Genomic DNA, 72,089 nt, shown 5'->3' on the forward strand with positions numbered 1-72,089 from the left:
TTGATAACCAAACAACTAATCACCGATTTTTGCAATACAGGAGGAAACCGGAGATCCCGGAGAAAACCTGCGAGAGCGAGCATGGAATCGGGATAAACCAAGGGTCTTTTTATCTTTTCAGTTTCCGTAAGTCTTTTGTTCAGATACGAAAACGCAAGGGATTCAGTAAGTTACTGTAATCTGACTTCATTGTTAACTCTGAAGTACCAATCAGCTTATTTCAATAGAGGTGATTGCTTATGTCAATAAAATCGGGAGAGAATAGATTATGTTAACACCAGTGTTTTTAATGGCCTAGCGCCCTCTCGTCTTTAACATTGGTAAATCTATATTAATTTGACAAAATGCATGCCAATCCGAATGACAAAGTCCACTTTTTTCTGTAAAAACGTTGCAAAAAAAAGGACATGGCAATTTGCATATTTTCAAAATGATCGCTAATTGTATTGTATTGTATTGTATTGTATTGTCTCATTATTAGGATTCAGAAACTATATAGTTTGACATCTCCGATGTAAAGTTCTTGAGTTATAGGAATAAAAGTCATATTTTGGTCTAAATGGATACAAAAAATTAAAATCTCTATAAAAATTGTTCCACTTGGAACTACATTTAAAACAAAGAATAGATTGCTATTATATCAGGTGTTAGGTTACCTTGTTAACATCACAAAATAGGTCAAGGTTAACATGGTTCATTGGCTTTGACTTTTTTGCCTTGTAACAAAACATCTGAGATACGACAAACTATTCTTTGTTTTAAATGTAGTTCCAAGTGGACAAGTGGAACAATTTGAGACCACTTTGATCAAAATGGGAGCATTTTTGATTTTCTTACCCATGTTAACCTGCCTGTGGTGGAGACCAAAATTTAACATTTGACATTAAACTCAAGAACTGTAAATCGGAGATAGGTAAAAATATACTATATCTGAATTCTATTAATGAGAGGAATACGATTGGATGATTTTTATCCATATCCGCCCAATTGTGAAATTTGAGCCTGCATTAGCGGCCATTTTGGTAATAATGCCTTTTTTGTCCTTTTTGGATATGTGGTTCAGGAGGGTGTTCTTAGTGTCACTAGCAAGTAAAACATTGGTTCTCCAATTTTGGCTAGTTGGGCCCATTATTTTACTTACATTGCTTCGTGTATAATAGATTACTGATGATTTCTTTTATGGGGAACAAAAAACAAATCCACCGAAAAAAAACCATTCCATGCACACGGAACAAGAATAAAGAATCGAAAAAATGTAGATGAAACCCAACGTCTTGGCTTGGGGCTCGAACCCACGATTCACTGATACATTTGGTATTGATTGACCGATAGGTTCAGCCCAGCATGGGGCTCGAACCCACGATTCACTGATACATTTGGTATTGATTGACCGATAGGTTCAGCCCAGCATGGGGCTCGAACCCACGATTCACTGATACATTTGGTATTGATTGACCGATAGGTTCAGCCCAGCATGGGGCTCGAACCCACGATTCACTGATACATTTGGTATTGATTGACAAATAGGTTCAGCCCAGCATGGGGCTCGAACCCACGATTCACTGATACATTTGGTATTGATTGACCGATAGGTTCAGCCCAGCATGGGGCTCGAACCCACGATTCACTGATACATTTGGTATTGATTGACCGATAGGTTCAGCCCAGCATGGGGCTCGAACCCACGATTCACTGATACATTTTGTTTTGATTGACCGATAGGTTCAGCCCAGCATGGGGCTCGAACCCACGATTCACTGATACATTTGGTATTGATTGACCGATAGGTTCAGCCCAGCATGGGGCTCGAACCCACGATTCACTGATACATTTGGTATTGATTGACCGATAGGTTCAGCCCAGCATGGGGCTCGAACCCACGATTCACTGATACATTTGGTATTGATTGACCGATAGGTTCAGCCCAGCATGGGGCTCGAACCCACGATTCACTGATACATTTGGTATTGATTGACCAATAGGTTCAGCCCAGCATGGGGCTCGAACCCACGATTCACTGATACATTTGGTATTGATTGACCGATAGGTTCAGCCCAGCATGGGGCTCGAACCCACGATTCACTGATACATTTGGTATTGATTGACCGATAGGTTCAGCCCAGCATGGGGCTCGAACCCACGATTCACTGATACATTTTGTTTTGATTGACCGATATGTTCAGCCCAGCATGGGGCTCGAACCCACGATTCACTGATACATTTGGTATTGATTGACCGATAGGTTCAGCCCAGCATGGGGCTCGAACCCACGATTCACTGATACATTTGGTATTGATTGACCGATAGGTTCAGCCCAGCATGGGGCTCGAACCCACGATTCACTGATACATTTTGTTTTGATTGACCGATAGGTTCAGCCCAGCATGCAACTTGGTCATCTTGCTTATTGGAGTGACATTTAATACACTTATACATAAATAAGTGTGTTGAGTTAGTCGTAAGGTAAAAATATGGCACTTGCCGCTAGAACAAATGCGGTAAAATACAGACACAGTCGGTGTTATTACCATATTTGTAACCAAGGCTGGTAAAACGTTACTACAACATATCACTTATTTGTTTTTGCGTGAGACACGGAGTTGTTGTTGTTGTTGTTGTTGTGTTTTTTGGGGGGGTTGCTGTTAGAAAATGACCACAATTCTTACTTTTTCACCCACTGAGCTGCTATTTTTCTATCTTTGTCTCTTATTTATTTTTATACAATAATGATCATCAATCAATTTCTCAATATTTTATGATTTATAGGATTCATATCATGGCCAAAATAATGCGTCTATAACGAACGAGCATTGCACAACAGCGGCGTACTTATCCATAAGCCTCATTTAAATGCATGATCATAACATAGGCGCTGCTAACTAGGATTTTGAGTGTTTAAGGGGGTACTACACCCATGTGGTAAATTTGTGACTATTTTTGCATTTTTCTCAAAAAATAATAACACACTGGTAACAAAAGTTATGTATATTATTCGGGCAAGGAATCCAATTACTAAAATGGAATTTCAGTGACTCGAGAAAAGCGGTTCGTTATTTATGATAAGAAAAGAGGTACATCCTAGCGGTACCTTATTTCTTATCATAAATAACGAACCACTTGTCTTGGGTCACTGAAATTCCAGTGTAGTAATTGGATTCCTTGCCCCTATAATATACACAATTTTTGTTACCAGCGTGTTATTAGTTTTTGAGAAAAATGCAAAATTAGACACAAATTTATCGAGGGGTGTAGTACCCCCTTAAAGCATTGTTAGTAATCAATTGTGCACCACTATTGGGGTGCCCAAGAGGTTGCATCATGACAGTTCATGTTTTTGTTTGTTTGTTTGTTTGTGTTTTTTTTTATGTTTGTGCGTTGGAATATTGGGCTTGGAGAGTCAGTCAATAACAAACAAAATTAGGCAAAAAAGAAATGGTGGTTCTATGAAGTCCTCAGACACCAGCTTCCGACGCACGAAACTCAATTTTAACAAACAAATATGTGTCGTCCGGCCCCCTTAAGATTAATCGGAGTAGACTGATTTTTATTTCGGAATAATTGTGGAACTAATTATACGGGAATGTTATGTGGGGATGTATTTTGTTTGTTTGTTTGTTTGTTTGTTTGTTTGTCTATTTGTTTATTTGTTTGCCTTTTCGGCTTTTGTTTATTTGTCCATCAAAATGCACAATAAGGAAGCTCAGAGTACTGGGAGTAAAAAATTAAAATTTGGCTTCCAAAAATCCCGCTAGTAAGACATAAATTCTAGAGCAAAACGTTAGCACAGAATAATGTATGTACTCACCTAGTTCTGATTACGCCTACATCGCAAACAGGTGTGGAGATAGATACGAAGTAAACTGGAATAACAGCTAATAATCGTTGAGCTAGCTGGGGCTTGAAAATCACTTAATAATTCATTAGCGTCGGTATTACCAACAATTGCTTGTTTGTACCAAATTGGGCTGTTTGTAAAACAATTTCTGCCAGGTCTTGGAAATTTGTGTCATGTAGGTACCAGTGGTAGAGCTCCAGGCAGAAATTGGACGTATACGCGTTTTGTCAGTTGGTAAGTAATGATTTAGCAACATTGCCTTTATAATTAATATGCGCATGCGCTTGTTAACTGTTGGGCACGTCCCTGTGGATTCTTCATGACCTATGTGAATTTTATGTTAATATTCATATATTTTGTCCATATTTAGTTTTTGTGGGTTCTGAATGTTGCGACTTTTCAAGTAATACTGCTCTCTATTGACCATGATATTCATTATAACCATGGAAACTGAGATCTACGGAGTGCCTACTTGTACATCGCAACACACATATACTCGCTCTAGGGATTCCAGTACCGATACATTGCTTTTGTTTTACGGAGTCGGTTTTTTAAACAAATTTGCAGCCAACGTGTTTTGTTTGTTTGTCTGTTTGTTTGTTTTTGATAGTTGTTTAATAGCACGACATACCTAAAAGGTTTCGAAGGTTCTCTAGTCCGAATATAATAGAATAAGGATTAGGGTTAGGGTTATGGTTAGGGTTAGTGTTTAGGGTTAGGATTAGGATTAGGGTTAGTGTCAGGGTTAGGTTAGATTTAGGGTTGGGGTAGGCTTGGCGAGCCTTATTTTGTATTCGGACAAGAGAACCTTATTTATTATTCGGACTAGCGAACCTTCGGACTACACAGCAAAAAATAAAAGCTCAATATTGAGTAAAATATTACTCATCACGATAGTAAAAAGGAGCTAGTCGAATTTTGAGTAATTTTACTCAGCTTCGGTTGATTAATTGTTTACTCAGCACATGTTGATTAAACTTTACTCAATATTGAGTAGTTCCCTTTTTACTCAAAGATTAGACTAAAATTTACTCTTTCACTTGGAGTAATATTTGCTCAACTTTTGTTGAGTAAAATTTACTCAAAATTCGACTAGCTCCTTTTTTACTCAAAGATGAGAGTAAATTTTACTCATTGACTATGGAGTAATATTTGCTCAACGTTTGTTGATTAAATTTTACTCAATATTGAGTAGCTCCCTTTTTTGCTCTGAAACAAGGAAAAATTTACTCGTTTAACCTTGAGTAAAGGTTTACGCAAGTGTTGATTAAAACGATTACTCATTATTTGAGTAAAACTTAAGTGAAAAGATTTGCAAAATGATGAAGAGTAAAGTGTTACTCCACATTTTGAGCAACATGAAACGTATTTTACTCAACAAATATTGAGCAAAAAACACTTTCGAGTTGTATTGTGGCTCCATCTGCAGCTGGAACAAAGCAGTATTTTAAACTAAAAGAATGAAAAGAATACGAAATTAAATATAATATTCTGCATTTTCCTGGTTTTATTTTCAAAATAGGTATCAAATAAATCACAATATAGCATGTCTATTGTCTCATTACCCAATGTGAGCAAACATAGAATAAAATAGAAGCCGGTCACCTCTCCCAAAACTTTTGATGTGAAAAAGTCATTTGAAAATTAATGTTATAGATGCTGAGTGTTTTAAAAGGGACAGAAATTAAATCTTCACTTCATTATGTTTTAACACTCAAGAATGGTCTAATGTTACCAGGTTCTTTAGTAGCTGATATAGTGTCCAGGAACTGCCAAATAGCAGTGATCAGCCTGTACATGTACTGGATATGCTAAGTCATTGTATGTGAAGGATTTGGTATATCTTGTGCACAAGTTCTACAACTTTCATCACTGTTGCGCATTGAAAAAGCTTGCCTATCCATTATAAAAACACTGTTCTGGATTCAACTTGCTTCACAAGTATATAAATGGCAGCGTGCGTCCAGTAAAGTTGGCGAGGAACCAGTCCAAAGCTGTGCCTTCCTGAAACATGTAAAATAAAAGAAAATGTAATAAAGGACATTAATTTCATGGATTGGGACTATTCAAGTGAAATAAAGCTGCCTTAAAATAGAAAATCCACCACCTTTTCATTGTATCAACCATAAATCAAAATTTGTTTGGTACTCGAAAGTGATGAAGTAGATGGAAGGTTTAAAATATAAATAACCAAATTTATGGATGTCTTATTTTAAACTGTCTATAATTGGTCAGATGGTATATAACCAAAAATGAAAACTCTTGCTGAAATTCTTGAAATATTAAAGCAAATATGACATATTTACATGTAATTTACATTGTAATCACCCATTGCATTGGCATTTCTACTTTTATGCGATTTTGCAAATATTTAAAATATCTTTATAATTATTATATTATTATTCCTGTGATAGCGGGCAATGCTATTTTCAAGGGGACACAAACTTTAGGAGACAAGAATTTACAGAAATGGTAAACAAGATAATTATAAGATTCGCGCTTGATTATTCAAAGTTCACGATAGCCAACACCTGTCGGGTGAGGATGAGAGGTTCTACATGGGGTTTTCCCCTTGGCATTTGAGGTTTCATGAACTACACATTCAATGAACTACATGTATTCTGAAATGTACAAAGAAATTGGCAAGTTAAATGCAACATTATTGATAGAAATTTACCTGTTGACTGACGTTCGTGCATTTTTTTTTTTTTACCTTTCCTGGAAAGAGGTAGGGCAGCACAAAAATCCCGAAGTCACATCTGATCTGTAAGTAAAATATAGATCAATATTATAAATGCACTGAAAAAGAAAACTGCCTATGGAAAAAAATTTCAAGTGATATTTTGCAATGGTTTCACTCTCCTACTACATATAACTGCAAAAAAAGTTACGTGGCAGGAGTCAACATCAGGATCAGGGACGTAGCAAGAGCTTTGGGGCATATGGACAAGGAGTAGTGTGAGGCCTTCTAAACATCTCCTTTATCAGCCCTATCCCTATCCACTTCATTTTCGCTTTTGCTCGGGGCCCATGGACTTTGTCCACCCTATCCACTTGCTGCTACGCCCCTGGTCCCCGGGCCTGGTCCACATCAGCGTATGTACTTCGAGGTTGCTCAGACTAGTACATAAGATATACGATCGCAAATATACAAGTACACAGCTAGCATGGTGAGCCGATGCCCATACTGATAAGCTTAACTAACTTAAAAACCTGTCTATATCCGGTTCAAATCATACAATAAGATTTCTAAATTGTGTAACAGGTATATGGACATAAAGTTATGAATAATAGTAATGAAATTAGTACCTTCAAATATTGGTTGTACTGCTGACAAACTCCATTCCACCAGCAGACACTGCACCTCCGCATCCCGGCTCCGCTTTTATACGCCATGATGACATGAATTTTAATACGTCGTCGAATTAAACTTACTCCGCGTGTTGAATTTACTACGCGATTTGAGTAAAATACAATGTGGCGATTAAAATATTTTACTTCTTTCCATTGACCATTTTTACTCTGGCAAAGAGTTGTGTCAAATATCGTCTTTTACTCGTTGATGAGTAAATAATTGGTCTATTTTTTAATCAACATACTTTAGTCGGTAGCACTTTACTCCTTATTTTTTGCTGTGTAGAAAAGCAGGTATTCGTCCTATCGAACCTTTTTCAGAATTTGGACTAGCGAATGATAAATTACATGTTCGAACTAGCGAACCTTCGGACTATAGCCCTCGGACTAGAGAGCTGATCCACAGTAGCGCTTGTTATTGTTATTGTGACTCATTTAACCAGCGATCCACCGACACTTACACTTAACAACCCCCCACCCTCGGCTTTTCCCACATCGAAATAGAGGGCCGAATTAAAGCCATATTATAACATTTTCACACAAAATAGATTAGCATTTATTTGCCATAAACTGTTAGTTTTACTGTCAGATATATCCCTATTTATTTTGAGCCGAACAACTACGGCAAAGCAAAGAAAATTGGAATTTACTACCAGCGCATATGTCGCTAATACGTACCACTCCTTCGGTCATGTTATGGTACGGCCCTTTGTTGTGTAGATCACCGTCCCGCACGCCGTGTACGTACTGTGTGTTATGAACATCGTGTATGCGTTCGACTAATAATTCCATCGTAATAATAAAACGCCGGTTCCATCGTTTTATTCAAAATCTCGGATTTTTGCAGGGTATATTGGTTTAATAAAGTACAATATAATCGTGTAAAAAATGAATTTTAAAAAATCAGTGAGGGCGTCCTCCTCAGCAAATGTTATAATATGGCTTTAACTGTACATTTCTGGCGTGATACAGAAATAATATGGTATACTCGATTAAAATAGAGGGCGAACCTGCAAGAGATTGATGTCTGAACCCAGGGTCAGAATAAGTGGCAAATTTAACAAACTCAACTGTAAATATAAATATGTGACACGCCGTTAGGGGGTTGCGTGTGATGTAATCGGTTGGATATTTTTACTCGATTTTTCATCACCGGAATTCCCGGCCTTCACTCGATGTAATTGCAGAATACGGGCCATCTTACTTTTTTTTTTAACTTTTATCCACCACTGTTGCCTTTCATAGCGTCGTGGGAAATGTAATCTTATTTCCTGAGCGAGTACGGGGCACCACTGTTATCTATTTATTCATTCTAATAGAGGTTAACCGTGTTCTATAAGCTGCATATCCTATCAACGACTGCTATACCTTGTTTACAACTTTCAAAAGAAGTACATGCATGTGCAACCATGACTGTTTCAAAATAGCCCGCCAAGAGTTATGCAGGTGACTCCGAGGTCATGAATTGATTTGTTTTGAATAAGGAATACTACGGGAATCGGCGCCTTTTGTTAGAAGTCACACATGAGTGAAGTGGATAACCTCTATACAGACCCTAACCCTAACCCCGGCAAACAATAATGATCCTAATCTAAAGCCAAGAATTATCCGCGTTGTGGAAATTCCGCGAAAATCCAATTGAACATGTTAAAAAGAAATAAAAAAAATACTAAATGAAATGGGTCTTCAAAATTCATCAAAATAAAGTAAAACGCCTGGGTTGAAGTTTTACACGGGTCAGCGGAGCGAAGTTACTGACTTTATCGCGGATTTTTTACTGTCAGAAATGTGCTAAAATTACAAAGCGGAGAAAAGCGGAATTTAGCATTTGTAAAGCAGAAAATTCTTGGCTTTATCCTAATCCTAAACCCTAATCCTAAACTCTAGCCCTAATTTGAGAGCGATGTCCGGTATTCTGCAACCACGCAAACATTACATAGAAAGAAAATATGTCTGCATTCAATATTTAGGTGTACAAATTAGCAGACACCCTCGTCGTGGGTGCGAAGATTCAAATGTTATGCCCTTGGTCAAGGCGCTTAACTCGCTGGTCTCACCCCCCTATGAAGTTGTAATGGGAATCTGTAAGGTATAGGGTTACAAAAAACACCGACAACTGGTACACAGTCCGTTTCAAAACTATTTTAACACAGATAATTATTTATTGATTCTAAAGTAGAGAAATTCAACAGAAAATATACAACCTTGTTATTTAAATTATTTTCAAAAAGAAATTCACATTAGGGCTGTGCAATAATTATGAGCCTCCCCCCTTGGACTGCCAAAATATCTTTGCCCCCCCCTTGCACATGCCAAATTATTTTGGTCCCAATTTACGAACTTTAAATGGTCAAGATACATGTTGAGAGTGCAGGGAGCAGGGAAATTTGCATATTTAAGAACTTCTGTACTGTTTTCCTAAGTCTTTAGAGCGTTTTTTTTCAAAGGCGCCCCATGAATGTGTGTCAAAAATCCCTTGTTCCCCTCCCCCTCTTCGGCTTGCCAAAAAGTTGCTTCCTTAAGCCCTTCGGCTCGCCAAACATTTCTTGCCCCCACCCCCCATATTTTATCCTCCCACCAGGGCTCATAATTATTGCACAGCCCCTTAATACTTTCCCTAACCTGCAGAGAAATAGTATTTGTTAAGTCGATTACTCCACATGCTGCAATAATTATTTAGAAAATAAAATCGTGTCAACAGCGCAACGTCTTCAGCGCATTTTATTACTCTGAAGATTTGTGTGTTGCTAGTGATGTTGCTCAGGAACCTCCAATGACGTCACAGATGTAGGTGACGTTAAAGATGTTGTGGCGCCCCTTGGTTACGTAGAAGTATAATTATTTTGCTTTCTATTTACGTTTACCGCTACGTACGAATATACATCATTGTAATAATCTTTTACTTTAAAATAGTTTTTTTTAAATAATCATTTCGTTAACTAAGTTAATGAATTGTTTGTCTGTTTAGCTTGTTCAATAGTTAGATAATTATCTATTACTTAAATCGTCGCCAGAGTGCTCGCCAGAGTGCTACACTATCGTAAGTGACATTTTTGGCCAAAATGAGATTTTGACGAATTATGGAAGGCCATATAAAAACGCACATTTTAAACCAGGTTTTAAGTTTCAAGATTGCTTAAGTATTTTTTAATCAACAAAATAAAATATCGTAAGTGCAATGCAATTTTAATTAATGCATGCAAGACTATCGTATGTGCCACTTACGATAGTCTTGCACGCTAATTTTGTTTTTCATTTGCTGCAAGACCATCGTATGTGCCACATACGCTACTTTATTGGGCCTAAACAACAAAATCACGGAATGCTACACCATCGTAAGTGCAAAACAGTCTCTAACACATCACTGGCTGTGACGCTGACAGCTGTATGCGTTGTCATCATGCTGGTTAAGTTAATAGCTCCCATGACTGGTAATAGAGACGATAAATCCGGTGTTTTTAGTTTTAGATTCAGTAATAAATCTTGAGAGATAACATTACGGCAAAAGGTGTCTTGCTATTGTAAATATTATGTGCCAAAATAAATTAACACTTGTTAAGAAACATAAAATGACAAAATATTGGATATTTGAGCCGATATTACGCATATCCTAATTTAGCAATGAATGCTACACTATCGTATGTGGCACATACGATAGTGTTGCACTCTACACCTATTTCTATTTGAGTGCAACACTATCGTATGTGGCACATACGATAGTGTTGCACTCTACACTCATTTCAATTTGAGTGTAACACTATCGTATGTGGCACTTACGACATCTAAATCAGTAAATAATTCATCGATTTATTAACTTTAACACCATTTATATAGTTTATATTATTAAAATCAAATTGCTTTACATTCCCATGTCATTTTATGGCTAAATGGAAACAGATGGCTACGCTAAACACAAAAATGCTCCTCCTGTAAAACTGTCCAAACTGCACTTACGATAGTGTAGCACTCTGCCAACGAAATATAAGTAGTTAGTTTATATAGCTGTTATTTTATTCTTTGTTCAACCTATAGTGGAAAGACTCTTGTGCAAAACATCGTGGATTGATATTAAATGGCGTTCACGCAGTTGGGCACAATGTGGCTAAGATGCCTTAACCTTAGCATATCGCAGTCTAAACCCAGATAAGGCATATACCCCAGATAATGCGCCGTAACCCCAGATAAGCGACGTAGACCCCAGATAAAGCAGTATAAACCCCAAATAAGGCGCCTTAACCCTAAATAAGGAACATAAACCCCAGAAAAGGCATCTAAACTCCGCATAAGGTGCCTTAACTCTAGATAAGGATTGTTAACCCCAGATAAGGGTCGTAAACCTGAGATAAGGCATTACTTCTCTTATCTTAGGTTTATGTTCCTTGTTTAGGGTTAAGGCGCCTTATTTGGGGTTGGGACTGGTTTATCTGAGCTGTACGTCCCTTATCTGGGGTTACGGCGCCTTATCTTGGGTTTTGACTGCCATATCTGAGTTTACGTCTCTTATCTGGGGTTAAGGCGCCTTATCTTGGGTTTAGATGTCTTATCTGAGGTTTACGACCCTTATCTGTGGTTAACGACCCTTATCTAGAGTTAACGCATCTTATGTGGGGTTTAGATGCCTTATCTTAGGTTTATGTTCCTCATTTAGGGTTAAGGCGCCTTATTTGGGGTTTGGACTGCTTTATCGGCGGTCTACGTCCCTTATCTGGTGTTACGGCCCATTATCTGGGGTTTAGACGCCTTATCTGGGTTTAGACTGCGCTATGCTAAGGTTAAGGCATCTTAGTCACAGGTAAGGAACGTAAACCCAGGATAAGGCCGTCTAAACCACAGGTAAGGCGCCTTATCCCTAGATAAGGGATGTAAACCCAAGATAAGGCAGTTTAAATCCCATATAAGGGACATGAACCCCAGATAAGGCGGAAATGACACACTTATGCTTCTGCTCTCATTCAAAAATCACATTTACGCTCAAATGGGGCCATCTTGGATTTCTGGGCAAAAATTATGTTATAACGTCAAATTAATGTAAGATTCGGATTTCTTGGGGTCGACTTACCGGAAAAAGTGTCTTTGTACACGATTTTAGGTGATCTGGTTCAAAACTTATTTTTTTCAAGATGGCGCCGGCGGCCACCATCTTGGATTTCTGAGTAAATATGAGTTCGTAATGTCAAAGTAATGTCAAATTTGAAATCCTTGTGGTCGACTTATCCAAACAAGTGTCTTTGTACACGATTTTAGGTCCTCTTGTTCAAAACTAAATTTTTCAAGATGGTGCCGACCACCATCTTGGATTTCTGGGTGAAAATGATGCCGTAATGTCCATCTAATGTCAGAATCGGAATCCTTGTACTCGACATATCCGAAAAAGTGTCTTTGTGCATGATTATAGGTGCTCTGGTTCAAAACTTAAATTTTCAAAATGGTGGCGGCGGCCATTTTGGATTTTGGCCTCTAGCGAAAAATGCCGGGATTTTCGCGAGGGATATGGTGGCTTTTTTTTCTAAATGGTCCATAGAAGTCGAATCAATCGTCAAACCTTACTAGCCAGAGAGTGATCACCAAATTGAACTTTTTGACCTAACTATAAGGATTTATTTTTAAATCCTTGTAATTTTGAGTATATCTATATCACCATTTTACAACATTACTATTAACACAACTAATCTACTACCATCACTGTACACAATAACTACTACTGTCCTGAACCCAGTCAGGGTGCAGGTAACAAGCCAGGTGATGCCACCCTACTCTTTTCGATAACGGCTGCATCTTTGTACGTGCCATACAAAACGATTCTCTTATAAATGCATCTACGCACAGTTTCCACCTCGATACACCTAGATATTTCCATACACAGCGAGTCTAGCCTCTACGCAGTCTGTGGTTATACTACACGGTTGAGAGCATAGCATTATAAGATCTGTGTGAGATCTAGTGGAAAAAAGGCATTTGTAATTGTGATCATGTCCTCAACTGTTCCCTTCATCCAATCAGAATTTTTTTTACATCGAACGTAAGCTAACATTTCCTCCCAGTCTTTTTCTCATTAGTCAATAAATCTGTTGAAAACGACCTATCCCAGAACAATTTTTAACTAAAATATAGATTTTAAAAGTCAACACATCAACCTCATTGTCTATATACTAGCCTCTTTTTAATCATGTTAATGAGCAATGGCCAATTCTTTTTAAATTGCAAATCTTGTGCAAAAAGGTACTTTTTTCGCCTGTTTTGTCATACGGGTGTAAATTCAATGAACTATCACTTTGCTAAAGAGCGCTGACACACGGAATCGTCATTTTACGTGACCCTTCGAACCACGAGATGCCGGATAACCACTGTGTAGCATACCCGCACATTCTACATAGTGAATGAGAGCGAAAAGAAATTATCACAATTATATTGACTGAAAGAGAATATGATGATGAAATTTCCGACCCATTGAACTATTTAGAGTGACCAACACTTATCGTGTGGTTTCGAACCACGGACCCCTCGCTCAACTGTCCCTAATGGATCAACGCCTTAGCCCACTAGGCCACCCCACCCCTATAACCATCACGTTTTTTAAAAAAAATGTTTATATATAACCCGATATTTAAACCTTTCCTGTAAAACGTGTTTGCTGGGTTGTAGACCTATGAAAAATATACATGTGATTATTAATATTACAATCATAACGAATTCTCTGAGAATTCGTCACTTTAAAACGAAAGAAATTCTCTTCACTACCATGATAGCTGTATCAAAATTAAAAATATACATTTTAAAAAGTATGAGGTCTATGGTCTGAATTCTCTAGTTGTTAACTTAATCAATATATTGTCCTCCTACAGCTGAAAAATCACTGGCGTATGACCATTACTAAGGATTTGGTGGCTACTTTAGTGAACCGAGTACAAAAAGCAGTTGCGCGAAGTCAATTGGGTTTCAATGCCTGGTACTTGCTATTGTTATGTAACCAAGAGAAACATCCAGGTGTGCAGATCATTTGTCCTCATTGTTAGGGTGCCAATCGTGTGCATGTGTGAGTTACATAACACGGGACTTTTGGTAAATCTGGGCAATCTCCTTACATATGCTAGGATTTACTTGACAAGGAGAATAGCAACATTAAAATGGATACTCCACAGTACACGCCAGAGTAAAGGTCCTCCCTTGTTGCAGAGTACCATCGCACTCAAAGTCCATCAACCAGAGAATTTTGACCAAAGACCTCGTACTTTTTAGTCTAGCAACATTTTTCAAACTGTATACTTTATTTTGATACTCCCTGTAAGAATCGTGTTTGGGGGTTCCCAAACCTACAGACTCCTTCTCCGTGAAACATTGCTACGCTTCTCTGGTCTACTTTTATACTACCGTATTTCTATATTTTTGAATTTTAGACCGTCTGAAATGTCAATTTGACCGGTATAAGTCATTTTATGAAAAAGAAAATAACCATTTAAAGTAAAAACAAAACAAAATATCGATGAAACACTACGATCACGAAAAAAACATTTGCTATATTTTGCCTTTCTTTTGGGGAATCTCTGCTTCAGCCCTCTTTACAACATAACTCAAGAACCACAGGATTCCAGCCAATGCGTTAACGCTCTTTCTGTTGCGTTGGAAAACCGCGCTACCTCTTAATAGTAATCGCTCGTCGCTTAGCGATATAGTATAAATTGGAGGATTACATTCATCTATACTCACAATTTGATCACAAGACATAATCTTACATGTGCAATTAGGCACAAGATCTTTTTGGTCCTATAGCGCTATCGGTGCCCGAAGCGGTACCGATGGCACTTTTTATCGTACCCTGACCATTACAGTGCATTCGTATTTTATTTAAATGAAAAACAATAACGCTATGCAACTGTTAATTATTATGCTTGATACAATTTATTACATCTCTGGGGAGTGATGTTAAGTGTCATCGGTACTTAACCGGGCACCGATAGTTCTATAGGACCACATTCGACGTGTCGCCTTATTACCATTACCAATGTATCTTAGATTTTGCTAATGTATACTATACAAAATATTAAATGCCTGAACGTGCAATGGTAAAAAATATCGCACGATGTCAAGGCCCGTAGCCATGGGGTGCGGTGTGGGCGACACACCCCAATAAACCTGCAAAAGGTCTGTTTTGTCTGTAACAAATATCAAATTTGTCACAAATTTTGATAAACAGGCCTATAACCCAGATCATGAACTTTGTTTAACAAAATAGGGATCCAAAGATCAATTGCAGAGATAAAGGTCTAATTTTGACCAGAATGAAAATTTCCGTTGAAAAAGTCTGCATTTGGAAAATCCGCAGGCAGGCAATAATATGTGATCATAAATCAGTCGGAATTCGGATATTGATTTTCAGATATTGACGAATCCATTTTCACGCATTCCTACACCTCAATGGCAACCATAGCTGGGAACCCCCTTAGGTCTATCCCACCTAAAATGTGAAATGATGTGGCCTTGGCGGGGATATTAAACTGCATTCCATCACCCGTGTTACACGTAGACAAAAGAAAGATGAAAGTGTACTACACAATACAATTCAAAATCGATTTTTACGCAGATTTAATCCATCCAATTGTGCAGAAACAACACCAGTTTGGTGCAGACGGGTCCCAGTAATGGCTGACTGAATTCTGACCATCACTTGGCTCGATGGATTCGTCTATAAGGCAATCATTTCTTTTGTTAATTGTTTTGGAAACATTTCAAGTGTTCATATCTTTGGAACTAAATGTTCTATTTCAAAATGTAGCTTACAAATGATTGATGCAATCATATAGAAAACTGTAAATTAAATATGACAGACTTCAAGGCTGAATTTGCTAGACCACACCATATATGCGACCCGCTCTGACAAAACCAGGAACAAGTCGCATATTTGACATTTCAAGATTTGAATAAAAGCTTTAAAATGATACCAGATTTATAAGTAGCATCAATACTCTTCACGATATGGATAAGTTTGTAAATGATACCTTGATATTTGCCAAATTGCTATTCTGAGTAATGGCCAACTAGTTTTCTGCCTTACATAGGATTAAACAGGTGTTATTTATTGATTAAGGATGTGAAAGTTCAGTTTACTTAGTCCCACAGTCAACGCCGGCGTGTCCAGGATCTGTTCCTGCGGGGCTCAGAGGGCCTTTCAGAGTTATGCGGGGGGCTTAATGGCTAAAATCGCAAAAAACGGCGGAATACTTAAGCCCCCAAAGCCCCCCCGGACACGCCACTGGTCAAATACCATGAAATTTAAATTCCAAAATTTGATATTTTTATGGGAATGTCATATTTAAAGACCTATAACTCAAAAACATGTATGGCGATTTGATCCTGGTTTAGTTAGAGCTGGTCACATTTTATGTAACGAAGCATGCCCAAGCCTAGACAAAACAGCCTGGTTCAGTATAATTTTTTTAACCAATCACATGACCAGAATCTATTTTTGATTTATATAAAACAAATATTGACTGCAATATATATTCGGGACATTTAAAATTATACTCGCGGTGATCACCTTGGGACTATAATTTTAATCATGCCCCCTCATAGCAGTCAATATATTTTTATGCCTTAAATCAATGAAATAGTTATTATAATACTAACTATGTTTCCAAAAGACAATAGGAATTCAACAAACCGTGTCCAAATGGGTGATGTTTTACACATGTAGTCCATCATTGGGCAACGGAGTCTTTTCCTTGCATCAAAATTAAGGGTTGGTGTTGATGGCCCTTTGGGCTTCTTTTTTGCAGACAAATGACGCTGACGTATAGCATACGTAGTCATGCCAGCCATGCCACTCATCAGCAAGATCAGGCGATGCAATGCTAACAATCCCACAATTCTCATTGTCGAGATTATTTGGCTCCCTTAAAGCCCAATTTTCGTAGTTAACCTTTAAAAAATCACAAATCTATCGTAAATGTAATGCACTTTTCAGGCGGTATAGGACACGCGACACGTGACGTACGAGGCTGACGAAGGTACAATGCTGACAGCCCGATTTAAAATAGACAGTTAGCAATTTTAATCTCAACAAATGTGTTTGAATGTCATGAAAATGTTTTATACTCTTTATAAAACCCGACATTTAAACGTTTTCCGGCAACATTTTCTGACCTTTTGCGAATGATGTCGAAAACGTTTTGTGTTTGGTGGGAAGTAGCCTTTGACAGTTAGACAGACAAACAGGCATGCAGCTATAAAAGCGGAACCAGTAGGTAGTTGGAGGAGGAAATAAATAATAAAGGAAAGATTAAATGTGATTGGTGTGGAGAGACATGTAATGAAGAGGATGAAAAGCAGCGAAACAACGTGATAACAAAAATGGCAAGTGATATGCTCCCAGCAAACACAAAACTATTTCGACATCTTTCGTAAAACATTCGTAAAAGGTTGTCAGAAAGCGCTTAAATGTCGGATTTTATAAAGAGTATATAAAGGACATAAAACGTTTTCATAACAGTAAAAAAATGATGTTTTTGATAACCTACTGCAAATATAACGTTTTTAAAACGTTCTTGTGTTTGTTTGGCTGTTGTCCATACCTCGCTATTGTCCGTCCATAGAAACGTACCCTCCTTAGATATATCAGTTAATCCTATCCAATACGGAGAGACAATGTTGTCCAGGTCTGAAAAATAAGTATGTAAGTAAGTAAGTAAGTAAGTAAGTAAGTAAGTAAGTAAGTAAGTAAGTAAGTAAGTAAGTGAATATATAAATATAACAAATTTAATAAATAAATAATAAAGAAAGCGCAGTGATTTATAGTGCGCTACGCACAGGCACAAAGCCTAGACGTTGATCCATAAGCCTCAGCACACTTTACAGTACATAATTGTACCAAAATTACCAATATATTCAATTACAAATTCTTATTTTACCTTCAATGAACTTCTGCTCGCCTTGGCTATGGATACTCGCCAAATGACCACCTTGAATTTGACATTCATTTTCCGCTACATCAAAGGATCTGCTCACAGGAGTGGCTTGGTAACAATAATATCCAAATAGCTCCCAATCACTCTCACAAGTAGCTTGTTATAAAATAGTAAAAATTATTTTTCGTACCCGTTTAATTGAAAATCAATTTAATTCTAAATGGGGATTTAAGGGAATATTACCTCAGTGTATAACTAGACTAGACCCAAATACCGTACAAACTCGCTAGTTAACATATGTGCTTAAAACATGCAAACATGAAGAGTCCCATCCACAAAAGTGTAAAGGGTTTTGAGCAAATCATTGATACACACAGTTATATACGAACAAGAAAACCTGCAAATGTGTGTTTCAACTACATTAGCTCAGTTGGTAAAGAGCCTGACTTTTGAAATTGAAATATTGCATGACATACCCCATTGAATTAAAGTACTCTTTTTTTTTTTTTTTTTCTCTCTCTCTCTCTCTCTCTCTCTCTCTCTCTCTCTCTGGTTCGGTAATTCAGCGACCGGGGTTCAATCCTCGCTGAGTCCTTAATTTTCTCTCTCAAAAGTTTCATATGTCAGTTTACTCGAACCCAAAACTTCATAATTACATGTACGTCGTATATGTGGAACAATTTCATATTTGTATATCTGTATCTCACTTTAAATTAGTATTGCAAATCTTTAAATGTAACAGCTTACCTTCATTTGATGTCACTGTAGCATGGATAGCATAATCACGATTACCACTACCTGTATTAATTTGATAGTATCCATTGACAGCTAAAGAAGAAGCATTTACAAAAGAACTCCATTGGACAAGTGTATCGCCCTGGACAGCATATGCCAAAACACCACCCTGAGAGGTCCATCCAATCATATCTCCAGCTTGTACTTGGATACCTTCACTCTCAGTGACTTGGTAAGTTACGATTTGGTTTATCTGATGAGTCGAGATGCTGATAGTATTGAAACCAACCACGTGAAAAGAATCGCCGGAATTATGCCTCCATATGATTACTATAGTATAAAAACGAGCTAGGATTATTTTCTTTTGTATACTCTGATTCAAGATAGGAATATTGCAAATTGTTTCATTCTGCTATAACACCGAGTCAATGGTTATACTAGTGATTTTGTGGTTTTCGTGTGATCATTTTCAAGAAATTATAATGACCAGTGTTAAAATTGATTTAAACATTGTGATCTTTAAGTTTGTCGTTTCTAAGCTTAAAGTGATGTGATTTAGAATATTAGGGTTGAAGAAAATGAATCTTTTTGTGATTTGTTAACATCTTTTACCAAACAAGAGGATATTTTCCTTCTCTGTCTCTTTTCATATATAAATGAAAATAAATACAGGAAGATCTTAAAATAAAAATACTCTCACCAATGTGACCTCCTAGCTAATATGAAGTATTTAATATAATGGTCTAATTTTTCCTAAATAGATAACCAAATAACAAGGTCTAATACATTCATAATAAATATTTATTTGGATGATATAAAAGTAGCCTATAATATATACCATTGAGAATGCCCGCCGCTTTCACATATAACCGCCACTCAGTGACGACACCGTTACAAGGAATGTATTTGTCAGGTGTTACCATAGCCCAGCTGCCATGATCAATATCAGAATATCCAATGATATCCCATCCAGTTGAACAATATGTCTCTGTAAATTACAGATTGAAAGATAATATTTGTTTGAGTACAAGTATCTGCCACCTTGTCATAAAGGATATAATATACAGGGTCAACAATTTCAAGAGTGGTTGGCGGCAAATTCATATTTATATCTTTTAATTTCATTTTTGTTTAGTTCAGCATTAATTTTATCACAAAAATTAACGCAAGTGATACTTGCACATCCCCCTGGCTTGCAGTGAAGAAGAATTAAATGGTCATTAACTATGAATGAATAGACTTACCTTTAACGAGGACTTGAAAGTCGCATGTCTTGTTATTCTCGCCGTTGTCTCGTGCTACACACGTAATCGTTGTTTGTCCTATTATAAACTCTGATTGAGACAGTGGATAACACTCAACGCTCACCTCACCAGAATTATCTGTAGCAGTAGGATTATCGTATTCAAACATGACAGTGGCTTTGCCTGGGTCTGTTTCTATTTCTTGGTCTGCAGGACATGAAGCAATCACTGGCGCTTCTGCGTCTACGATTAGAAGAACAATTGGATATGGTCGCAATTTAATTTGGAATGGTTGGAAATTTCTCATTAAATACATCTGACAAAGATGATAATAGTACAGTTTGTTTGTATAGTATAATATGTGTGGTTGAGTGTGGGGTGGGTTGCTGAAGTGTGGGGGTCGGCGTGTGTATTTAAGGGTGTAGGACATGAAGTAATACGTGGTGCTTCTATGTCTAAAATAATTCAACATGGTATAAGGTTAGAAAGGTTTGAGGTAATGGGATTGACTGTTTGTGGATAGAATGTGTTGTGGTATAAACACAGCCAAATTAAAAACTCGCCATTAGTTCCATCCCCATTTATTCAGTGTCTAATGAGTGTATGGCAAAATAATCTATATAGTAATTTTTTATACACTTTCCTTCGAAAGTTGATACCAAATTTGATATCAAAAATTTAATCATCGTGAGCATAGGAACCGTTGTTTGGAAATTCGTGCAATTTTAAAAATGACAAATTACGAATTTACCACGCAAAAGCCAATGCATGGTATCAGCTTATTATGTGACCCGAAGCAACCTGTACCGGAATCATTGTACACTTTCCTGCGCACAATTAAAAGAGTGGAGTATTTGATTTGCATTTTGACTTGCATGGGTAAACCTTTAATGACAATGAAATTAGACCTCTCAGATGCGTGTAGATGTGTAGATGTTGAGAAAAGGCGGGTTATAATCGATTAACTTCCGGCCTATTCAGGCGACGTAATTCGTGGCACTCACGTTAGCTCCGCCGCGTGATACAAATCTCTATGTCATTTTTAAAATTGCACGAATTTCCAAACAACGGTTCCTATGCTCACAATGATTAAACTTTTGATATCAAATTTGGTATCAACCTTGGAAGGAAAGTGTATAGAATTTATTATATAAATTATTTTGCCATAAACTCATCAGACTCTGATTAAATGGGGATGGAACTAGTGGTAACTTTTTAATTTGGCTGTGTTTATTTTGCAAGCACCTATTGGGGTGCACGGTTGTTTGATATATATATAGAATTTGCTTCATTATTAACTAAATGCAAACTATAGATGGTGCTATTTATCCTAAATCATATTTCTTTATTTTCGAGGTATATGTGATTAATACTGCCATTTAAGCAGCTGGAATATGTGAAACAATCAACAAGGAAATTTTATAAACATATGTTATCAAACAATAAAAGGAATTAATTGTATTAAAAGCTTAAAAGAGTAATTTTTATTTACTAAATAGCGCCACCAATTCTGTCATTAAGGGAAGGGGTATGAAAGTTTGGACAGTATTTATTGTGGGACATTAGAGCACATCAGACATATCGAATTGCATTCTGAATACGAAGAATGTCCTTCTGATATCAAATAATTTTAATTTTTTGAAATTCGCAATGTAATACACATTTTATGGCAAATCATTAAAAATTGATTTTTTATATTTAACAGTACTCGAAGTAAACTTTATAAATCTGATTTATACTTAAAGTGTATGTAGGTGTGATGAAAAGCCGACGATCAATTGAAAAGTTGACCTTTCGTATTGAAGATATGGATTTTTTTCCCAAAACACCAAAAAAAATTAGGGCTTTTTGGGAAAAAAATCCATATCTTCAATATGAAAGGTCAAAATTTCCAATTGATCGTCGGCTTTTCCTCCCAGCTACATGCACCTTAAGAATATATCATTAGATTTATCAAATTTACTTCGAGGACTGTTATATATAAAAAAATTGAAAAATATCAATTTTTTATAATTTGTCATAAAATACATAGATCTACCATGCTATGTGGACGGTTGTGATGGAAATAATGTAGCATATCGTCGGCCATATCACATACTGACGTATTCGACATTCTTAACATTTTTGAGAAAATTGGTATATTTGTTTGTCATGTCCTAATCTATATATTCACCAAAAACCATGCCTCAAAGTGGCTTAATTAGTAAGATATAAATTAATTTAATTGTGTCGTATTTACAAAACCTTGAAATGTCCGCATCACATAGCGACGTCTTTGCCGATCACCTATACTGCGCAAGCCCAGTATATCGTATCTGCTATTTGAATAATTTGCCGTTTCACATACTGACGTATTTGCGCAACGTATTTGCGCGACTCTGTCATTTCACGGCAAAATTGCTGTTTTGTCCTTTTCACATACTGACGTATTTGCGCAACTGTTTCACATACTGACGTATTCGCGCGATGTATTTGTCATTTCAACGGCGAAATTGACATTAGTCCTTTTCACATAGTGACGTATTTTATTTAATATTGATTTTTTGCAGAATGAGTTATGCTCTGATAGTGATAATTGAATTATATTGAAAATATGGTATATTTGCATTACTGTTAACCTGGTTTTAATCGACAATAATATTTTAATCAAGATTATTTAGGCAAATGAAAATCGCTAAATTTTCAAGTTCGATTTTCTCGAAATGCGTATTTTGCAAATACGTCAGTATGTGATGCGGCCGACGATATATAAAATTGGACTTACCTTTAATAAGGACTTGAAAGTTGCATGTCTTAATATTCTCGCTGCTGTCTCGTGCTACACACGTAACCGTTGTTTGCCCTATTACAAACTCTGATCCAGACAGTGGATAACACTCAACGCTCACCTCACCAGAATTATCTGTAGCAGTCGGATTATCGTATACAAACATGGCAGTGCCTTTGCCTGGGTCTGTTTCTGTTTCTTGGTCTGCAGGACATGAAGCAATCACTGGTGCTTCTATGTCTGAAAAACAATTCAAACGTTTTAAGCTTAGAAATATTCCCAAAATACACGTTTCGAAAGCCAATCAAATCCCAGTATGTATACATAACAGCATTTTCTCACCACCATGTGTTTTGATCAGTTAGTACAATTTTCGCATCAGTAGTAACTTTAACATCAATGCAAACACATGGGGTGTGGAGTACTGGTCTCCATGGACCAGATGACCGTAATGCAACTGGTCGAATCCAACGAAAAGTGTTCACGGCATGTTCACGGCCATTGCTTAAAAGTATTACACAATTGGCTTTCGTTTTTGTATTGTGTTTATCATACGCTTCGCGCCATATAATAAGAACCCCTTCTGTGAAAAATCTAGACACAGAGACCCAAAAACATGCTATTTTGACCCATTTGTTCAAAATATTTCTTAAGGTATTTTTAAAAACATCTGCATCATTTATGAAAAGCAGTCATTGAATTGAATCTAAATTGATTTCCTGAATCATATTTGTACATAATTGTGAATTTTTTGTGATAATTTTTTGAGTGGTATTTTTTTTACATTACCTACGAATACAATTTTTCATAGCACTAGATATATCTTTAAAAATGGAAATCACTAATAAATGCGCGATTGATACAAGCTTTGATATGTCCAATACTGAAATGCATTGCATTCAGACATCTTTATTATTGTGTTTAGCTGCCAGAAATTCTAAATGACACAAAGGTAGGTTTGGTAAAAAATATGCATTACCTCCGAATACATGTTAAAAGCTCTGTCATTTCCACAAACTGAGAGAATAGTAAATTATATTTAAGCAATAGGTGCAGGATAATACACTCTTTAATACTACGAAGTTTCAATAGCCTGTATTTAACAATTTCCGAGATATTAACAAAATAAGTAAGTATTCGTAGGTAGATTTCGGTAGCCGAATGTTGCCTACAAATACAATTTGACATCGTGACCCTATTGTGAAACACCGCCATTCATGCCAATGCCCATATCGGAACATAAAGAGGCCCGTACGTTCGCTATCAAATTATATGTCAATGAAAGTTGCGAATTCACATACATGCCTGCCATGCAAAACTGAGTACGGCTTAATTATATTGCTAAAAGTATCAAAAAAATTTGATCTAAGGTAATAACATTTATTCATTTGGACGTAGCATCTGAAACAGATCTAAAAACTACCGTTGTATTCATTCATTAACATAATAGCAAAATCTGAACCTCTAAACTCAATATAGATATTGTTAAATCGATCATGTTACCTACGAATATCCGGGTTTCTTCACCTATTAATTTATAAAGTGTTAGGTGTATGCGTATAGTTCCTAATATTCCTGAAAGCAGATATCCCATTCATTTTTATACAATATGTAAATTGATTCATACTAATTTAATAAATAAAATACAGAAACTGACCTAAACTTCATTTTCAAAAATAAACTAGCATAAATTGAATAAGATCATATTGATCGTGTTATAAAAATGAAAACTAATATTTTCTGGTTGAGCTAGCATTTTCCTGACACCCTGTGGTCTACTTTACATTCCATTTGTTTTAGGTTGATTCGTATTGCGATAATGAAAGTATCCTAGTGGTATTCGTAGGTAACATTGGGTTATGATGTCACATTTACTATCACACGTCCTGGATTGATTTTTCAAGATTAGTAATGGCCATTTTGGTTCCTATAAGGCCATCATGCCTTCATTCAGTGTTACAACCGATTGGTTCCAACCTGAATATATTTTGTGGTCTTCACCCATGTCAAACGTATACGTTTTAAAGATTGCAATCCTTGCAATCACATGTAAAATATAAAATTATATGTTACTTACCCTTCTCACATCGAGATCCAATGAAACCGGCTGGGCATACGCAAATGTACTTCAAGGTTCTATCATAACATGTCCCGCCGTTTTCACAAGGATTCGAAGCACACTCATTTGCTACTACATAAGATAAGTTGTAAATACCGTTGGATCAGTATTCGTAAAGGATGGGATGAATAAGGAGTACCAGTGGTTTAGTTGTTAAACTCACAGGTTAAGAGTAACATAAAAGGGACTGTTTCACTTAGCAGCGTTTGTCATAAATCTATGCCGTGATAAATCGCACAAAGCTTTCTTAGATTATTTAGGCCACATCTAGTGTATATATCTCTTCAGCAAACGTCACAGCACAGTGAGTGCCAAGGTCTCTACGTTCGATCTGCTTGTAAGAATAATTACAAGTTGCAGTTAAGATTTCACACCTCCAAATAGTATATATGGTTGTGCGCCCTTGAATTTCACTTCTCAGAAAAACCCATTGATTGTGAATTTAAGGATTAAAATGAGCAGAAATTTGCATAATTTTAGCCAAATTTGGATTGGTTATGATTAGTAATATTAATTCCTGCAAGTGTACCACAGATGGGAGAAATCGAATAACTTTTAATGATTTTAAGCAGCCTTTTCTTTACAGAAACACCGGCATGGTTTTGCTTGAAAAATAGGAAATTCCCAGACATCGTAGACTTTGAGGGCCAGTCGTAAAAAATAATGACAGTCAACCTATATTTTTTCCCAGCCAGAGGGATCAGGCAAGGGCTGATTTCAACCATCATAGCTGTCGCTTAAAACTGAGTCGCTCCTGTGAAGAAAAAATGACGTTTTCTTAAGGCAAATTTAGCACATATCTCTATGGGACTCTGATTTGGTGGTGTGAGATCTGAATGGAGCTGTGTGTGTGAGTCTCAACTTTTGATTGAGCAAGTTAGCCCTGTGCCTAATTCGTGTTTGGATTCACCGAAGAAGTGCATTGACTGAATTTATGTAATTAAAGGCTAAAATTGAAGAGAACTGCAACATTTGCTACTAATATACCAGTGCTAAGGTGAGTTTATGACCCAAAATGTGTGTTTGAGTGAAAGATTCCATTTCGTAGAGTGACTTAGGCCCATGCAACGTAATCATAATATTTTGTAAGCTTACATCATCAATGGCATGCAATGACTCAGTGCCAGATAGAGAAGACATTGCAGTATGGTGCTAGGGTACTTGTCGGAACTCATGAAATAGGCGCCTGGATCAGGTAAGGTTTCGGTCTGTGTGTTGGTGGGGGGGGGTAGGCTAAGCTTATGATTCCACTACTGGTAACCCAGGTAATGTTTACAATCATGATGGTATGCAATGACTCAGTGCCAGATGTAGAAGACATCAGTATATGGTTGCACGTGGGCTAGGGCACTGGTTGGAGCTCATAAAATGTGTCCATGGATCAGGTAAGCTTATGGGGGGTAGACTTAAGATTTCACTAATAGGCCATATAATTCAACACTTATAATTCAGACATTGTGGTCATGTTCTTCTTTGTTTTTTGTGTGTCTGCCTGGTTACTTGTCCCTCTTGACTGTAAATTGCTGAAAGCCTAAGTCTTGGTGAATTTTCAACATGGTAATCACAATCAGTAGATAGCAGATGTCACAGACACAATGATTCTGCTTGAAAAAAAAAATTTTAACCAGCTTCTTGCTCAAATTATGCTAAAAATAAGTTAATTAGATTAAAATAGTCTGAAATTAAGGATAATCAGAAACATGTTGCATCATTCAGATTTCACACCACCAAATAGTATATATGGTTGTGCGCCCTTGAATTTCACTTCTCAGAAAAACCCATTGATTGTGAATTTAAGGATTAAAATGAGCAGAAATTTGCATAATTTTAGCCAAATTTGGATTGGTTATGATTAGTAATATTAATTCCTGCAAGTGTACCACAGATGGGAGAAATCGAATAACTTTTAAGGATTTTAAGCAGCCTTTTCTTTACAGAAACACCGGCATGGTTTTGCTTGAAAAATAGGAAATTCCCAGACATCGTAGACTTTGAGGGCCAGTCGTAAAAAATAATGACGGTCAACCTATATTTTTCCCAGCCAGAGGGATCAGGCAAGGGCTGATTTCAACCATCATAGCTGTCGCTTAAAACTGAGTCGCTCCTGTGAAGAAAAAATGACGTTTTCTTAAGGCAAATTTAGCACATATCTCTATGGGACTCTGATTTGGTGGTGTGAGATCTTAAGAGGTGAATGCATCGCGAGGGTTACGTCAACGTCCACGTTCACATAAGGTGAATATATAGAGCCAGGAATTCCATCTGCATAATGTATCCACTTCCACTTTTAACTGAACCTCTTAACGAGTAGCCCTGCCTGAGGAACTAATTCTACCCGTAAGCAGAACAAAAGTGTACTTACCACAATATTCCTGTCGCTCTAGAAGAATATCAAGTGCCTCTTTGTTCCAATTCAAACGGTTGGTTAGTGGTGTAGGATCATCCACAAACCATAGTTTCATCTCGCCGTTACCTTCATCATAGACAGGACATGCTTGGGTAGGCTTCCGAGGGGCTACTACCCCTTGGCAATAACATATCTTGTTATACGGCATCGACCATCGCAAGACACCACCTCTTGACGGATCTGGTCGTTCCTCTAGCACACACAACTGACACGATACTATCAGCACTGTCGAATAAAAATAATTAAGGGGTCGGTCACCCACCTTTGTACAGTATTATTGCGGGGCATGAGAGTACATTAGACACACCAAATTGCATTCTGAATACGGGGAATGTCCTTCTGATATTGAATAATTTTGATTTTGTGAAATTCGTGATATGTGACCGTCCACGGCGAATGAGCCGTAAATTCCTCCCCGGTCAATTTTGTTTTATTTCGTGTTTAAAAATAAACATCATAAACTTAAAAATGGTATATCATTTGACTTCAAACGATATCCAGAAGCGGAGTTATGGTTAGCTAAACTTTGCTCCTTCAACAAAATTATAGCTTTTTTCGTTTCTATGTGTGTCTCTTTTTCCAGATTGCTGGCAATAAATATCAAACAGTCATAATTGGCGGTCATTTCAAATCATCCCCAAGTCAACGAGGTTTAAGAAGGTTCTCTCATTGTTAATTGTTGGTTATGCATACCTATACAAATAACACACCACTTGAAAAGGATTTACCAAAAGCAAACAAAGACCAGAGCTATTAAAAGTTCTATAGCCATCTAAGGTAGAAGCTTATTATCCACTTCAATAATAGGATTATTGATTGGTGTTGTGACTATCCAAATAAGACAGATGTCGCACCAGCTTAAGTGACCGATGAATACGACCTTCGTACACATTTTACACCATAACTCAGAATACAATTTAGGGAATTTACGGCTCGTTTGTGCTGCCGGGTCACATATATTATAACATTTATGGCAAATCGTTTTAAAAAATCGATACGTTTTGTATTTTCAGTGATATTTAACACTTTATAAACCTAATTATGTAGCTGGAAGGAAAAGGCGTCTATCATATGAAACATTTGACCTTTCGTATTGCAGAGGTACATTTTTCCTCAAAACACAAAAATTAGGTCTTTTTGGGAAACATATATACATATGAGCACCAGATTGTATTCAAATACAGCAGGCAACACATTTTTGTGGAATATTGTGGCCTGTATCATTTTACACTTCAACTATTGTATTAATACCTTGTATGCTTAAAAGGAATAATGCCACACGTTGTAGCTTATTCATCCACCACAAAAACGACCACATGGTAAGCTGAAATGAAATACAAAATTAATGTCATCACGGTCTTTACTATGCTGAACTACATATTTTGTCGATATCACACTTATATTAATTTATTCTGTTTATTTAATCAAAACAAGCCTATAGAAATCTAGCATTTCGATTCGGACACAACCTTCAAAAGTTGACAATTGCCAAATTAGCGAGCAATATCAATAAGATGGTGGCATTTAGATAATGCAAGTACTGATTTGAAGACATACGAGGGTCATTCATAAGTTCTACCTACATCATCACATCTCTGTTATCTTACGTACCAGGATATTGAAATTACCCATGCTTATACTCTGAAATTGACGCTAGAAACAATGGTACCACTTTTATACTTTTATGAATAGCCTGTCGCAACTTCTAATCGGCATCAAACGAACAAAGCATTATACAGGGTGTAACAATAAAATGTGTACAATTTTGAAAATAGAATGGCACAAGTATGCCACTTATTTTTTGGATTGATATTTATATGTCTATCAAGATAAGTTTTGTATCAAGATAAGCCACCAGATAAGCTTTGTTCCAATAAAATCGATGGTATACAAGTGCAGATATGGCCAATTATGTAACCTAGTCTTAAAACAGCTTGGGCCACTTTTGTCTAAATGTTACACAAGTGACTGAATAGAGTTGAACCATGGACCAGTTGAACGGTGCTCTTATGATAGGTAGTTTTAAACAATGGAGTATTCGAGGTGGTAGAAATAATAGAATATCTCCTTGAGTTTTTGAAAGTCACAACTAAGCACTGACATAACAACCTCATTTAGGCCTGCTAGAAATCGTGGCTGCAGCTCAACACCTTCAACCCCATTTCACGTTGGAAGAGCGTATTTTAATATGGTTGTGACATTCGGTAGCACATGGAGTCAAGCAGAAACCATACGATTGTTTATAGCTCATTGTCCAAACTCACGTCTTCCAACAAAGGCATACAATTACATATAACTATGAGAAGTACTGAAGTATGTAGAATTTGTTAATAGAAATCCTGGCTCAGAACAGCTAGAAGCCCAGCTGAACTTAATTTCAAAATTGTATTGATTTGTAATTATGGATGCAAAAATGTTCTCAGTTTTACCAATGATATCTCAGGGATATGAGAAATTACTTTATTTATAATAAAATTTGAAAGAAATTTCATGACTTCATTTATAGATTTAAAAAAAAATATCATATTATTATTAAGTTGGTGTTAATTATATGAAGAAACACCAAAACACCACTTATTATAATTCTTTTGTGTCAGTTCTTTGATGTTTAATGCACGATAAGCATATCTACGTGGTTCAAACTTGATATACGCAAACATGGCAAAAGTGGCCCAACACGTTTTCTGGACGATTTGATTAATCGGACATAACTTTTGAACCCAATGTAGTAAAGAAACCAACTAAACCTTTTCTTTTAGCCAAGATATTACTGATTGTATTGCATATAACATTTGTGCCATAACTCTTTTAGTTTTTTCCTGAGAAGTCAAAATGCAACTGTATAAATTTTATTGTTACACCCTGTATAATCTATTGCGACTCTATTTCTATTAAAAGCTCTTTGAGTATAACCATGATTAATTTCAATATCCTGAGATAACAGAGATGTAATGGATGTAATGATGGAGGTAGAACCCATATTTCTTGGGCCGCTTTTATGGCAAGACACCCAGTAGATATTGACTCATTCGAATAGAATAAAAGGTTATGGTAAAATGTTAGTAAATATTTCAGAAAATACTAAAAATTATGAGACAAATACATGCCTAAATAGGTGTCTGTTTCGTAGTAGATAAAGGGTGAGAAACAGACAATTACCATAGAAAATCGGTGTCTTGTTGAGGTATGGTGAGCATGATAGTCGCTCGGAAGGCGAGACCCCGAAGGGGTCGAGCCTTCCGAGCGACTATCATACAGACACCTATTTAGGCATGTATTTGTCTCATAATTTTTAGTATTTTCTGAAGGGTAATTTGATAAGGAATCTAAATATGGACTTACTTTTTCTGTATGGGTTAGGGGCAAAATGTCTCAGTTCAAAATATCGATTGGTGTAAAAATTCATAATATTTGCGATATAACGCTAAGGGTGGCGAGTTCAGGACATATGGCCATCTGTAACTGTTTGAAATAATTGTAATGTAAAACTAATTATCATTGTTGCTATAGAAACCGCTAACAGTATTTATAGCGACCAACGGTCTTTGTGATATAGTAGTCAAGATATGAAGGATCAGTCAATTAGTCTGAAATTTACGATTTATAATAAAGATCTGCATAGATTAGAAATATACGCTTCATAAAGAATTAACATAAATATATAATAAATTACGGATGAAAAAAACTATTTTCGTGATAAAAACTAAATGGTTTAATGCATTACTCTTACAATGATACTACAAAGTTGCAAAATTTGCTAGAAAATGTGGACGCGCATGCCGCGTTTCCAATTGAAAAGCACGGGAAACCCACCCTTTGTACCAATGGTCAGTTTTCCAGACTTCCTGTCTACTCGCTGTAATGTCAGCGCCCATCTGATCACCATGATAACGCTGGCATTAAAGTGCCTGATTTAAATAGCCTAAGATTACTGAAAAGGTAGACCGACCGGGAAACCATTACCTTTATGGACCAATGGTCTGCTTTGCCGCGGAATTTTGGGAATTTTATTTGAGGGCAGATTTTGCTGTTGTAATTGACTTGGACACTTACGTAGTGAAAAGTACCTTGGCCTGAAAGTAATTCAGTTGCGGTGAACATTTTTTTATAAAAATAGTAATTTAATTTCAAGCCTGAGCGGGCATATAATGATTCGAAATACATTAGGTAAAGGTAGATTTACAAAAAGAATTGGTTAATGGTTTCAGAAGACAATTGTTTATGGCCGTTGCCATAGAAAATTAATAAATTGCATTTCATATTCACTGTATAAATTTGTATTATATCGTCTATTATTTAGAGGTCTAATGGATGGTATCAGAAATATCTTTGGCGTGTGTACCATATAGAGTAGAACACTACAACGACGCTTCATAAGGAATTAATATGTCAATTAAATATTTCTAAACCCATTTACTTTGTTCCAATTTAGCAAAAGGGATAGTAAGGTTTGACGATTGATTCGACTTATATGGACCATTTAGAAAAAAAATGCCGGGATTTTCGCGAGGGACATGGGCGCATTTTTTTTCTAAATGGTCCATAGAAGTCGAATCAATCGTCAAACCTTACTAAAAAAAAATGTAGATATTTATATAGCGCTTTATGCCGTAAACAGCCTCAAGGCGCTTTACATTTATTCCGCCGTCATTAGATTATGCCGGAACCACGTTTGCAGCCTACAAATGGCGCAGGGTTCATCAGTACAACGACTGTGACTAACCCTAACAGCTTCCCATTGCACCTGGGTGGGGTGAGGCAAGCGAGGTAAAGCGTCTTTCCCAAGGGCGCAACACGGTGGTGGGACGAGGACTCGAACCCACGCACGTCGAGCAAGCTCTCAGATTGTGAGTCCAAGGCCGTAACCACTGAGCCACCGTTCCCTCTCGCCAGAGAGTGGTCACCAAATTGAAGTTTTTGATATTAACCAGGAATGTACTATTGCTTTGTAATTGAAATTCCTTCCTTTTATCCAAATTTAACACAAATTATTGATTGGACCTGTAAAGTGAATTAAGTGCCATAAAATACACAAATTGAAGTATGCCTAAGTGGAATGGTGCATATGAAGTCGTCAAAATGATCAGCATGGATGAGTTTATCATTAGCTATCTGAGCTTATCTGTATAAATTTAATACTACCCCAAAAACAACTAAAAATAAAAACTCTTTAAAAGGGAGTGCTCAGGCCGTATGGAATTCACATGACTGTTTGGTATAATGAATAATGTTAAAATAAAAATTAACATGTTCCACGTCCCCTCCCGAGGTGTCTAGGAAGTTGCTTTCTATAGCCTTGCTAATATACAAATAAAACTTTTGGAAGGTATTGTGACCATTAGATAGCGACCTTTCGATCGGCCGAACAACAAAATAAAAAGGGCCCCCTTTTTCCAGGCATTATTGTATATACCAACAACTGTAACTATGAATATTTATCACCCCTCTGCATCGCGCCCTTCATCAGCACCAACGGAGATTATCCATGGGCATAGGCGTAGATCCTAGAGGGGATGGGGATAAATCCATCCAATATATTGATAGGGGGATGGTCCAAACAATCACCCTGCATGCCGCCTCCTGTTTGTGGGTTTCTGACCAAATAAACCTCATATTTGGCCATATTAACCTAAAAAGGGCCAATTTTGTTTATTCCACTTTTGTACCACACTTCACCAGTTTAGCTTCAATATTTGTACAATAGATTTTGTCATCAAAACATTCTGGATTCACTATAAACATTTCCAACCCCATCCCCAATGTTTAAAAGAAATTTACGCCACTAGCCATAGGGCATGGTGGCAAGTCAGTCCCTCTCCTGTTCAGTTGGCAGAAATGTTGTGACAAACTTTACGATTTGCACTTTTCTTTTGCTCTATTTTAAACCCAAAATTAAGCCCATTTTGGAACATTTTGCATTAAAATGTCAAATCGCCGCGAAACCCATTCTGTGAGTAGATCTGCGAGACGTCATATTGGAAATTTCTCTTTTTTTTCATCTCAAACTTGAACATGATCACGAATCTCAGATATAATTCTATCCTTTCTATTATGTAAATTATTGATATCATGATATGCGTGCTAGGGCAACTCCACTAATGCCTGGAATAAGCATAAAACTCATGAGCTGGATCAAAATACCGGGACTAAATTAACCAAAAGTTGTAAAAGGCCTAATTTCGTTCTGGTACGTATACCAGTACATAATTCAAAATGGGCGATATTTTTGCCAAATGAATTAATCTGCAAGAAATATTTTGTACATAAACATTATGTGGCCAGAGGTTTCCAGTGGGAGATTGTGAATTTTTCGCATGTTTTCAAGAACTAAATTTTGGAAGCCTTTACCGACGGAAAAAATGTTATCGACGGAAACTCTTATAATAATACTACAGAGTTGAAATAAACTTGCCTTTTAAAGGGAAAGCCAGACTCAATGTAGAAGAGGTCTTGTAATTAGTTTTGGTCAATGTGAAAGGCATTTTTAGGATTAGCCTCGTTTCGAAGCGTCTGGGCTCTGGGATGGTGTTTTGGGGTGTTTTTTTTCTATTTTTCCCTTTTTTTTTTTTGCTTTTTTTTTTTTTTTTTTTGCTTCTCGATGTGTATTGTTAGGCTCCTTCCTAGACGGCAAGAAATAATTAGAAGGATACAATACACTGAGAACTTTAAAGTGTTGTGAGTAAGACATAAAAATTGGTTGGAATCAGCAATTTTCTCGGGTTATTTTCTCAGAACCATGACAACGAAGAGAGGTAGTAATCTGATATTATCATGTACAGATCAGAGGTGGGTGGACAGGATATGAAGACACATGAATAAAAAAATAAATCGAGAAGCAAAAAAAAAAGGAAAAGGAAAAAATAGAAAGAAAAAAAAAACCATCCCAGAGCCCAGATGCCTTGAACCGAGGCTATTTTAGGATCACGCTTACATACATGTTACATGACAGTCCACCAAACCATCAACGATGAGAACATGTACACTGATAGCCAGAATGGAGTCAAGTGACTCTATAAGTGGAGTAAACTAGCACTGACTCTCCAAAAGAGTCACCTGATTATCACAGGAGAGTCAGTTGACTCTACCTGTGGGGTCAATTGACTCTACATTCAAGAAATTTATGACTCTTCAAGGGAGTCAGACTCTGTAATTGCTTGGCTCGTGACACCATGAAATGTATATTATCCCATTCCAAGGGGATGGTGGTCAAGTCAAATTGTCTCCATCGTGTCGTCTGACAATCGCCAATGGCGTGAAACTCTGAGTAAAGTCTCCTATTCCGAATTTTGATATTGATGTACATCTATGTCTTGACTCTATGTCTAAAATGACTCCTGTGTAGAGTCATCAACAGTGACTCTTCAGCGGAGTCAAGAAATTTATGACTTTACTTTTAGAGTCACCTAGACTCCAGTTTGGCTTTCAGTGTACACTGAAACCGCAGAAAACATTAACTCCTAATCTCCTATCAACTCTTTAATTCATTACTCCAAATTTTTCTGTTTTTTGTTTGTTTGGGGTTTTTTTTGGGGGGTCTTCTTCTGTTCTGCTTTCTTACCCATGCTTATTATTAATATTAAGAAATATGACGTACCATGTCAAAAACAGACACTTTTGGGCAGGTTAAAATAGCTCTTTACATAAAGAGCTATTTTGCTCCACAACGCCGTTTTCCCCAATGAAATCGGACATTCCTAAGCGAAGATAATGAGTTCGTAATGAGCTATGGTATTATGAAGTTGGAAATTGAGATATCGGCCTTTAAAAATATTATTGACAATGTTGAGAGTTGGAATTACTTTGAAAAATGTCTCAAAAATACAAGATGCCAGTTAATATTCCGGTCCTGAAATGATCTGACAATATTTTAAACATTAATAACATCATAAACCCAAATCGTAAAAATCACCCCGATTTTTGGCTATTTCTCCATTTACGATCCTGCCCAACAGTGTCTGCTTTCGATAAACCACGTCACGAATACACTGCAGGTTTTAGTTAATTCGCTATATAAACTCACCTTACATGCACATTTTATTTCTAAATAATTTCATATTAATTCGCAATGTATTGTTTACTATTTTTCTGAATGTGTTGATTGTTAGTCGGAAACTCCTGCGAAGCTATGGACATGGCATCTTACTATTCCATTCTATAATAGTCTGCCTTGTGTATTTTCTCTTCAATCATTTTGTTGAATGTAATTTTATGAATCAAATAAAAAAGATAGAAAGTGGCTTCACTTTAGTCATGTGTCATTTTATTTATAATTAAGAAGTTATTAAATTAATAAAGTAAGAAAATAATTTATTTATTTATCTATAAGTGCATGTCAAATGGGGTACATTGTTTATAAATTATGCCCATATTATAGTTAGGCCCTAAAAACTTTATTTTGCATCGGAATTATCCCGTTGAAAAGACACAACTGATGATTTATGATAGCAATTATTTCATCAATAACATTTTAAGTCATTTTTATCCATAAAACGATACATGATGATAAGGATAATGAACTGGGTGCAATGCATTCGTCAAGATAATCGCACGCGCCGTGGAGTTATTGCATTTAGCTCGAGAGCCGATAGGCTCGAGAGCTAAATGCTAATAACTCCATGGCGAATGCACATTGCACAGTACATTATCCGTCATACACTTTGAGTGTATTAAAACAATAGGCAATATTAATTGTTGCATTCATTATATTAGTTTTAATATTAGGGAAAATATCTTACATTTTAAAAACACCGTCAGGCCATTGACCAGCTAGGTAGCATTTAACTGGTAAAGAAAATCAATCCCTGTATAAGTTAGCTATCAATGGTATCGATTGCGCCATACGTCATACTTTAGTAACTTATTCACGCATGGTTTGTAACCAATTGACTTTATGTTGTGATCATTTAATATCGTGGTTTCGAACACAGAGAGCACTGAACCAGTTCACCTGAAAACGATCGATTTAGATGTCCGACTTGTACTACGGTGAATTGAGATGAGAGAAAAAACATATCAATATCAACTGGACTTTATAGCTCTATAATTTGAACTTTAAAATCTACTTATATTAAAACACACGACATTGGGATTTTACAATTTGTTCAGTATTATAAAGTATGATCATGATATTATGCGCTAGTGTGTGTTTCCCGGGCTGTTTTTGGCCCTTTTTAATCAATAGAAGCTCGATTATTCTCTTTTGATGTTTGATTTATTTGAGGTCATTAATCATAATTTATGACAATGATATTTGCAAAATAGAACACGGTTTGTAACTATACCATTTTAACACCACATAATGTATATTCGTACTTTTTTGATGGTATATATATCGAACAGACAATTATATAGTTATATGACCTCTGTGTCGAAAGCGCCACCTAACTCTACTATATAGTTATGTGAAAGTAGTATTTCTAGTATTTGAGCGTGCACGTATTATCTAGAATCTATTGTTTAGCGTGCGGGTTTTAGATAATGCATTGTTTAGCGTGCAGGTTTATATAATTTGGGCTATGAAGGGTAGTTCGCGAAAATAATGCACGGGAGAAGAATACATAACGATGAATAGAAACGGGCACTAGAAGTGTATAGGATAGATAATTACTTTGACCATATGATGAAGAGCTGTTAGATATGTTATCAACATGATATCACGCTGTTCAGTGGTCAAGTACACTGATATGCCTCATTGGTGATATAATTTTCTTCTGCTGACCATGTTGCTATGCTGCTGTAGAACTATTATTGTTACATTTAGGCCTAACCTATAACTTTTAAAGTCATAATTAATTCAAACATAACTTTGGCAATACTTACTCGTTTTCGTTCGTTAAAACGGCAAAATATACTTTCTTTTCCTTACAAATCGAATGGCGATATTTAAAAAAATTTCCACCACAAAAAGTAAAATAAAATAATTCATACCAATACCAGTAGGAATAATCCTTAGTGCAAACAAAGCCCATCTATGAAACAAGTGCCAGCCAGTAGGCTGGCAAAAACGACAAATTTGCTCGAAAATCTGGACACGCATGTCGCGTTTCCAATTGAAATACACAGGAAGACCACCCGCCGTGTCAATGGTTAGTTTTCCAGATTTCCTGTCTACACGCTGTAATGTCAGCGCCCATCTGGTCACCATGGTCACGTGGGCATTAAAGTGCCTTTGTTTAAGGGATCTGGAATGAGCGTTTTGAGCGTTTCGACAGAATTTTATGTGGGACATGTGAGCACATCAGACATATCAATTGCATTCTGAATACGAAGAATGTCTTTCTGATATCAAATAATTTTAATTTTTGAAATTCACGATATAATAAAATTGTATGACAAATTATTAAAATTTGATATTTTTCACATTTTGATATATAACAGTCCTCGAAGTAAATTTTATAAATCTAATGATATATTCTTAAAGTGTATGTAGCTGGGAGGAAAGGCCGACGATCAATTGAAAATTTTGACCTTTCATATTGAAGATTTTTTTCCCAAAAAGACCTAATATTTTCTGGTGTTTTGGGAAAAATCCATATCTTCAATACGAAAGGTCAAAATTTTCAATTGATCGTCTGCTTTTCATCCCACCTACATACACTTTAAGTATAAATCATCAGATTTATAAAGTTTACTGTTAAATATCAAAAATATCAATTTTTTTTTTTTTTTTATAAAATGTGTATTACATTGCGAATTTCAAAATATCAAAATTATTTGATATCAGAAGGACATACTTCGTATTCAGAATGCAATTCGATATGTCTGATGTGCTCCAATGTCCCACAATAAATACTGTCCAAACGTTCATACCCCATCCCTTAAATAGCCTAAGATTGCTGAAAAAAGTAGTCAGGCCGGGGACCATTACCTATGGACCAATAGTCTGTTTTGGCGCGGTTGCGATTAATTGGGAATTCTATTTGGGGCAGATTTTGTTGTTGTAATTGACTTGGACACAATTTTTTTACACAAAAAGTAATTTAATTTCAAGCCTGAGCAGGCATATAATGATTCGAGATACATTAGCTGAAGGTAGATTTACAAAAAGAATTGATAGGTTAATGGTTCAGAAGACAATTGTTAATGGCCGTTGATAAATTGCATGTCATATCCATTGTATAAATTTGTATTATATCGTCTATTATTTAGAGATCTGATGGATTGTATCAGAAAATATCTTTGGCGTATTTACCATGGTTATTCTACCATGTCTGAACCTGTTTCAAGCGTTTTCTACATGGACAAAATATTGCTAGCAATATTTCCTACAAGTAAAATGTTTTTCAAAAATAATGGAGACTTTTGCAGGCCATCATACTCCAGGTTCTCAGACCTAGCAGTATTGCTCCAAAACAGAAATAGGACAATTTTCCTAGACAATGTACTATTGTCTGGAGGATTTCTCTTGAAAATTGATGATTTTTGCACACTTTTCTTGGACAGTCATACTTGGTAGGCCTACAAGTGTACACATACAACAAAATGCCGCACAAGGAGTAGATCTACTCTTCAGATGCAGGCAAAAAATGGGTAGCCCCAAATGGAGGTGTGTTTTGCTATTTGATGAGCCTGTACGCGAAGCGCGCAAAAATTTGAAATTGTACCCTGTTTGGCCATAAAACATGTTGTTTTTCGTAGCAAAAAGGAAGATATACAGGGCAATTTTTTTCTATTAGGATTTTTAGGGGGATGTCCCCCACGGAAATATTTTGAGGGGGACGTGTTACCTCCGCCCGCCCTTCGACCGCCTATATGGTAGAACGGTATGAGGAACGAAAAAGCGGTTAATTTGGTTTGAAATTAAACTCGCTGCATAAATAGTCAAAAGTATTAATATCTAGGCCCTATAATATAATGTTGTTATATAACATCGACCCGATCTACCCGACAATAAGCGGGGATTTGCCATTTGGTCTAATACCATTTGGTCTAATATCCATTTTGTCTACACCCATTTTGTCTAAACCCATTAGGTCTATATCCACTACGTCCAATAATCATTTGGTCCTTTAACCATTTGGTCCTTTAACCATTTGGTCCGATAACCATTTAGTCTAATAACCAATAAGTCTAAAACCATTCAGTCTAATAACCATTTAGTCTAATACTCATTTGGTCTATAACCAATAGGTCTAATAGCCATTTGGTCTAATACCCATTTGGTCTACACACCATTTAGTCTTACAAGCATTTAGTTTATTAATAAATAGACGAAATGATATTCGACTAACTGGTTATTAGACCATACGAGTATTAGACCTAATGGTTTTTAGACCAAACGGTTATTAGACCAAATGGTTATTAAAAAATATTAGACCAAATGGTTATTAGACTATATGGTTAGTAGACATATCAGTTATTAGACCAAACAATATTAGACTAAATGGACATTAGACTATATGATTATTAGACTAAGTGGCAATTAGCCTTTCTGGTAATAGACCAATCGAATATAGACTAAGGGGGAATTAGACAAAATGGTATTAGACCAAATGGCAATAGACCCAATAAGCAGTTTCTTAAAAAGAAGAACACAATCCAAATCGGGTGAATAACCGTTGACCTATAATCTTGGAAATAAGTACTTGGAACGCTTGGCATACTCTGCCGTAAATTCCGTGCAGAATTTCTAATGATCATAAAAATGACGTACATATTGTGCTTGGGAACAAACATGACATCTACATCAATGATTTACCCTTCGCACGGGCGAAGGGCGAACAGAACAGCTTCTGAATCTACGGTCAACAAACCGGCTATTACAGATCAAGTACTGGAGAAAGACCACATCATATATAGATTGGGATGAGGCTATGGTACTGGGCAAAGAGACAGACAGGTACACACGTTGGATTAAAGAGACAGTAGCAATCAGAAAGCAAGGGACCACCATGAACAGAGACGAGGGGCAATACAATCTCAGTCACATGTTTGACGATCTTATCAAGAAAATACATCTGGCAATCGCGTTGCCAAACATCCAGCATCCTTTGCGGTAAACAGAAGATCGTCACAACATCAACAGTGTTGAAAAAGAAGTCTGCTAGATTTCGAAACGTCTACAGTCAGTACTGTTTTATTGGACTAGAACTATGAAATCTTGTTATAATGGTGTTGTAACTGCCCAATTGGGTGGACTAAAGCTGCTTAAAATCGATGTTATATTGTAATTGTGTTTTTAACTTTCATCATTCTTTTGTCTACGTGTAACACGGTGATGGAATGCAGTTTCAACTCCCCGCCAAGGCCGCACTTTATTTCACACTTTAGGTGAGAATGGACCCGAGCATAGGCATAGATCCCGGGGATGGGGATAAATAGACAATAGTGTGCATATTGTTAACCAGAATTCTTGAAAATGAGAAACATAATGACTGTGGACCGTAACACGGTTTGGAAATAATTTCTTCATATTTTTTGGTGTTATCTGCCGTTTACATATCCTTCCTAAAAAAAAAAAAAAAAATTTAGGACATGTTACAAAACTATATTTTCTAGAATTTCAGAAGAGTACTTTAAATATTGGCCGGTTATTTTTCACACAGTGACGTTAACAAGGCAAACACAGAAATGTTCTTAAAATGTTTTTTTTAAAACGTTTTAATAACATTTAAATGTCGGGTTATATAAAGGTCATGAAAACATTTTTAAAACGTTATTGCAAATATTTTGGGCAAACATTTTTCGCAAAATATTTTTCAACTGCAAAATAACATTCTGTTTAGAATGTTGTTTTTTCAAGTTTTCAAAAATGTTTTTGGAATGTTATTAAAACGTTTTTATACCCTTTATATAACCCGACATTAAACGTTTTCTGTAAAACATTTTGTGTTTGCTGGGTGCTTCATAAGTTAAAATCAAATAAGTAGTATGCACAGTTTGTGTATTTCGTATGCACAGTTTATGTACAAGGTTATTAACAAAATGTCCATCTTATTTCCCCGTCAAGATCTTCAAAATAAGGACATAATTACGAATTACCCTTAAACGTGGTCTAGTCGAAAATTTTCGCGTGTACTGATGTGATTACAAAACACCACAGATGTACCTTTCAAGTGACTATTTAGCGACATCAGTCTACAGTTTCATCCCCATGGAGAATCATATGGCGGACTTTTCGTGATTTGACGCACCACATAATGCCCATTACTTCTTTGTAACCCTGCTGTATATATTTTGATGTTTGACTGTTTTTACGAGTTACTTCCGTTCATACAAGTCAACTGAAGCCGTATAAACTTCTTACTTAATTTAAGATCTTAAAGGAGTATTTCGTGATCCTAGCATCCTCTATTTATGTCATTTTTCATTAGATATCCACGAAAAAACCTATTCCCAAAATTTCAGTTGATTCCGATTTTGCGTTCGCGAGTTATACATGATTATGTGTATTACACTGCTCCATAGACAATGCGTTGTAATTTCGTTCTGGTGCACCAGAACGAAATTCAAATTTCACGATATCTTTGCAAAACGAATTAATCTGCAAGAAATATTTTGTACATAAACATTATGTAGCCAGAGGTTTCCAGTGATATAAAAATCTCAACTTTTTTGAGAAAAATGGGGGATGAGGCTGTGGATCACGAAATGCCCTTTAAGGTCTAGGTAAGCACCGACCCTCTCACTTCGAGTCTTCATGTCAGAAATTTACATAACTTGCGAAACCGAAAACAACATACACTTCCTTCAACTTTTCAGTGCGTCAAAAAAAACTAGAGTAATAAGGTTTATAACACATAGCAAGTTAGCACCTCAAAATGACAATGAAATATGAAACCGAAAAAAAAAACGAGAACTGAAAAGATTAGAACCTTTGTAAAAAAAATATAAAGTAATATTAATAATAATAATAATAATAATAATAATAATAATAATAATAATACACAGATTTAGAGAGCGCTTTTTAAATGAAAAAACAAAGCGCTATATGGAAAAGGAAAAATGCAAGAGGGAGGAAACATTAGGTGAAAAGGTGAGTTTTTAGGTTCTTTTTGAAAGTTTGGACATTGGGAGAGTCACGAATGTGGGAAGGCAAGCCATTCCATCGAACAGGGGCAATGATGGAAAATGCTCTGTCACCAGCCAACTTGTGGGATCTTGGAATGGAAAGACAATTGGCAGCAGCAGAGCGCAAAGAGTACCCAGAATGACGGGTGTGAAGGATGGAGGACAGGTATTCAGGTGTAGATGAAGCAAGAACCTTATAAACATGGACGAGAGTGCGGAACTGGACACGTTTAGCAACTGGAAGCCAGTGCAGACTATGAAGCAAAGGAGAAGTATGCGTATATTTTGGTTCTCTGAAAATGAGTCTGGCGCACTTGTTCTAGTTACGAAATATTGTCACGGTTACGAAATTTGCCTTCGGTAGACGAGGGTTAGTTACAGTTTGTTCACTCTGAAGTACAAAGCGACAACTCTCGCGTATACAGCGTGTTAACAGTGCGCAGTGCTGCGTGTCTGCTGAGGTATGCGTGCCTTCAAAGTCGGCACAATGTGTGCGTCCGCGTCGGTACTTTGTACTTCAGAGTAGACTGACTGTAGTGTTTTCATGTTCAAATGTGCACCATCATTGGGTGCCCAAGGGGCTATGGACCTAACCTAATTATTTTACAACGCATCGTGTTATATTTTTTTTTTTTTTTTTTTTGTAATAACCGGCTTGGAGAGTCAAACAATTAGAGAAAAAAACAAACGGTGGGTCCATGGGGCTTCAGACGCCAGCTTCAGACGCACCAAATTCAATGTTTTCAACCAAATACAAAAATATGTGTCGTCCGGCCCCCTCTAGGCCTCCTCCACTTTACAAGGAGGATTTACTTTTATTTTCGGAATAATTGTGGAAAATCATGGCAAATTTCGTTAAGAACTATTGCAACTCTTACTACGATTATATGGAAATGTTGTGTGTGGAGTGTGTATGTATGTTTGTTTGTTCATCCAAAGGCTTTTTCTAATTTGAATCTAAACATAACGAAACCTAGACAAAAAGAAGCTTAGATTACATGGGAGTAACATGATTAAATATTGGCTTCAAAAAACTTCAAAACATGACGTTCCGAACAATGTTTTGATAGTACCGCAATATTTATTAATGTTAATGTACGTACCTAGTTCTGATTACGCCTACATCGCAAAAAGAAGTGTAGAGATAGATACGAAGTAAACTGGAATAACAGCTAATGAATGTTGAGCTAGCTGGGTCTTGAAAATTATCTAAATAATTCATGAGCGTTGGTATTGCCAACAATGGTTTGCGGGGCCCAAATTGGGCTGTTTGTAAAATGAATATTGTCAGGTCTTGGGAATTTGATCTCATTAATACCAATGGTAGCGATCCAGACCCAATAGTTAAGCTCGAGACAGTAATTGGGCGTATACGCGTATTGTGAGTTGGTAAACCGCACTTGGTAAAATGATGTTTTGGCAACAATGCCTTTATAATAAATATGCGCATGCGCCTGTTACCTATTGGGTTCTTCTTGATAAATGTAATTTCAATGTTAAATATTCTTTTGTTCATATACAGTTTTTGTGCTCTCTGCATATTGCGACTTTTCAAGTAATGCTGCCTCTATTGACCATGATCTTCATTATAACCGTGGAAATGGTGTGATCTATGGTGGGCCTTCTTGTACTCCGCACACAAACATAATGGGTAAAATATGCTTAGATCTAAATCTTTACTCAGTCAAGGGTATACCAGAAATATTCATATATTATTAAATACATTTGTTGTTGGTTTACGGCGTCAGTTTTTTAAAACAAACCTGCGGCAAACTTTTTTTTTCACTCGTGACATATCTTCATTTTTACTTTAATGCACAATAAATAATAATCTTTATCTTGTACAGATTAAGGGAACTATATGTTGATGCTGATAGCTTTTAGAGTTCCTACATACATCAGTGAACATCAAACGGAAACCTAGAATAGACATAACGGCAAAACTTTTTTCTTAATGAACGATCTACGTTCCTTGTTTCTCCGTTTTATGACAACAAGAATGCTATATAAAATATAGCTGTTGAGATCTATAGCTTTACCTTAATGTACTACTATGCTGTAAAGAAGCGGCCAACATTAGTCTTTAAAAAACAGTTTACATCATGATCATCGGTCGTTATATTAATGGGACATCTTTGTTCTTAACAATTAATGGGTACCAATCATTTTGTTGGCGGTTATATTTTTTTAGGTCTTTACTTACGACTGGGTCGTGAACATTTTTACTATCGTGTTTAAGATAATTGTATTATTAATGTATTTTAATAACACATGTAAGAACTCACTTTATTAAAACTTGCGCCGGGAAAGTGCGCGTTAAACTAGGGAGTGTTCATAAATACTTTGGCGGGGAGGGGAGTTGTAAAAGTTAGTGCCTTGGACACAACATTTCTTGATCCCATTTCTAAAAAAATATTTTCATCTCCTTATCATGTTTATAAGACAATGACAACAATTAAGTTCTGCGACACAAGCCCAAGAGGGAATCCCTCATTTCAAATCTTTAGTTTTGGTTTCTCTTTTGTTCAGAAACCAAAAATCAAGGGATTAAAAAGTAGAGCAGATCTGGTCTGGAATCATATAACACTATTATGCTGGGAGGACACAGTATAGGGTATATAACCAGAAGTATACAATAGCCTATTGTACTAACATAATTATTATCAGTGATATCGGAAATCTATCCCGCGGACGACATGTCGACAGTTGATGCTCTCTGTCGAAGGTGGCATATTATATACACTCACGAGTTCTAGGCCTAGAAATCATATATATACATGCATGTATATTGAAGGATGGGGTGGGGTGGGGGCTTTGTTTGTTTGTATGAAACATAAACGATGCATGGAGATGATTTGATTATGAATTAGTTTATTATCCCCGGGAAGCACAACCCATGCCTCTTTAAGAGGGGGCTCCCCTCCCTATATAACCACCTCTTCCCTAAGTGACTCCTTCTCCCCTCTCCTCCTCCCTACATTCGATATCTTCATCTCGAGCTCTCCTCCCCCTTCTCTTTCACTTCCAATGCTCTCTTCCATCTGTTTCTCTTTCTTCCGGCCCATACCCCTTGCCCCCCCCCCCCACACACACACACACACAATCTCTTCTCCCTCTATCTTCTACTTTTGCAGTAAAAATTGCTTCAGTAAAAGTCATTAGGTTATTAGAGATCATATAATGGCCTTCCATCGATTCAGGTACATGGGATTAAAGACATGAATCGATTTTGTTTATAGCACCTATACAATTACAATAGTGGCCCCTTTTGTAATGTTGAATGCAAATATTTCGATGGTCTATATTTTTTCACAGGTTTATTCGATTTTGTAAACCACGTCTTTCATTGTAGATTACCATGCTCGATTTCTCTCATCGTGAATATTGCACTGCGAAATTTAAACAATTCTTTTGTATACTTAGAGTAGGTAACTTCAAACCAACTCATTTTTTTCTTCACACCACTTATAAGAAACTGAAACCAAAACCGAAACTGACTGACACAACTGTTCAGTTTTAAACAAAAGGTAGAAAGAATGAGTTCGATATCTTATGATTCAAGTGGTTAGGCAGGACAATAGTAAACCACGTGTCCAAAACCAAAACCAAAACTAAAACTAAACATTTGAAATGAGGCAATGCCTTTATAATAAATATGCGCATGCGTTTGTTACCTGTTTGGCATGTCGCTATGGATTCTTCAAGACAAATGTGTTTTATGTTAAATAATCATGTTCATATTCAGTTCTTGTGGTCTCTGAATGTTGCCACTTTTCAAGTAATGCTGCCCTCTATTGACCATGGTCATTTTCATTATAACCGTGGAAACTGTGAGATCTATAGAGGGCCTTCTTATGCTTCTCTACACACAAACATAATTATGGGTAAATATTGGGTAATATCCAGGGTATTCCATACATTATCAAATACATTGTTGTTAGTTTACCATGTCGGTTTTTTCAAACAAATTTCCAGGAAACTTGAGTTTTTTTCATTCGCGACATACCATTTTTACTTTATTATTCGCTATGAAATAATTAACCTTTATCTTGTGCAGATTATGGGAACTATATGTTTATAATGCTTTTAAATGTCTTTGGAAAAAGTGATCACCTGGAGGGACAGTGGCCTATCGGAGGGTTGCGATGGGTCACATTAGAGTAAAAAAAAAAGTAATGACACAAAACGAATAGTCGAATATAATAAAGAGGGCATAATCTATTTATAAAGAGTGATGGATGTGAAAAATTTACTGCAAATTGCAAACAAGCACAGTGAGCTGAGCAATAGAGCGCCAACAACGGTATGTTTCATTTACCCTAGACTAGACAGCGAATCTTTTTATACGATTGCTACATAGATAGATCGCCATGATGTGTCTTTTGACTTTAATTTACTATTTTGTACTTTTATCATTACCCCCCATCAAGGATTAGACAATTATTACAAAGTATTTCCATGTATGAAATGTGCCGGGTCTGTTTTCACAACACATGTACATTATAAGTGCATGATACAAGGTTTCTAAAAAAAACCCACCCCCCCGACATTTTGGTACAATCAAAAACTGAAAAAAGGATTTCTTTTGTATTAAAGTTTGGAAAACGGACTGATTATGTATGCATTAAGTGAACGGGTTTTAGTTGCTATATTTTATCATCTACACTGATAAATACAGCCATTTTGTGCAATTTCGGAAATGTTTCTGTTTTTAATGAACTATTTCTAACAGTGGCAGTGTGTACAAATGTATAGGAAGACATTACATTTACATTTGCAGCATGATCATAACCAACGTAAATATATTCTTTTAAATAATCATGATGATAAGTCATATTATTTTACGTGAGTGCTCTCATGTTAGTCTTCAAACCATTTCCAAATGCTTTTTTTCTCACAACTACTTTTTTCGTGATACGCCACTTTACTAAACCAGCAACGAATTATCTTTATACCTTACAAAAGGCAAATTATGCATTACCTTAGTTACTTTGGAGCACCCTGTATTGCCCTAGTACGAATTTGTGTCGGTGTCTAGACTTCGTTATTCCATTTGAAATCCTTACACCCCCCGTTGAAGACATAACCTTTATCTTGAACACAGGGAGTGTGGATTTCAAACGGGGTTACTTAAATGGGGTAACTCCATCTGAAATCTACACCCCCTGTATGGGAGATAAATAGCATATCTTCCATAAGGGGTGTATGAATTTTAACTGGGACAGCTAAAAAAGAAGTTAGCACAATCATGCCAGAACATGCCCTCTACAGATCTTATAGTTTTCTCAGCCCTATGTTTTTCTCCTCCCTGTGTATTGGAATTGCATAAGGGGACATCTTCGATCTGGCTGCTTCAATTCAGCCCGGGAATTCAGCCCGAAAGTGAAGACTTCAAAAGGTGCTTCAAGATACGCGATGATTATGTAATGAATATTACCCGATTTATTGGTTTAGTGTAGGTGCTATCAATACGAGTTTTGTGGAAAATTGGATTCTTTTGAAGTTTAAAATGTGTATAGTAGGTAGTTCGTGAATTATACTCGTGCAAGAGATTTTTTTTTCATTCAAATAAAGCTCGCTAACAATTTGCAGATATAAAACAAAATATGCAGATGGTTGATTGTTACCCATCTTTATGTGCCATTTTTCTACATTTCTTTTTTAATCTCGAAACAGAAAAATATATTTCCACTCTTTAAATCAAATGACATGATTTTATACTGTACCCAGCAAACACGAAAATGTTCTTAAAACGTTTATTCAAAATGTTTCCATAACTTTTAAATGTCGGGTTGAAGAATTCAAATATCATATATATACTTTTGTAGGCCCTGTGGTTCTTGAGTTATGTTGTAAAGAGAGCTGAAACAACAACGCTTTTGTAACACGTACATAACTCATTAACAACAATAATTCAAGCAAGTTTTCAAAGTATATAATTTGTAGAATGAACTTTTGCATAACATCAAAGTGATATTTTTCAATAATATATTAATTTTGATAATGGAAATCGATTTTTGGCTGCTTGGACCAACAATACATCGTGTACCCTTTATACTACCACTTAATTTAAAACTACATTTGAAGGTGCATCTTAAAATATAAATATACAATGCAAATTTATAACAGGTTAAGGGAACAAATAAGTTTTCAGAGCTTTTTTGAACATATTTGTAGATGAAGATGACGATTTTGTACCCTTGATATAACCCAACATTTAAATCTTTTCTGTAAAACGTTGTGTGTTTGCTGGTTATTTGCTCCGGAATGTTCACTTCGGTCATTCGGTGATTCTATTACATTTGACTTTGTCAAAGACGTGAAGGTGCGAGAACGAGTATTGAGCAAACTATATTCTTTAGTATAAATCATTCTGTAATACAGTCAAAACGTTGACTAAAACAATGACAAATAGATAATACGTTCAGAATATTTCTTTGTTCAGTCGATTTTTCAAGCACGAATATGATTTATATTCAGCATATTGTTTTAAGGATTCCTAGCTTTTATCTTCAGTAAATTCTTAGGTTAGATTAATAAAACAATAGCAAGATAAAGGGACTTTTGTACGTCAGGTTAAAATAAAGCTTTCCTTAATGTTTGGTAATTCTAAATAAATGAAAGGACAACAGGAATGATCACTATAAAGCACTTTGAAGTACAAAAACGATTACTGAAACCAAACAAACCTATCTGAACCGGTTGTCCTCGCTCTACATTTCTGTATTCAGTTGTACCAATCAAGATCTTCCAATCAATCGAAGTATTTGCCTTCTATCGCAAGCATTAAGACCTGCTACCACGAAATGAGCTTAAAGTCGCAAGTTGGTAGTTTCGAGACATCCTGGCTGACTGAGTTAATGTTCTTTGTTTGCCGCACACCTATACGAGCCAGTGTCCTTCGTGATTGACCCACTGTGTCCCCGATTAACAAAGGACATACAGACCTACTGTTGACTTGAACAGGTGCATGTGAAACAAAGAACACCATCTCAGTCAGCCAAGACGTCTCGAAACTACTAACTTGCGACTTAACGCTTAATTCGTGGTAGGAGGTCACACTAGGTGTTTCTGTTTTACAAAAGGCTCGTCAATAGTGTTAGTCTATTAAAGTGGCAGTTAGATATAGCAGTCCAGGATTGCCAAATATGGAGCAATGAGTATTGCATAATAATGACAATGGCTGTATTGATTAAGGAATCGGATGGCATCGTTTCCATGCTTATTTTTTGTGGGATATGAGAGCACATCAGATATATCGAATTGCTTTCTGTATACGAGGAATGTCCTTCTGATATTAAATAAGTTTGATATAATACAAATTTTATGACAAATTATTAAAACATGATATTTTTGATATTTAATAGTCCTCGAAGTAAATTTTATAAAATTAAAGTGTATGTAGCTGGGAGGAAAGGCTGTCCATTATTTGAACAAAATTAACCTTTCGTATGGAAGATATAATTTTTTTCCCAAAAATACCGATATTTTGGGGGGCTTTTTGGTCCTTTCTTTGATGTTTTTAGTACAAGTCCGTCGCATTAAATCTTTTGTCCAGTCTGAGGACCCAAAATTCTCTTTGCCATTTTGAACTACGGATCGCCATAGGGAAAGTAATCATAAGTCAAAGACCTGAAGGCGCGAGACCAAGTAGCAAACACACAAGCAACTTGGAGCAAGCTACATTCTTTTGTAACCAACCAAAAATTGGAAAGGAGTTCCTATTTTCAACGCAGACAAACATTATTGCACCCAGGATATTTCTTTGTTCAGTCGATTTTTCAAGCGCGAATATTATTATTATCTTCAACATATTGTTTTTGGAGATTAGTGACAGTAGTGGAGAAGCTTAAGTGAAAATGCAGTCCAAATTTTTGATTCATACCGAATAAAAGGAACGGCCCCGGGGAAGAGCAAAAGAATTAATCAAGGATTATGTGCTCACAAATCATTTTTGATGAAACAACAAAAGAAGTACGATTACTGAAGCGAGACAAAACAAAAACAAATGAACTGGTAGGCTATCCTCGTTCTGTATTCAGTTTAGACTATGCCATAGTCTATTTTTGATAAATAAAATATGTTATTAATCATGATGAACGCATTCAGTTGAACTCAAAATTATAGTGATGTTTATTACATCAAAATATTAGTAACTGGTTATAAAAAAATTAGATAATTAGTGACAGTAAAGGTAAAGTATACGTGGGCTTATATTATTGAATGCAAAATATCTTAATCATGTTAATGGCATAATCATAGTGGCTCATTTCAATACTGAAAACTTCTGATTTTAGAATCTACCAGTTTCGCGAAAGCCCGAGTAAATCACTTGGGAAGCTAACAAACAAAGGGAGTACGGTGACTGAAAAGATCAGATGTAAAAATTTATTAAATGTGCACAAATTGATACAAATCAGAGTTTTATGCTTAAATATAATAGCCAGAGTATGCACAATGGGCAAGTGGACTACTGAGAAGTCTATATTCTGTTGCACGAAGACATTCTAATTAATCTAGAGTTTTTGCCTTCCATTTGCGAAATCGAAAACATCTAGGCGTTTCTGTTTCGTTTCTCACTTCCACAAAATACATGTAGTTGATTATGTTTTTTACATACCAGGCTCGTCGATAAGCTTTGTCAATCAAAGTGAGCTTCCGATAGCAGTCATGGAGAGTGTCAAATATAAAACATTTAGTATTGCATAATATTACCCTCCTATAGGACAATGGCTGCACTGAGTTCATCTTATTACCTTCCATATGTGGAGATTTTGCTGGACCAATAAATCCATAAGGTCTTCCACGGTATGCACATCTATCGAGTACTTGTGCACTATCCTTTACTGTGGGATATAACTTTTTGGTCTATTTAATCTCAAATGGATACGGTCAATATTCTAAAGCTGTATCAAAATCCAAGAGGAGAACCAATTACTCTAGTCATTTATACCGGCTGTATCAAAATGATTGGTAAAATGAAGGATTGAGAAATTTCAGTTGACGAATCTTGACTCTGGCTACCAGTGGAGTGGTGTTGGTCAGATTGTAGATGGTTTCATTTGGCATCCGATCCACACGCTTGATGTTTAACATGACTCTGTAGCAAGATGTTGCAAAGGCATTGATCTTGCTTTCCATGTCCTTGGTGATTACCCATGACTCACACCCGTACAGAAAGACAGTAACACGAGTTGTCTCAAACAGCTTGATTTTTGTTTCGATTGGCAGGAATGGGCTTCTCCAAAGGCGTTGCAGTTTCCAGGAAGCTGCCCAGGATAGTGCTTTTCTTCTTTTTAGGTCTCCAGCACTAGAGCCCATCTTGGAACCCAAGTACTTGAAGTCTGTGACATGGTTGATGGTACTACCATTTCAATAGTCATATATATTCTGTCTTGGGTGCGTTGATGACAGTTGCAGTCCTAGTAAGCTGCGACTGGGCCCGGGCTGTGGAAGATTCCAACAGGACAATATCATCCGCAAAATCCAGGTCATTCAGCATCCTAGCAGTTTACCTGCTTGACCGACGTGGGTAGGTAACAATACCGGCGTCAATTCCAGAAGTTGATTTCTTCAGAAGGTAATCTACCAGGATAATGAACAGGAATGGTGCTAACACATCACCCTGAAGCACTCCAGTTGTTACTTGGAAAGGCTCTGAGATACGTCCATCTACCATAACGGCACTAGTGGAGTCCTTGTATACACCTGGATGGCATTTTGCCACAACCTTTGGTATTCCATAATGCCGCAGCACTGAAAACATGACGGATCTGTTGATGAAGTCGAAGGCTTTTTTGAAGTCCACAAAGGTGACTTTCAAGGGAAGTTGGTACTCCTTGATTAGGTCGCCTTTCTTTGGTAGAGGAATAATTACATTTGTGACCCATTGACGTGGCGGTGTCAGCGTTGAGAATACTTCCATGCAGAATTCAAGAATCATATCAATCTTGTTATCCTCTCCTCCCTGAAGTGCTTCAGCAGTTATAGCACAGTCCAATGCTGCTGCCATGTTGGTCTTCATGGCTGCTATTGTTTCAACTACTTCTTCACGAGTTGGGGCTCAGTGATGATAGGAAGATCTTCTACAGCTGGTTCAGGAAGCATTGAATCATAGATATCAAAAGCAGAGATAAAGACCTGAATCGTAATTCATATCGTGCTGATCAGTCGCACCTGTAAAATTAGTATCTTTGAAAAGAGCGGTATTGTATATATCTGTGAATGCAGACATGTCATACACGGGAGATGAGTGTAACCTGCTTGTAGTGCAGGGCGATAATTTATATTAAAATTGACCTATTGCTATGGTAGTTAACATTGAGCTCATGTTGAGTAATTTTTTACTCATTTGTTGAGTTGTGACCTATATGAGCTCAATGTTGAGTAATTTTGACTCAATTGTTGAGTTGTGACCTTTTTACTCAATGTTGAGTAAAATATTTTTTGCAGTGTACGACGGAACATAGATCATTACGAGTGATATAGTTGATATGACTGCTCTATATTGTGTGTGTCAAATAAAGTATAGGACTATATAATAATTCGTGATACTTCTGACGAGTTGTTACAAGACAATTCTCAAAAGAAAATTGATATTAGTCCGCAATGTTATAAGACCCGCCGATTACGAGCTGATAAGACTGTATACACTTAGTCCTTACATAACTCGTTCTATCACACTGAATTTCTTCTCCACACGTTGGTGGTTGGCCAGGTTTCATCGCCGTATGAAAGAACGGGTATAAGGTATAAAATATTCCAGAAAATAAGTGCACAACCCATAGGGGAATAACTTTTCAATAAAAGAAATGTCTGGATTTACATTCTGAAAACAACTGGAATATTATACCAGTTGCCACTGTTACTGGAAAAATCTTGGCAATGCAATTAAACAAATGTATGATGTTCCTTGGGACACATCAGGGTCTGAAGTTCTTAATCAACTTAGCTGGTTGATATACTTGCTGAAATAAGAAATATCCATTTGGCAGCGTTCAGGTTCAGGGTTACAAACAACTTGCTTCCTGATAATATTTGCATGTTATTTGAGAAAAAGGAATATAATTATAATCTCAGGCGTAATCCGAATAATGTTGATATTCCTTTTCCTTCAAATAACTTCAAGAAACGCGTCCTTTTATACAGGGGTACTCATCTTTGGAACAATCTCTCAGAGGAAGCACAGTCGTGTGATAGATCTATTGCATTCAGGAGATTGCTTTACAGTGATTATGAACTGAACGTTGCCTAAATTTTTGCTTTTGGTTATTACATTGTCAATTATATACTTAATGTTTAATTTATATTTTATCACTTATCATTTATCATATAATAATATAATACAATACAATACAACAATAAACGGAATTTATATAGCGCCTTAGCATAAGTATGAACAAAGCGCTTTACAATGAATGCTCTTAAAAGTAAAACTTACACTACATCTTAGGCTACAATAAAATGTACAACTTAATTATAAACAAAAAACTTAGTTTGGAAACAAATGGGTTTTCAGATTAGATTTAAAAGTGGTCAGACTAGGTGAAGTACGAAGTTTTACAGGTAATAATACTTGTTTGGTACTTTTAATTTACATTTTAATATCCTTGATGATGTACTATATTGTGAATGTGATTATGTAACATGTTAATTTTTGTAGCAACACGGCCCAGGGAAGACCAGCTCAAGGGATGAGCTGGGCTTTTCCGTGTAAAAATAAAATTGAAATGAAATAAATGAAAAATCACGTAATTGTCACAATGAGCCTCTCAAATTGAGGATATCCTATTTTGAACTATTTTTCTGATGGATTTGTTTACCTTTGAACACTTTAAAATTCTGGATTTTTAACAATCATGACTGGACAAAAATTCGAAAATCCTAACACCTCTTAAGGGGATGGGCATTTATTTCCCAGAATAGCTTAATCATTTGCCATAAAATGTGTATTACATTGCGAATTTCAAAAAATCAAAATTATTTGATATCAGAAGGATATTCTTCGATATGTCTGATGTGCTCTAATGTCCCACAATAAATGCTGTCCAAAGGTTCATACCCCACCCCTTAATGCACTGGTCAAACCCCTGCCTTTTCAGGTGATATGAAGAGTAGTGTGCCTAAACCGATGTAGATGAGTGAGCCGAACTTCGCCAAACCCAGCTGCATGGATTCTTCTCTTTATTTGCTAACCGATTTCATCGTTGAGGGTGCTCTTCTTCACTAGATAAATGTAGTGATCTACTCTTTCCATGCCTTTTTCCTGCACCATTACCAAAAATAAAGTCTTTGAAGAAAGTATCCAGCAAAACTGTAACCTTATGTTAACTTTAAGGAAAGGGGGAGCCCTTACCCAGCAAATACAAATCTTTAGGAAAGGGAAGCCCTTACCCAACAAAACAAAACTGTTTTACAAAAAATATTGGGTTATAAAAAGGATATATGGGTAGAGAACGAACATTCAAAAATGTATTTTTGCTGCAAAACATTCTAATATGATGTAGATATTAATGTTGTTGCAATGTTGTTGGTTTTTTTGTTGTTGTTTTTGGTGGGGTTTATGGGTTTTGTTGTTGTTGTTGTTGTTGTTGTTTGTTTGTTTGTTTGTTTGTTTGTTTGTTTTTGCATGACATTTAATTCGGGTTAAAACATAGTTTTAAAACCTAACACTCGTTTATAATATATTGTGTTTATAATGTGTGTTTGCTGATTATTTGAACACTAAGGTCATACAAACTCCCAGATTTGAGACAAGTCTTAGCATTTAATAAAAACTAAAATAATACTTTTATTTTATTTACTTATGCGTCTGCATTTCAATTGTTTATAAGTAGATGAGTAGGGAGCACAACACAACAAAGTTTTCTCACGCTTTCTCTAAGAAGAATAAGAGATACAATTTTGAATTTTGCCCGGTCAGGTTTAAATAAAATAAATGATTATTAGGCCAATAAAATGTTTGGAAATAAAATGCGATTTACGGTTTGTTTGTTTTTGGCGAATTTTTTCCCTATATCTTTAAATTAGAGTCCGCACTTTCTAATGATTTTGTCGGAATTTCTTCAAATTAACTTTAAGAACAAAACGAGAAGAAAACAGGAAGAACTGTATAATATCTGCACGATTTTATGAACGCGCTGGTTGACCAGAGACAAGCATTTTTTGGGCCTTTTGGCAAAAGAGAAAAAATATTGATAAATATAGCGCATTTTTTTATGTTCTATCATGTCTATGTTACTTCATGCATAAATAACTGTTTTAGTTATGCGACACAAAATAATGTTGTCTGCCACATCGATTCAGACGATCTTTGAAATTTGCGGCTTGGCGCGTTTTATCAAAAATCTCTTTTTTTTTTATCCAGCTTGCATTGTCTAAAATTCGACGGTAAATCCCTGTGGGACATTAACAGATTCAGATGGCATTTGCAATTTTAACCATATTGCAAAAAATAATTAAAAGTAATTAAAGAATCATTGATCGATGAAATGTTAAGTCAACAACACGAAGCACAATGTCGTAATATTCCATTTGAGCTGCAAATTTCCCGCTTTTCAACAAAAAAGTCGCATTCTTGTACTTTTTAGAACAAAATGAGGATTGTATTTAAGAACAGCTAAATCTTTGTTTTTGTTTTGAAAAGGGCATGTAGAGGCACGTTGAAGGTGGGTTATAGGTAAAATATATGTGCTGAAAGTGGTAGAGTTTGCATTTACTAGGATCCACAACATGCTCATCTACCAGGGCACAATTCTTGAATCCCAAAACGTTTGTACATTTATTGAATGACCTTTGAAAATGTGGGTACAAAAACACGTACTCTGCAACTTGAGGTCAAATTTTGCACTATGATATTTAATTGAGGTTATTGAACTATGTCATTGGGATGAGGCCATTGTGGTCCATAGTCATTGTCACTGTCTTATATTATTATCTCTGTTTTACTTAATTTTAATATATGAACATCTATATTAATTATGGAAACATTTGTATAAAACAATTAGTTTATTTATTATGCTAATTATGGAGTAAATGTATTGTGAAAGGTATATCACATTCGTCATGAAAAAATGTCGATGTAAATTATGTATTCTGCATTGTTACAATTCGTTCAATAATTTTTAACAGTATATGCTATTTTCAATCTTCAAGCTACACTCTAAATAAAACATATTTGATTAAAAATGGAACAGAGCAACAAAATGAGTCAAGTGGAACTTAATATTTATTAAATTTTTACTCAATTTGACTACAGTTTAATCAACATTGAGACTCATTCTGTCGCTCGGTTCCTTTTTACTCAACATTGAGTAATTTTTATTTAGAGTGTATTCGTATAAAATATGTACACTGCTCAATTCTAACTTTTTGTTACTTAAAAAGCTATTTAATTAAGATTGTAATTAAATATTTAGCTTTATATGTTTAAACAAAAACAGAAAATGAAGCAGATAAATATGTTTTTCATAACATAACACTAAAACTAATGGTAATGTTAAGTATATAAAACAGATTGCGTTCCGTAAGTTGTATGTTTCTTGAAGAGTCGACATGTTCTGCGCATTCATCCAAGTTCATTATGTTCTCTTGTGGTTGTCTGTGCAGTTATGTATCTCACATTAATTATCAAGAGTTTTAAAGCCAGTAACATAATTTAAAGTATTCATTTCACCAAATTTTTAATTCCACCACACTATAGCTTCCAATTTAAGGGGAAAATGGAAAAGTATGTATTAGTAATTACATTAAAAAACATAAGTTTCAATTCGCTTGTTTTCAATTATAATATTAAAAACTGTGTTAGGCGTCTATACTTCAAAACAAGCTCATGAATATTAATTTTCAGTCAAGGTGCTTATTAGCATATCATTAGTATTCATATGGCGTCTGATGACGTGACGTCTGTTAGCATGTACACATAATGTCTGGAAAAGAAGCCTACGTAACGCTAAAATGCACATAGGCAAATGTGTTTAGTTTGAATGTTTTATAAAGTCATTTTCAATATTTTCTTAAATAATATGAAAACTAAAGGCATAATAAAGTACAAAAATTAATTGCAAATTTTTAATTTGTTAATGTCCTAGGTAATTGATTGATATATTTTGGTTTGTCAAATTATGCACAATTTTGCGTGCAATTACATTTTTTAATTTACATGATTTCGTATCCAGAATTTTGTCTTATATCAAAAGTGATTACAGCACATCTAATATAAGTCTACAAAAGAACGCCTAAGATACGGAGTTGACAATGTTTTATGCCGCCATGTCACATTCAATGCGCTACGTAAACTACGATTGTGATTCATGCTGCTACGATTGTGATGTTAGCCCCAGTCTTGCAAGTTTTGTCACGCTCAAAAACAATTAACAAATTGTGCCCACTTCTTGTTTTCTTGTAGGTGAATATGTAACACATCAGTCAAATCATGATAATACATTATTGTATCTTATGGTGGAATGGTCACCTTAAACACAAGAAGTCAAAAGAAACCGTTAATGTTTAACAAAATCTATTTGTATTGACATAACAACCCAGTCGCCGATCCCGGTCCACGGTAAAATCGTGAATTGTTCCTTTAAGGATTAGCTCACTATTTATGTTGTAGACAATAATACACATAGGTGAAGTGTATAAGTTCTAAACTTCGTGAATATTCGATATCGACGATAAGGTACCATTCTCGATTGACCCATTCAATAAACTCCGTGCTCGTCCATTGTGTCCTAATCTAAGTGTAAAAACGTCTGCAATAATTTTAGACAGATTATGTAAAACAATACCTCACATTGCGGCTATAACTTAGAATAACACAATGACGCAACTAGACCAAATATGACAGAACTGGATCTCGCAAAATTGGCTCGCTAAGGGATTTCAAATGGGACTAATAACGTTTTAGTTAGCCGGTGCTTCCCGCCATTGATTTCGTTCTTACGCCGCTGGATGCCTGTTGGAACGCCTACTTTATACAGCCTACAGCGTGTTCTACAAAATTGTTATTCCCGTCAAATCTTGGTATTGTTTCGGTAAGTAAATCGCCGAATTAATATAACGAGAATTTGATATTAACCAATAGCTTTGTTTGCAGTAGACCGAGAAACATCTAAGTTATCAACTATGGTATTTCGTAGTCCAATATAGTACTTCACATGCTCGACATGCGGCGTATTCTAACAAAGAATACCGGGACCGCGTAGGCCTATTTTGATCATGGTATTTTGATACATATAGTTCATTCCTGGGTTCCTCGCGTTACATTAATATTAGACTTATAACAATTTGTGAATTGCTTTTCGGGAATAAAATTTATAACAAATTCTCACTCAGAATGTAGATTCCTATAGTTTATGGCTATTCTCTTAGTGCGCTTTGTCATGTGGTATTATAACTTTCGTAGTTGGTTGTAATTATTGATAACAAAAAAAACAGATTTCATGTAAATATTATAATGGTTGCAATACAGCACCATATTACTAGAAAGCCATTTTTTCCAGGCAAACGTTGCAACGTCTTGCCTCTCTGTTTCCGGGATTTGACCATTTGACCAACTACCAGTGGGTCTTTTCACCAACACTGCCTGTCCAAAATGTTACACTGAAAACATAAACCAGACATCTGTCCCTGTTGGGGGTTCGGTCAGTTTAAAAAGCTATTGCTATATAAACCTTGATAATTAGTCTGGCCTTGTCACAAGCATTAATTTTGCCTGTCCAGGAGCAAACTGCCCATCCATCCATCCAAAATGACGGGTGGACGGGTGGCTAGATAACACCTTGAATTTAATTTATTTTCAGACTACAATTTCTATGGTATTATTACCCACTTTTAATGTTAGCCTTGATGGCAATAGTTTTGTGTTGCCACAAGTTTTGTTTCCAGACAATCGTTGCAAGGCCCTGCCTCGATGTTTCCACGTATTTGACCATTGACTACTTATATTATTGCTACTCCTTTTTGGTGATGGTCTTGATTGAAGACCAACATACATATTGTTTTTCTGTCAAATAGTTTTGAGTGCACAATGCACAACATTACAACAGTATCGTTTTTGAGCAATTGTGGCAACGATTAGGGATGAAATCAAAACTCGACCGGCGGTTCCGTCCGGTTCCGTCCGGTTGCCATTATTTAGAACAATAGCAACCGGACGGAACCGGACGGAACCGCCGCCGGTCGAGTTTTGATTTCATCCCTTAACGCCTTGCCTCAATGTTTCCCCGTAGTTGACCATTGTCTACTTTTAGTATTATTATTCGCTTTTGATGATGGTTTTGATGACCAAAATACATTTTTTCTCTGTCAATAGTTTTGGGTTACCATAATGCACCACATTAAAATATAGTAGTGTTTTCAGGCAATCGTTGCAACGCCTTGCCTCAATGTTTCCCTGAATTTAACCATTGACCACTTCTAGTATTCGTAGCCACGTGTGGTGATGGTCTTGATAACAAAAATACATAGATTCCATGTCAATAGTTCTGTATTGCCATAATGGTGACATTACATTTAGGTAGGAGTAATATACGGAAAGCGATATCGGACCCCACCGACATGCTATGGTTTACCGCCACCGACAAGTTACATACCGTGCCCGATATGTTTGCCGCCACTGACAAAATATATCGGTAGCGGTGACCTATGCCGACGCTTTGTATAAATCATCGGTGGCGGCTCAGAAATGCCGATGCCGATGTTTTGTATAAAGGCGGCTCGGTAATGCCGACGCCGATGTTTTGTAAAACTTCGGCTAAAATATGCCGACGCCGATATTTTCACAACGTCGGCAATTGCCGACGCCGATGTTTTGTACAACGTCGGCTAATTTCCGACGCCGATGTTTTGTACAACGTTTTGTAGGCTTTTTTTTTGGGGGGGGTGCGTATAGCCAGTGATCATTAGGCAGAGTAAAATAAAAAAACACGTTTCACGTCCGGGTTTTGGAAGTGGTGGCTTTTTGTTTTTTATTTTTTATCACAAAATCGGTGTTTTAGCGTATACAATAATGCCTGGAAAAAAGGAGGAGGCCTCTTTTTATTTGTTGTTCTGAGAGATAGGCCTCCTTTAACTATCACAGAACCTGGTAAAAGTGTTTCTTGTATATTAGCAAGGCTATAGAAAGCATCTCTACTTCCTAGACATGATATCTTGAAAAGTTATAACTGAATTTCAAAAAATCCAAATATTTTGAAGAAACCTCCAAAAAAGCAGCGGGAGGGAACGTGAAACATGTTTTTTTTTTATTTGGCCTTACCAAAAACGTATATAAAATCACACTATGCTACTACGATACACTGCTGTTGTTTGCGATGCCTGCTTGATGTCGCGGCGTATTAAAGCACACATTCGGCTGGAATTACCAGCCACAAACCTCGTTGAAACTTCGATATGAAGCGGTGTGTGGCCTAAATAGTGTCGGCTGTAATCACCAGCCGTCTGCGTTGAAACAATGGCGATGTTTTCTGTTAGGCAATGTGTATGTTGCTACCGTAACTTGTTACCTTTCGTGTTGAACCAATGGCGTACATGTAGCGTCATCGATGGCAAAATTTAATACAAAATCCAATAGGAAAACTGCGGAAAAACGACCTGTTGCCCCCCTCCTATCAGACCCAGTACCCCTAATCATGGTCGGTGCCCCCTCCCAAGGGCGGATCCATGACTGGTTCCCCCGGGGTGCTTTAAAAAGAATCGTAGGCTATCAAAAATGTGCGCGAAGCGGGCATCGCGTGGCGCTTGCGCGACGCAGGGGGTGTCTGAGGGGTGGATGTGCCCCCTCAGAAGTAAGAAACTTTTGCAAAATGAAGACCTAATTGAAGCAATTTGGTGGACCAGTGTGTAAAATTTTAGATTGAAATAGTCGAAAAAATTGAGAAATGACAGGGCATGAAGCTGTTCGTCGTGGACAAAATTTCCCTATTGTTATAGGCCTATAAATTGTTTTAAACATAAATTGGCAAATGTTGAAAACAGAAGCGAAAATGGCCACTATGCAGGGGGTGTCTGAGGGGGGATGGTGCCCCTCAGAAGTTGGAAATTTTGCAAAATGATGACCTACTTGAAGCGATTTGGTGGACCATTTTGTCACTATTAGTGTGTAAAATTTTTATATTGAAAATGTTTGAATGACGGCCCTACCAATGAAGCCTTTCGTGGACAAGTTTTCCCTATTATTGTCGTCTAGTGACTTTGGTGACCGTGTAATAGGCCCTGCATATCGGCGGGCCCACAGTAATTTTCAAAAGCTTTTGGTACGAGGACCCGCCTTCAAGCAATGCGGAAAATAATTGCAGACTTATAGGGCCTATACTTACGATCGACCCGACTGTGCGGTTTTTTTAGGCATGGACCATCTCAATTTAACTTTTTCTCCTCCTTTTCTCCCTTTTCTCCCTTTTCTCTTCTCTTTTTCTCCTTTTTTTACCTCTTTCCCCCTATTTTTCCTCTCATTTCCTCTTTTTTTATGGGAGGAGGGCCACTTCCCCTAAACCGCGCCTGCTGTAAAGTTAGTGACCAATACGGGGGTCCAGAGTGTTGAAAGGTAGTACAGGTGCGGAAGAATGGGAAGAAGAAGCATGGAGATAAAATTAAAAATAACTTTCTCCCCAGGGGGGTAAAATTTCCAAATGGCTCGCGAAAAATCGCTTGCCCCCCCCCTCTCGGCCCGCCAAAAATTCTTTGCCCTCCCCTGCACATGCCAAATTTTTGGGATCCCAATTTCCAAATCTTAAATTGTCTATATACATGTTGCGATCGCAGCGAGCAGGAAAATTTGCATATTTAAGCGTTTCTGTAGCGTTTTCCTAAGCCTTTTTAGCACGTTTTATTTAAAAGGCGCCCCATTATGAATGTGTGCCAAAAATCGCTTGCCCCCCCCCCCATTTTACCCCCCCCATTTTACCCTCCCCCAGGGCTCATAATTATTGCACAGCCCCCTCAGATACCCCTGCGTATGGATAAAGAACTGGTCGTTGTCCCTTCTGCATTGGACCCGTGCACTTTATGTTTTAAGCAATAACTTAATAATTAGGCATACAGTAATAGTAAATAACAGTTCACGAATGGCTTCAATTGAGCCTTTATTTTCACACTTTTTTTTCTAACGAAAATTTTACACAATCATAAAATTTTACACAATGATATTGTTAAAATCGTCCACAAAATAGCTTCAATTGGGACTTCATTTGGCAAAATTGTATAACTTCTCAGGGGGAATATCCCCCTTAGATACCCCGTGCGTATGCATAAAGAAGATGTCGTTTTCGCTTCTGCTTCGGACACCCGGCACTTTATGTTTGAAGCAATAATTTATACAATAACAGTAAAAACTTTTCCACAAATGGCTTCAATTGGGCCGCCTTTTCATAAATTTGTGGATTTTATGATACTGAAATTGTGCAAAATGGTCCAACAAATGGCTTCAATTAGGTCTTCATTGTGCAAAGGTTTCTCACTTATGATGAGGAACATCCCCCTCAGACACCCCCATCATTCCCCTTCTCTGACTGTTCTAGATCCGCTACGGATTCTTTCACATATTGAAGAACAGATATTTTTACCAAAAACTCCACTGCATACAAACCGCATCAATATTACGGCATCACAATACGTCGCCAGAGTTTCAACGAACGGGCAGCTGGTGATTACAGCCGAGTCTGTGGAACATGCACACCGCGATGTAACTATTTTTGGTAAAACACACTACGTCGCCAGAGTTTCAACGAATGGGCAGCTGGTGATTACAGCCGAGTCTGTGGAACATGCGCACCGCGATGTAACTATTTTTGGTAAAACACACTTCGTCGCCAGAGTTTCAACGAACGGGCAGCTGGTGATTACAGCCGAGTCTGTGGAACATGCACACCGCGATGTAACTATTTTTGGTAAAACACACTACGTCGCCAGAGTTTCAACGAACGGGCAGCTGGTGATTACAGCCGAGTCTGTGGAACATGCACACCGCGACGTAACCTTTTTTGGTAAAAAATTTCAAATATCTAAGTGTCAAATGACTCAATAACACGAGATCGGTGTAGAAAAGTGGTTTTTAGATCAAAATTTGGCGAAATAACGAATGTCTCAAAATTAATTTTTTTGTCAAAAATTTTCGGATGTCAAAAAATGATGTCAAATTACTCCAAAACACGAGATAGGTGTAAGTGTATTTAGATCGAAATTGGGCGAAATAACGAATATCTAAAATTTGTGTCATTTTGCATGCAAAGGTTTCTCACTAATAGTGTCAAAACCGTCCTCAAAATAGCTTCAATTATGGGCCTTCATTTTGCAAATTTTTATAACTTCTCAGGGGGGATATCCCCTTCATACACCCCTGCGTATGCATAAAGAAGTTGTTTCTAGATCAAAATTCTGCGAAGTTACGAATATCTAAAAAAAAAATTCTTAATGTCTAAAAATAGTGTAAAATGAGGACACGTGATCTGTGTAGCAAATCGCTTTTTAGATCAAAATTCTGCGAAATCACGAAGGTCTAAAAATTCAGTTTTTTGGTCAAAAATTTTGGATGTCAAAAAATGGTGTCATATGACTCAAGGGCACGTGATCAGTATAGAAAAGTGGATTTTATATGAAAATTCTGCGAAGTCACGAATGTCTTAAACTTGGGAATTTTTTTTTTTTTTTTCAAAAGCGATGTGCATCATACCAGCCGCGCCAGTTTTTAACATCCGAAAATTTGTGACCAAAAAACTTTAAAATTTGTTAGACATTCGATGTCGCGGTGTGTCCGCGCCACAGTGACGGCTGTAAATACCCCGGGGAGCAATCCCACTTTGGAGATGATGCGTTTGTAGCGCTGTTAAGATCCCCCCCTTTTCAGCACCGCTGTCACCCAAAGACCGTATATTTTTATGAGCACATGCTGTCACCCAAAGACCCCATATTTTTCATTTCGATCTGTCACCCAAAGACCCTTATAGATCCTTTTGAACACCAACGAGTCATCTATAGATGATTTTGTTACCAAAAAACTCAATTTTAGAAATTCGTAATTTGACCTAATTTTTAGACATTCGTGATTTCGCAGAATTCTCATATGAAAACCACTTTTCTACACCGATCACGTGCTTTGTAGTCATATGACACCATTTTTTGACATCCGAAATTTTTGACCAAAAATCTTTTTAGCATTCGTTATGTCGCGGTGTGTCTGCGCCACAGTGGCGGCTGTTATTACCAGCTGCCTGTTCTTTGAGACTCCGCTCCAGTGTTTAGCCCTAATTGACATGATTTGTATGATAATGATGCACACAGTGTCGGCTTTTGGTTAAAAAAAATCGAATTTTTAGACATTCGTGATTTCGCAGAATTTTCATATAAAAACCTCTTTCTACACCAATCACGTACCCTGAAATCATATGGCACAATTTGAGTCAAAATATAGGCCTATACTCCTCGAATCGAAGAGTAAATGTTGAATAAAATAATTGCTCAACTCAAGTGGTAAATCTTACTCAACCTCAGTTGAGTACCGTTTTACTCTTATTTTGAGTCAAAAGGGGAATACTCGATCCTGTAGTAATTCTTATCAAGAAGATGAGTATAAACAATTAGCCCTGCCCAATCAAACTTGATGGAGTACAATTTACTCAAAAATGGAGTATTCTCCTTCTTACTGTTAAAAAGAGTAAGATTTTGCTCATATCTGGGCAATTCTTTTTTTGCAGTGTAATAATTAATCAATCAGTCAATCAACCATCCAATCGATTAATCAATCGTATCCATACATCTAAGGATATGAACCAAAAAATGACTCAAGGAAGCGACCCATCGATTATAAATATCCCCATCCATCCACCGTCAATCCATTTCCATCTAAAGACGGTCTAAACATCCATGAATCATTCAAAAGGACTAGGATGTGTCATTATGATTCCCTTCCCTTTATAAATGCGTTTCGCTAATTCTGTAGGCCGACATAAATCAGTGTTATACGCGTTTTCAGAAAAATTGGAATTACAGGATCTGGTTATTGAATAAATTTATTCATCAAATTATTATGATGATAAAGCTATAGGCCCAGGCCCTATTGCAATGAGTGGTAAGCTCTCCTTCATATAATCTAAAGGCCTACATTTCATCTCGAGTGCCATCACATTCATTTTATACCCAAAACACCTAATTTTTTAGGTCTTTTGGGGAAAAAGTGTATAACTATAATATCTTCAATACAAATATGATGGAATCTTTTTCATCCAAGCTACATACACTTTAAGAAGGCATACATATCATTTGTAAAGTTTACTTCGAGGACTGAAATGTTAAGTGTCAAAATAAATTTAATAATTTGTTATAAAATTTGTATCATATCTCGAATTAAAAAAATTGCCGATGCCGATGTTTTGTATAACGTCGGTGGCGGTCGCCGACGTTTTGTATAACGTCGGTACTTGCCGACGCCGATGTTTTGTATAACGTCGTTGCCGGAGACTTATAGATAGGGGCGTAGCTATTACCCATACTAAAGTGCACTACGTTTGTGATAATGCCCTACATGACGCGGCGTGTACATGAAGCACACATTCGGCTGTAATGACCAGCCGCACACTTCGTTGAAACATTGGCCGACGTTCTGTGTTGCCCTAACATGGCTTAATATAAACAGTTCGCTAAGGCCGTATAAAATTAATATTTTGGTTCTTGTCCAGAGGATTTTCATGAATTGATGAGGGAGGGTTTTTTTTTTTTTTTTTTTTTTTGTAAAATCAGCATTGTCTGTAGTTTTCGGTCTTTTCCAACAGTGCTCGAGGAAACGACGAGGCAGCTTTTTTTTTTTTTTCAAATGTGAGATTCTAAGGGATAAACCCCCTAGAGTACCACAAAAAGACTTGGAAGTGGTCCCTGTTCTCTAATAAACTTATTTATATGTATGAAAAATTCATAAATCATTGCAAAGTCTAAAATAATTGAAAAATCTATAAAAAAAATTAAAAAATCTGACAAATCCCAGAAATTGAGGAGGGAGGGACGAGAACCAAAACATTAATTTTATACGGCCTAAAACGCTGCAATGAAGTTGTCCTTTGAAGGTTTATTTTTAAGGAGAAATCGCACACGAAATGTGCAATGGGGGTAGGATATGATACAAATTTTATAACCAATTATTAAATTTCGCATTTTATAACAAATTATTAAAAAATTGATATTTATTTTTTGACACTTAACATTTCAGTCCTCGAAGTATTTACAAATGATATGTATGCCTACTTAAAGTGTATGTCATATAGCTTGGATGAAAAAGATTCCATCATATTTGTATTGAAGATATAGGCCTACACTTTTTCAAATTTTTGGGCAGCCGGGGGAGGGGGTCAAGTATTTTATACGGCACACATTTATGGGGCACTTTTAAAATAACACGGTACTAATCGGTAGGCCTACGCTCGCATCCAGTGGTGGCGCTACGCCCCCCTTTGACCCCCCACTTTTGAGGCAAAACCCCTAAAATCAGGTAAATTTCCACTTTTTTTGCGGCAAGTTCCCCTGAAATCACTTCACCCCATTCCCTCATGCCCCCCCGAAAAATTTACCTGGTGTCCCCACTGCTCGTATCATAATAGACCATTTAAAGTTTGCAATTTGAGAACCCAACATTTTGCAAGGGGGAGGGGCAAAGATTTGTTGACAGACGGGGAAACAATTTTGGCAGGTCGAGAGGGGGGGGTGCATGGCAAGCAATTTTTGGCACACCATTTTGAAATTCCATCATCCCCCCATTAAAATGGACGTCATATAATTCTCTTCCCTTTATAATTGCGTAGGTCGACATATAGGCCTAGGCCTAAGTCAGTGTACGCGGTTCAGAAACATTCGAATTGTGGGATCTGGTTGTTGAATATTCTTACTCATCAGAATATTATTAGAGGCTGATAATAAAGTTATATTAAAATGAGTGGTAACTTCATATAATCTATAGGCCTATATTTCATCTCGAGTTGCCTATGTGGCCAACATGTATGCCATTTACTTGTCTCGTCTTGTCTTGTCTTCACAACAAAGTATTGTCTTTCTGAGTATCCCGTTCTTTGCACTATTTACTACACGCAATATTATTATTGAGTAATAAAAGCATTTCTATTTTATTTGGATGACAATGTAAGTCGAGCTTTTGCTCTGTATGGTCTACCTACTACTATGCTTATGTATCTTAATTATTTAATTATTAAATTATATAGGTCTATATATTTGCATAATAAAAATACACTGAAACTGAGTGCTATTCATTTTCCCAAATCACCAAGTTTTTAGGTATTTGGGGGAAAAAGTATGTATCTTCAATACGAAAGGTTCAAATTTTCATATTTATAAAGTTTACTTTGAGGACTGTTAATGTTAAATGTCAAAAATATAATTTTTAATAATTTGTTATAAAATTTGTATTATATCGCGAATTTCAAAAAATCTATATTATTATTTGATATCCTAGTATTCAGAATGCAATTTGATGTGTCTAATGTGCTCTCAGCATGATCATGTCCCACAAAAATACTGTGTAAACGTCGCTGTTCGAGCCCTTAACTGTAATCATCATGGTAATGTTCCACACAGGGATTTAGATAATTTATTTACTTCTGTTGTCATACAATCGCTAATGAATTTATCTGATTTACAAGATAAGTGATAATTGTGTGGATTTTGTTTAAATGTTGCACATTTATGGCTTTAATAAGTCAATTTATCAACGGCATAGGGTGAATTCTCCTCATGTCACTTTAAGACGACATTATAGTTTAGTTGTTGCAAATAATTTGTTTCTTGAAAATTGAAAAGAATCGGCAGAATCACATTGTATCATTATACAAACTTCTTGTCATCTCGATGTCAATTTTAGTTACATTTCAGATAAATAGGTCTATACCTAAAATCATGAACATTTTGTGAAATGTGTCTCAAATATAGGCTCCACAAATCAATTGTAACTGGATAAAGGTCTGCTTTCCCGGGGTCTGCTTTTGGTCAGATTGAAGATTTTTCTTGAAAATATCTACATCACGAAAATACTCCCCCGTAAAAATCATTCGCTATCGGCCGTGCTTCACATCATGAATTCAAATCAGTCGAACGTTCGGCAAAATGATAAAAATAATTATGCCTGCGCCTGCATACAATCATGTAGGGTCTATGAGTTAATCATGTTTATAATCATATATAGGCCTACTTATACTCACTGATTATACTTCATGATTGTGCAGTATCACATACTGATACGGCTGATACGACCTCGGCTTCGGTGTTTTACGTAATGTTTACTGCCATATTAAAGTGGCGGCCAACTATGCCGATGACAATTCTTCGGAAGTCATGGCCAAACATCGGGGGCGGTATCATCACTTGACGGCAAGAGTCACTGTTATAACGATAACATGTCGGCAAATTCAGTGCCGCCACCGATGAATTTTTTCCCCATTGAATACTGTATAAAACATAACATATCGGCATAGGTCCGATATCGCTTTCCGTAGTAATATGACCATCGACTACTAATACTCTAGTATTAGTAACTCGCTTTTGGTTATGGTCTTCATTTCTTGTCTATTGGGTTGCTATAATGTACCACAAGTAATGTTTTAAGGCAATCATTGCAATATCTCACCTCGATGTTTCACCGCATTTTACCAGTTTATTTCAGATATTATTACTCGCGTTTGAAGACCGTAGTGTGAATATTTTTGAGTGCCGTAACGGTGAAATCACAATTATTTGCCAGGCAATCATTACAATGCATTGCCACAATGTTTCCACGACTTTGCAGTTGACCACCAGCATTATTACACACCTTTGGTGCACCACTTTACAAATATGCTATCAGATAACTGTCACAATTGCATTGCCTTGATGGTGCACCACATTGTAAGTAAGGTTTCCAGGCAATTGTTGCGATGTCGTGCCTCGATGTTTCCCCGTATTTGACTATTGGCCACTTCTAGTATTAAAACTCGCTTTCGGTGATGATCGTGATGTCAAACAGACATAGATTTTATATCAATATTAGCGGTTGTCCAACCGTACTACTTTAGAATAGTAACGATTCCAGGTAATCGTTGTAATGTCTTACCTCGATGTTTCCACGTATTTGACCATTGACCACTTTTAGTACTATTACTCGCCTTTGGTGATGGTCTTGATGTCAAAAAGACATAGATTTCATATCAATATTAACGGTTGCCATACCGCACATTAGAATAGTATTGATTCGAGGTAATCGTTGTAATTCCTTGCCTCAATGTTTTCTGTATTTGACCATTGACCACTTCTAGTAATAAAACTCACTTTAGGTGATGGTCTTGATGTCAAAAAGACATAGATTTCATATCAATATTAACGGCTGTTATACCGCATTACATTATGTATTGAATCCAAGTAATCGTTGTAATGTCTTATCTCAATGTTTTCCGTACTTGACCATTGACCACTTTTAGTATTATCACTTGCTTTAAGTGATGATCTTGATGTCAAAAAGACATAGATTTCATATGAATATTAACGGTTGCCATACCGCACATTAGAAGAGTATTGATTCGAGGTAATCGTTGTAATACCTTGCCTCAATGTTTTCTGTATTTGACCATTGACCACTTCTAGTAATAAAACTCACTTTAGGTGATGGTCTTGATGTCAAAAAGACATATATTTCATATCAATTAACGGTTGCCATACCGCACATTAGAATAGTATTGATTCGAGGTAAATCAGGTAATCGTTGTAATACCTTGCCTCAATGTTTTTTGTATTTGACCATTGACCACTTCTAGTAATAAAACTCACTTTAGGTGATGGTCTTGATGTCAAAAAGACATAGATTTCATATCAATATTAACGGTTGTAATACCGCATTACATTAGAATTGTATTGAATCCTGGTAATCGTTGCAATTCCATGTCTAGATGTTTCCCCCGTATTCATGGTATTTAACCATTGACCGTTTTTAGTATTATTCGTCGCCTTTTGTGATGGTCATGATGACACAAATACATAATAGTTTGGGGCTGTATACGTCAGTGGTTCCCATCACTTTTGTTGGGCCCAGCTCGGCGGCCCTTCAATGCTGGTCTATTTTTTGACGTTGTTATCTTTGTTTGCCGTTAATAAAACATACAAAAAATTAATAAATACTGCACCACATTACAAGCACCGTTTACTGGTAATCGCTGCAAGGCCTTGCCTCGATGTTTTCCAGCATTCAACCATTAACCTTAGTATTATTACCCACGTCTGGGGATGGTCTTAATTTGTATGTCATTAATGTTGGGTTTCTATACTGCACCACATTACAAGTATTGTTACCAAACAGTTGATGCAAGCGCATTACCTCGACGTTTCCCCGTATTTGACCATTGACCACTTTTAGTATCATTACCCGCGTTTGGTGATGGTCTTTAAAAATGCATCAATTAAGTATGTTAATAGTTTTGAGTTGGCATACTGCTCCAAATTAAAATATGTAGGCTTAATGTGTCCAGGCAATTGTTCCAACATTGCCTTTCCTCGATATTTCCCCGATTTTGGTGGCCTTGATGATCAAAAATATATGTTTTATGTCATAGTGTGGGGTTACCAATCTTGTTTCCAGCCAATTGTTGCATTGCATTGCCATATGTTTCCCATATTTAACCATTGACAACTTTCCGGTATAGTATTGCTCACGTCTGGTGATGGTCTTGATGGAAAAAAAAATTGGTTTTTGGTTGCCAATATATGTACCAGATTACAAGTATTGTTTCCTTGCAATTATTGCAGCGTGTTGCCTCGATGTTTCCCCGTATTTGACCATTGGTCACTTCTAGTATCGTTACCTGCTTTTGGTGATGGTCTGGATGTTGAAAACGAGTAATTTTCAATTATAATCGAACCACAATGTTTCCAGAAAATTCTTGCAATACCTTATCTTGATGTTTCCTCGTATTTAGCCATTGACATTAGCAGTAATGGTTACTCGGTTTTTGGTGGTGGTGTTGATGACAGAAATACATTGTTTTTTATGACAAATTTGTATTGCATTAGATTACCATAAGATTATCATGTTTTCAGGCAATTGTTGCATGGCAGAATACGCTGTTCTCATATCATTAACTTTTGGTTGATACAATGTACCACATTACACGTATCGTTACCAGGAAGCTTTGTAATAACTTGCTTGCATTCTTTCCGTATTTGACCATTGATTACTTTTAGTAAACTTTAGATTTCCATAAGATTATCATGTTTTCGCAATTGTTGCATGGCACAAATACGTAGTTCTCATATCATTAACTTTTGGTTGCTACCCATTACACGTATCGTTTCCAGGATGCTTTGTGATATCTTGCCTCGATTCATTCCGTATTTGACCATTGATTACTTTTAGTAAACTTTAGATTTCCATAAGATTATCATGTTTTCAGGCATTTGTTGCATGGCAAAAATACGTAGTTCTCATATCATTAACTTTTGGTTGCTACCCATTACAGTATCGTTTCCAGGATGCTTTGTGATATCTTGCCTCGATTCATTCCGTATTTGACCATTGACTACTTTTAGCAGGGGTGTAAATTGTGATCAAAAGATGAGAATGTTAACATATTGTGTATTTTTAGAGCGACTCTATGTTAAGTCTCCGAGCTTCCAAAAAAGGGTTTATGAAGACATTGTACGCGCATAGCGCGAAATTTTTTACTAGTTTTTACACTAGTTTCGGGTCAATTTTGGTGTGACAGAGGC

At 36.5% G+C, this 72,089-nt stretch overlaps 1 protein-coding gene and 1 long non-coding RNA gene across 2 annotated transcripts; both read right to left on the bottom strand.

Moving 5' to 3' along the window:
* Window positions 1-16,503: 16,503 nt before the first annotated feature.
* Window positions 16,504-18,237, bottom strand: LOC140168907 (uncharacterized). Its single transcript, XR_011861279.1, has 3 exons — window positions 18,091-18,237; window positions 17,755-17,840; window positions 16,504-17,102 (listed from the first exon to the last, which is right to left on the bottom strand). It is a non-coding gene; the product is annotated as an uncharacterized lncRNA (long non-coding RNA).
* Window positions 18,238-18,790: 553 nt separating this feature from the next.
* Window positions 18,791-43,675, bottom strand: LOC140169150 (uncharacterized). The gene is made up of 8 exons (XM_072192408.1): window positions 43,472-43,675; window positions 28,611-28,683; window positions 27,315-27,584; window positions 24,911-25,024; window positions 22,831-23,073; window positions 20,067-20,309; window positions 19,661-19,810; window positions 18,791-19,152 (listed from the first exon to the last, which is right to left on the bottom strand). The coding sequence occupies exons 2-8, from the start codon at window positions 28,675-28,677 to the stop codon at window positions 18,791-18,793; spliced, it is 1,449 nt and encodes a 482-aa protein (XP_072048509.1). The 5' UTR covers window positions 28,678-28,683; window positions 43,472-43,675.
* Between the last annotated feature and the right edge of the window lie 28,414 nt (window positions 43,676-72,089).

This window comes from Amphiura filiformis, chromosome 14 (genome assembly GCF_039555335.1).
Source record: "Amphiura filiformis chromosome 14, Afil_fr2py, whole genome shotgun sequence".
In the NCBI taxonomy this organism is placed as follows: domain Eukaryota; kingdom Metazoa; phylum Echinodermata; class Ophiuroidea; order Amphilepidida; family Amphiuridae; genus Amphiura; species Amphiura filiformis.

Bases quoted from the DNA above. Each gene is read 5' to 3' on its own strand.
- LOC140169150 (XM_072192408.1), bottom strand. From the start codon at position 28,677: ATGTGGTCGTTTTTGTGGTGGATGAATAAGCTACAACGTGTGGCATTA. The intron at 23,074-24,910 runs GTAAGTAACATA...ATTGTTTTTCAG, and splicing joins TGGATCTCGATGTGAGAAGG to ACATAGAAGCACCAGTGATT. The intron at 19,153-19,660 runs GTATATATTATA...TTTATACTATAG, and splicing joins AGCGGCGGGCATTCTCAATG to TAATCATATGGAGGCATAAT.